Raw genomic sequence first — 60,948 nt, 5'->3', positions numbered from 1 at the left:
TCTGCCATTGGCCTAGCTTTGCTGAGGGAGGGAGGCAGGGACCTGGGCTGCGGTCTGCCCGCCGTGCTCTCCCGGCACCGGCAAAGACCCTTGTTGCGGGCTCCCTACAACACTGGTCTTGGCCGGTTCTGCCTCTACTTACCTTTCATAAACTTTCCCTGACGTCCGTAGTAACCTTCCCCCAAAAACCCTAAGCCCCAGCCTTGCCGCGTCCCCCACCACAGGGAAACATGTTCCCGCCGCTTCTCTCCGCTAACAGAATCCGCACCGCGCCGTGAAGCGATCATGCGGGTCTCGCCGTCAGAATGAGGCGGTGAGCGCAGGTGCAGGGACAGCCAGCCGCGTTCTGGACCCCTCAGGCCGAGACGGAGCGGCACCGCAGCGGTGCCCGCACTCGCTCTGGAACGGCCTCAGCGCCCGGGATACCAGAAGGCGCGAGCTGGTTCTCTAGAGCCCGCCCGAAAGGGGCGGGGACGACGCTGCGGATTGGCCTTCCTCGATCATACGTCATTTCCGGGCGCCGTGGGGCGGGGCGGGGCGGGAGTCCGAGCCCGCGCTGCTCATTTCCAGAGGCGGCTGCGGGCTGAATTGGTGTGTCCTGCCAACATGAGCGAGGCGGACGGGCTGCGGCAGCGCAGGCCCCTGCGGCCGCAGGTGGTCACCGACGATGGCCAGGCCCCGGAAGCTAAGGACGGCAGGTGTGCTGGAGGCGGGGCCTGAGGGTGGGGGGATGACAGCGACCCCAGTACCAGGGGAGGTAGGGTGTCAGGTGCGCAGCGAGAGCGCTCTCGGATAACTCGCTTTGCAGTGGAGGACACCGGCCAGGACAGCCAGGGTGCATCTGCCGGGTCCTGGGGCCGCCGGCGCCGCTCCCGACCCCTCGTGCCCGGCACCCCAGGGCGTCCGCTGCCTCGCCTCTCCCTGGCTGTGGGCGCCCCTGCGCGCTGCCCTTCCTGCTGGTCCACCCGGTCCCAGCCGAGGGTAGCCGGGTGGCCGCGTCCTTGCCCGACCTCCTTCTAGGAGCAGATGCTGGGCCCCGTCTCCTCTCGTGGCCCTTCGGAGAGCTGGCTGCCGCACCTGCTCTTATGCTCTCGGCCCCCGGTCCCCACTTCGGAAAACAGAAGTGATGTTGAAGTCAAGCCTTGCAGGTGTTTTCTGACTGGGTGCCCTCGTCTGTGAGGTTTCGGGGTTCTGGCCTTTGTGCCCACCCTCGCTGTTTCAGGATTTTAGTGCCCGGTTTTGTTAGCTAAAAATTGAAACGTGCTCCTTAAACATAGCTTTCAATATGAGATACTTCCAATTCGCTTTCCAGGTTTGGGTTCTGAACTTTATAGTTTTGAATTTCTTTTTAAGTTTCTTTTTAATTTATTTGAAAGACAGATTTAGAGCGATAGCTCTCCCATCCGCTGGTTTGCTCCCCAAATGGCCGCAACAGCCAGTGCTGGGCCAGGCCGAGGCCAGGAGCCAGGAGCCAGGAGCTTCTTCCTGGTTTCCTACAAGGTTGTAGGGGCCCAAGCACTTGAGCCATCCCATCCTCCACTGCTTTCCCAGGTGCATTAGCTGGGAGCTGGATCAGAAGTGGAGCAGCCAGGACTCGAACTGGTGCCCATATGGGATGCTGATGCCGCAGACGGTGGCTTAACCCGCTGTGTCACAGCGCCGGCCCCCATAACTTTGAATTTTGAGAGAGGACCTAGAGACCTCCCTGGCCAAGCTCAGGGGTGGCGCTGACTGATTTATATGCTGATGGAAATGTGATAGATATGTTAGTCATCAGCAGTGTGCTGAGAGGAGAGGCCGATGTTGCATGGACTGGGTTTGTTCGTCTGGTGGTGGAGGCACACATTTTGAGAGAGAACCATAGCAGAGGAGCATCCTGGCTCCAGGAGGGCGACTGGGGAGAAGTCCTGGTGGTCGGCTTCCTGGGTCGGATCAGGAAGCAGCTGCATCACCTGTCCTGTCGGGTGACAACCCTCCTGGATTGCTGTGCACTCCAGTTTCCCGTTAGTGCTAACCCTGGCAAGCTGGGACAAGTTGGTCACTTGCTTACTGTGGATATTGTGAAGTAAGCTTCTGTTGATGACCCAGTGGCAATGGTTTACTTGTGAAAACATGAGAGAGAGAAGAGCAGCTGGCTTCGAGTTTGTCCTGAGGTGCAGTGTGTGGAAAACCAGGCACAGAGCACCCGCGGGCCCTTGTTGGGGGGGTGTCCAACTCTCAGGTGGGCTGTTCTGGCCCCAGAGCAGGGGGACAGACTTAATTACATTGTTTTCTTCAGCTTCTCTCTGGGGATTTCTTTCTTAATGACAGGGTAAATTGCACGCTTCAAAGTCATCTGCCACCTGAACTTTTCCATCTGTGTTCATCTACACATGTGCCTTTCACATTTCTGTTTAAGTAAAAGATACTTTCTTGACCTCTCTGCTCGTGAACATCATCCTACTTTTCCTGTGTTTTTCTCTTTCTCTTCTTAATCTGCTGATCCCTTTGCCACGTGTTTGCCAGGAGTCTCTTTCAAAGCAAGTGCCTGTCATCCCCCATTTCTTTCCACATTTGCTATTATAACACTGTCACTGTTTTTGTTATGTAATTCCCTCAGTATCGTTCATTTCATTTATGGTCATTTCTGGTAAGTCGTCTGAGTTCAGAGTCAGCCAGGAAAACCCTGTGTACGGTGGGTGCAGTAAAGGAATCTAAAGTAGTACAACACTGTTAGAATAAACTCTGGATGTGCTCAGTGGAATAAAGAAAGCCTGGAAAGACATTATACAGCTGACACAGCAGAAGTGTGATAGTAGATTTTACCAGTGGAAGGATCCCCTCGAGAAAAATTGGCTGGCTCTTTTCCCGATTCTTGGCTTGGAAGGTAGTGTGAGCTACTGGTAAAGGCATTGCATGAGTGAGACGGTTTATATAGAGTTAGAGAGTAGTGTAGTCAGAAGAGAAATGAAGACAAATGCAGGAGGATAGAATTGATTAAGAAGCATGTTTTTAAAATGATGCTTTAGAAAGAAGATTCTATACAAAGCTCTTGAATTTCTGTATTTGGGCTATAACAGAGTTTGGTTGTTAAATCCCCCCCCCCCCCCATGTGAAACATAGATGAGCTAAGCACTTTAACGTACCAGGACAAGCTTATCATGATGTTTTGACATAAGGTTCCCCAAGAACTTTACAGACTATGTTGAAAGGATACTTGTTCCCTAAAACCGTTCCTTCCCTTTTGGAGTATAGTTCTGTCTAGGAAGGGAACTGTTTAACGTTCGTATATAATTGCTTAGGAGTAAAGAGTGAGTACGTTGAGAAGTCAAGAGCTGCTTTAAAAAAATAATGTTCTGAAGGATTCTAGACTAATTAAAGGTCTCTACCCCATCCACTTCCCATTTTCCTTTTCAAGATTGCAGAGTGAAGGGCAGAGTGGAGAAACTGGGCAATCATCAATTCATGATTTCATAAGGACTCAGGAATCTTGATTTCTCTGCTCAGCTCCGTGCTGGGTGTGTGTTTCCAAATGGCTCCTTTAACTTGTTTCTGGTGAATTTTTTTTTCCAAGGATAAAATAACACATTTGGTCTAAAGACTATGAAAAATAAAAACAATCAAGATACAGTCACTTCTGGAGAGGGGCCTTCTTGCTGTTTGACCATCTCTTATGTTCCAGGGCTCAGCTTGACACCTCAAGTTGCTGGTGTCTCATGGATTTGGGACTAAAAAATTTTCTACAAAAACCGCAGTCAGTTTTGGTGTCTTAGAGTCTGTGCTTCGAGACTCCCACCGTGGTTCAAGGCCCTGGTTCCTGGTGTGCAGGAAGCATTAGAGAATACCTTTTGGATGTAGCTGGTGCAATTAGAGGGCATTTTGTAATTTGTGGCCAGGCCACTGGTAATTGTCAGGTCCTGTTGCAGCACCCAGATTGTGCCCTTGCCCTTAGAGACCTAGGATATTTCAGGGTGATGGGCGTCCTCCCGAGAGATTGGAGACAAACAGGTTGATTCCTCAGACTGCACCTGGATGTGTCGGCACAGGATGGGACCATGTGATGCTTTGTCAGTGAAAATGAAGACGGATGAATGCAGCATCCTTTATTTAAGTTAGAATAGCGCGGTGTGCATAGCTGGAGAGAGGCAAACATGGAAAGAAGGCAGAGGAGCTGTAGACTGAGTTTGCAGGACCCAACAGTGAGGAGGGCTCTGGCAAACTTTAGAACCTTGGTTTAGAATTAAGTGTGGCACCCAGTCCAGAGGTCCAGGGGTCCAGGAACCACGTTTACCTCATTTATATCACGAGCTGGTTCTGTCCCACATGCCTCCTAACCACACATGGCTGGTGGCAGCTGTATTTCTGTCATCACAGAAAGTTCCATCCGATAGCTGTGCGTAAGGAGTTGTGTTGAAGCTATGGTTCTAGAACCTGGCCAGAGACCTCTCCAGTAGAGGCTGTGTGATGATCAGGCAAGGGAGGGGAATTGGAGGAGGCTTGTGGTGTCCAGTTGCAGGTTGAGAACAACTTGCGAAGACATAAGGTTCTCGGGCCCACTCTGGACCTCCCAGACCACAGTTCTCCAGACTTTGTTAAAGCTGCTCAGGTCACGTTGAGGTAGGAGAAGCAGGCGCCGCTGCCTTTGGGAATGGTAGACCCAGTGGCTTCCAGGTGACTATGAGTGGGCATCACTGCGGGGTCCCTGCGGGGATGGGTGATGTGATGTGGGCGTCAGGAGGTTGTTCCCAGATTTTGGCTGCCTTTCTACTTTTCAGGGCCAGCAGGAGGTTTGATGTGGACAAAACTGAGCTTTTTTAAAACGTGTTGTCAAGGGCCAATCAGATATCTACGCGAGGCTTCCCAGGCCCTGAAGGAGATGAGTAAACCGTTTTTTTTAAAATGCAACAGGTGGTGTGGTAAAGGAAAGTTAACAGTTTAGCAGTTTGAGACAAATGAGAAGACTCTGTTTTCGGTAGAATCACATTAGGCAGGGAAAAACACAGCAGTGACTCAGTCAGATTGGCACCTTAAGGTGAAAGATTACACAACGCTTCCCCCAGGGACAACTCCTCCACTGGGGCCAGGGTGCCGATTGCATCATCTTCCTTAACAGTACTGGAGTGGCTGGGCCCGCAGCCGCACATCCTCACTGCCTGCCTCTTCAGTGTGGTTGTCTGTCTTTGGGATTCTGGTTTTAAAGAAACCACATTATCGGAGGCGCTTCTGCCATTTGTACTTGTGACCAGCGCTGCCTCATTGGACGGGTGCCTTGTTCTGTCCCTGTGTTGAAAGACTGGAGCTCCTTTCAAGAGAACTCCTTAAGTTAAAGAGTGTGGTGGCCTCTGGAGAGGCAACTGACCTAGGGGAGCCAAATAAATCTTTATTGAAATGTGAGTCACATACCATAAAACTCACCCATTTAACAATATCCAATCCATTGGTTTTTAGTGTAATTATAGAGCTTTGCAACAATACCACAATCTGTTTAGAACATCCCCCCCCCCCCCCCAACCAAAGAAACCTTTTACTTAAGGAATACAAACTTCATGCATTTCCTAGGTACAACTTTAGGAACTCAGTGATTCTTCCCACCATACCCGCCCTCCCCCAACCCTTCCACCCTTCCCCCTCTTCCCTCTCCACCTTCTCACATTCCCAGTCCCATTCTTCACTAAGATCCATTTTCAATTAACTTTATATGTAGAAGACCAACTCTATACTAAGTAAAGAATTCAACAATTTGCAAGAAAAAAAACCCGTAGAATATGTTTATCACTAATTTTTTTTAGTTGAGGTGGAATTCCCCTTATACAGTTAACCATTTAAGGTTCGGTGGTTGTGTGTTCACAGTGTTGAACAACCACCAGCTCTTCAGTTTCACTAGCTTTTCATCACCCCATAAAAACACCTTGTACCAATTAAGTGCTCTCAGCTTGCCCCTCACACAGATGTCCATCAGCAGGTGAGTGGATGGACAGATTGTGGTGTACACATGCGATGGAATCTTCTTCAGCCCGTAAAGAAGCCATGTGCTGGTGGTGCATACTGCACCTTGGGTGTACCTGGAAAATGTTCTGCTGAGGTACAGGAGCAGACCACAAAAGGTCGCAGGTTGTGTGATTCATTTTGTAGGAAATACCCAGGCTTGGCAAATGACCATGAACTTTTACAGAGTTTCCAAAGGCTTTCAGTCTGGGTGCCCTCTGCCCCATCCTCTGGTGTTGGCAGGCTGTGTTGCTATTGGTTAGTGGTGAGAATTGGTTCTGGCTCGTAGTCAGGCTCTCTGAGTTCAGAGGGTCGTGGGCAAGCCGGCTGGGCCCTTCGCTGCCTGCTTTCTGCATGGTGTAGCATATTCTGATTTGTATGTTTTTTTTTTTTTTCATTCTTATGACCCTCACCCCTTCCCTTGCTGTAGGCCTCTCCAGATGCATTTGGCTGCTTCATGTTGGGTCACAGTTGATCAGTGCCTGATAGTCATTTGCATGCCTGTGGTTCTTGAACTTCCTTGCCTGGTTTAAATCAGTCACATTATAAGGCAAGGATTTTGTGGGCTGGAGTTTGGGCAGGAGAGGGAGAGGAGGGTCGACCTGGCTTTTCCCTTCCTGGCCACCTACCCTGTCCAAGAGCTTGGGTTTGCAGCATTCTGTTTGGGTTTATGAGACTTGGGACACCTCCTTTCCTACGGAACAAAGCGAGTAAGACTCTCACCCCTCCTGGGTGAAGATTCTGAGCCCCCTGTGAGCAAAAAGAAGGAAGTTAGGGACAAAATTAGTTTTTGGAAAATTATCAAAAGGGAAATAAACACATTAGAATCCTCAGTAGCAAATGGCCAGTGTGAAAGGAGAAGAGGTGCTATGCCCATTTTTCTCTGGAGGAGAGGGCGGGTTGCACCTTCAACACTGTGTTTGGAGATGTCCTCAGCTAAATGTCCAGTGCTGTGCTTTCTGTGTAACTGCAGGACATGTTTCAAGCCAAGCTTCTTTCCACTCTTACGAGGATCTGCTTAACTCGTTTCTCATTACAGATTCCTGGCATCATTCTGAGCCTTTACCTGCAGCATTTTTTTCTTAAAAGATTTATTTATTTATTTGAGAGGCAGAGAGACAGAAGGAGAGACAGAGAGAGAGAGGTCTTCCATCTACTGGTTCATTCCTCAGTTGGCCGCAACGTCTGAAGGTGGGCCAATGCAAAGCCAGGAGCCAGGAGCTTCTTCTGGGTCTCCCACGTGGGTACAGGGGCCCAAGCACTTGGGTCATCTTCCACTGCTTTCCCAGGCCACAGCAGACAGCTGGATTGGAAGAGGAGCAGCCGAGACTAGAACAAGTGCTCATATGGGATCCGGCACAGGCGGGGAGGTTTTACCCACTATACCACAGCGCCAGCCCTGTGGCAGCACTTTTAGTGCCTGCCTGTCTGATAACAGTCTGTTCATGATGAGTGAGGGATTCTCTAAGAAGATACAGTTCTGTTGTCTGCCGTGCTTCTCATTTCTTTCTCAGATCTCACCAGCAGAGTCTTTAACATCCGTGTTTCTACTAGCAGTGTATGCAAGGAAATCTGGGCTTTTTCTCTCCAGCTCCTCAGAATTCTTCCTCTACTCACAGCCTGAGTTATGTTGAGGTAATGGAAAGCTGCTTCTACATTTTGTGGAAATTAGTTTAATTGGAAAAACATAGTAATTTTCTGTGGCTGCCAAAACAAAATACCACGCACTTAGTGGCATAAATAGCACAGCTTTATTTATTTAAAGATTTATTTTATTTATTTTAAAGACAGAACTACAGAGAGAGGTAGAAACAGAGAGGTCTTCCATCCACTGGTTCACTCCCCAGATGGCCGCAATGGCTGGAGCTGTGCCGATCCAAAGCCAGGAGCCAGGAGCTTCTTCCAGGTCTCCCACGTGAGTGCAGGGGCCTAAGGACCTGGGCCGTCCTCTACTGCTTTCCTAGGCCATAGCAGGGAGCTGGATTCGAAGAGGAGCAACTGCGACTAGAACCGGCGCTCATATGGGATGCCGGCACTTCAGGCCAGAGCTTTAACCTGCTGTGCCACAGTGCTGGCCCAGATTCATTTTTTTATGGTTCTCAGAAGTAGGTTAGGTGTTTGGTCTAGCAGGTTAGTCACTGGTTGAGGTGCCTGTCTCCCATATTGCAGTGCCTGGATTCGGTCCAGCTTCCTGCTAATGCACACCATGGGAGGCAGTTGGTGATGGCTCAAGTAGTGAGGTTCCTGTTACCCACATAGGAGACCTGGATTGAGTTTCCGGTTTCAGCCCCTGTGCAGCCCTGGCCATTGCAGGCATTTGGAGAGTGAACTTGCAGATGGGTTCTTATTGTCTCTGTCTGTCTCTCTGCTTCTAAAAAACAAAGTCTAGACAGGTGTCAGCCATGCTGAATTCAAGGGTCAGCGTCAGTGGACCGTGTTCCTTGCTGGAGGCTCTTGGGGGGACACTGTTTCCAGGCACTTGAGGCGCTGGTAGTATTCAGTGCTCTTCGGCTGTGGCGTTCAAAGCATCTGCAGGAGTGCACTTTATGAGAGCCACTGTCGCCCTGTCCCAGTCTTTCATTTCCAATAGAAAGGGAAGGATTTGCTTTATTTTCTGATGCGTGTTCAGAGGTGGCAGGCCACTGAGCTTGCCCTACCCAACCTGTTAAGGCACAGTGAGGAGCCCGAGGCTCTGGGAGTGGAGGAACCAGCTGGCAGATGCTTGACCGGCGGCTTGGCCGTGAGGACCAGCACCTGGATTACCCCATGACCGGAACAGAGTCAGTGAGGCACATTTGAGTGGCAGGAGACCTGCCCTTAAAGTGACTCTCCTTTGTTAAGTGTGAGTCAGCATTTTCATTTTACTAGCCACTGCAACTCTTCTTCCCAGTTCTTGTGCCCAGCAGTTTAGTGAGTTTTGACCTTGTAGGGCTCGGCCAAGGGCTCACAATTGGGAACAGTTGATTGGGGCGTCCCACACAGTTGGAAGATTCCTTTCTTCAGGAAAGAAGAAAGATGTTGTTTGCCAATCCTAGCAAACAGTGCTAAAGTTTACTTACAAGAGGTCAGTGACCTGCAGTGGCCATGTGGCTGTGCTCCTGCGACCGGGTGCTCAGACCAGCCGTGCGCCTCTCTGCAAGGCCTGCTAACTCTGTGGTGTCTTTTGCTTTTGGCAGCTCCTTCAGTGGCAGAGTCTTCCGAGTAACCTTCCTGATGCTGGCTGTCTCCCTCACCGTGCCCCTGCTTGGAGCTGTGATGCTGCTGGATTCTCCCATAGATCCACAGCCTCTCAGGTGAGCTGCCCGGCGATCCCTGGGAAGGGTTGTTGGAGAAACTGTAATAGGCTGATGAAATCTCTAGGGAGAGAGGGGTGCTTAACTCCATCTGATCGGAGAGGTAAGTTATGAGAAGTAGAGCCTTGTGGTTTTCTTATTTATTAAAAAAATTTTGTTTCAAAGGCGGAGAGAGATCTCTCACCCACTGGTTGACCCCTCAATGCCTGCAGCAGCCGGGCTGGGCCAGGCTGAAGCTAATACTCAGAAGCTCAGCCGAGGTCTCCTGTGTGGGAGACAGGGACCCAACTACCCTGCTGCTTCGTAGGGTGCACATTAGGAGGGAGCTGGCCTTGGGAGCAGAAATGGGACTTGAACCCAGGTACTTTGGTATAGAATGTGGGTGTCCCACACATTGTCTGAAATATTACACCAAATACCTATCCTCTGATTTATTTAGTTCCTGAGTTTTTAAATTTTATTTTTTACTTATCTGAAAGGCAGATAGAGACGGAGACTGACAGAGATTTTCCATCTACTGATTCACAAATACCCACCACAGCTGAGGCTGGGCCAGGCCAAAGCCAGAAGCCAGGAACTCAAGCCTGGGTCTCCTGTGTGGGTGGCAGGGAGTCAGATACATGAGCCATCACTGCTGCCTCCATGGGTGCACATTAGCAGGAAATTGGAATTAGAAGCGGTTCATCTAATTAATTAGAAACAATTCAATTAACTAAAAGTGTATTCAGCATCTAGTGTGCTTAAGGTAGGTGATACAGAGATACAAAGTAGGCACAGGTCTAACCTTAGATTGACATATAATATGCAAGAGTCAACCTTTTATTGTGTCTTTTAAAATTAAGATTTATTTATGTATTTGAAAGGCAGAGTTACAGAGAAAGAGGTAGAGAGACAGAGACAGAAAGAGAATAACTGTATTGATTACAGTATTCAACCAAAAGTATTAAGTAGAACAAACAAACAAAAATACTAAGAGGGATAACGTATTAAGTTGTTCATCAACAGTCAGGGCAAGGGCTGATCAAGTCACCGTTTCTCATAACGTTCATTTCACTTTAACAGGTTTCCTTTTTGGTGCTGGGTTAGTTGTCACTGATTAGGGAGAACATATGATATTTGTCCCTTTGGGACTGGCTTATTTCACTCAGCATAATGTTTTCAAAATTCCTAACAGGGATCACTTTTCAGTTAAAATTTAAACACCTAAGAATAATTGTGTGTGTGTGTGTGTGTGTGTGTGTGTGTGTGTGTTTTTGACAGGCAGAGTGGACAGTGAGAGAGAGAGACAGAGAAAGGTCTTCCTTTGCCATTGGTTCACCCTCCAATGGCCGCCGCGGCCAGCGCACCGCGCCGATCCGAAGGCAGGAGCCAGGTGCTTCTCCTGGTCTCCCATGGGGTGCAGGGCCCAAGCACTTGGGCCATCCTCCACTGCACTCCCGGGCCATAGCAGAGAGCTGGCTTGGAAGAGGGGCAACCGGGACAGAATCCGGCGCCCTGACCGGGACTAGAACCTGGTGTGCCGGCGCCACAAGGCGGAGGATTAGCCTAGTGAGCCGTGGCGCCGACCAATAATTGTGTATTAATTACAGAGTTCAATCAGTAGTACTAGACCAAAAAATACTAAAATGGATAAAGTATTACATTGTACATCAACAGGACAAGAGCTGATCAAGTCACTGTTTCTCATAGTGTCCATTTCACTTCAACAGGTTTCCCCTTTGGTGCTCAGTTAGTAGTCGCTGATCAGGGAGAACATATGATATTTGTCCCTTTGGGACTGGCTTAGTTCACTCAGCATGATGTTTTCCAGATTCCTCCATCTTGTTGCAAATGACTGGATTTCATTGTTTTTGACTGCTGTATAGTATTCGATAGAGTACATGTCCCATAATTTCTTTATCCAGTCTACTGTTGATGGGCATTTGGGTTGGTTCCAGGTCTTAGCTATTGTGAATTGAGCTGCAATAAACATTAATGTGCAGACAGCTTTTTTGTTTGCCAATTTAATTTCCTTTGGGTAAATTCCAAGGAGTGGGATGGCTGGGTTGTATGGTAGGGTTCTATTCAAGTTTCTGAGGAATCTCCAGACTGACTTCCATAGTGGCTTAACCAGTTTGCATTCCCACCAACAGTGGGTTAGTGTCCCTTTTTCCCCACATCCTCGCCAGCATCTATTGTTGGTAGATTTCTGAATGTGAGCCATTCTAACTGGGGTGAGGTGAAACCTCATTGTGGTTTTGATTTGCATTTCCCTGATTGCTAGTGATCTTGAACATTTTTTCATGTGTCTGTTGGCCATTTGGATTTCCTCTTTTGAAAAATGTCTATTGAGATCCTTGGCCCATCTCTTAAGTGGGTTGTTTGTTTTGATGTTGTGGAGTTTCTTGATTTCTTTGTAGATTCTGGTTATACTGTAATCAATACACAGTTGTTCTTAAATGTTGAAACTTAACTGAAAAGTGATCGCTGTTAAATATAAGAGTGGGAATAAGAGAGGGAAGAGATGTGCAATTTGGGACGTGCTCAAGCTGACTTGCCCCAAACGGTAGAGTTAGAAACATACCAGGGGATTCCAATTCAATCCCATCAAGGTGGCATGTACCAATGCCATCTCACTAGTCCCAGTGATCAATTTCTGTTCACAATTGATCATAATGATAGGACTAAGAGCCAAAGGGATCACATAAACAAGACTAGTGTCTGAAAATACTAACTGATAGAATAAAAAAGGGAGAGAACGATCCAACATGGGAAGCAGGATACACAGCAGATCCATGGAATGGCAGATGTCCTAAACAGCACTCTGGCCTCAGAATCAGCCCTTAAGGCATGTGGATCCGGCTGAAAAGCCCATGAGAGTATTTCAGGCATGGAAAGCCAAGACACTCTGGCAAAAAACAAAAAACAAAAAACAAAAAAAAACAAAACACACACCCTAAATGAAAGATCTCCGCGAGTGAGATCCCAGTGGAAAGAACAGGTCATCAAAGAAGGAGGTACCTTTCTGTGAAGGGAGGAGAGAACTTCCACTTTGACTATGACCTTGTCTAAATATGATAAGAGTCGGTGAACTCAAAATGCTTCCATAGCCTTGGCAACTCATGACTGGAGCCTAGGGAGATTACTGATGCCATAAACAAGAGTGTCAAATTGTTAAGTCAACAACAGGAGTCACTGTGCACTTTCTCCTCATGTAGGATCTCTGTCCTCAATGTGCTGTACATTGTGATTTAATGCTATAACTAGTACTCAAACAGTATTTTTCACTTTGTGTTTCTATGTGGGTGCAAACTGTTGAAATCTTTACTTAATATATGCTAAACTGATCTTCTGTATATAAAGAGAATTGAAAATGATTCTTGATGTGAATGGAAGGGGAGAGGGAGTAGGAAAGGGGAGGGTTGCGGGTGGGAGGGAAGTTATGGGGGGGAAGCCATTGTAATTCATAAGCTGTACTTTGGAAATTTATATTCATTAAATGAAAGTTAAAAAAACATAAAAAGTAGTTAGGCATGGGCTTTAAAAAAAAAAGAGAGAGAGAGAGAGAGAGATCTTCCATCCACTGGTTCACTTCCCAATGGCTGGAGCTGGGCAAGTTGGAAGCCAGGAGCCAGGAGCGTCTTCCAGGTCTCCCATGTGGGTAGCAGGGACCCAAGCACTTGGGCCATCCTCTACTGCTTTCCCAGGCACATCAACAGGGAGCTGGATTGGAAGTTGAACAGCTGGGACTTGAATCAGCACCCATATGGGATGCCAGCATTGTAGGCCGTGGCTTTACCAGCTATACCATAGCGCTGGCTCTAACTTTTTATTGTTGGATTTAGAATTATTAAAGGCACAGAGTGCTGTAAAAACACCATCAGCTCAGGCCGGCGCCGTAGCTCACTAGGCTAATCCTCCACCTTGCGGCGCTGGCACACCGGGTTCTTCCAGGCCAGCTCTCTGCTGTGGCCAAGGAGTGCAGAGGAGGATGGCCCAAGTGCTTGAGCCCTGCACCCCATGGGAGACCAGGAGAAGCACCTGGCTCCTGCCATCGGATCAGCGTGGTGCACCGGCCGCAGCGCGCTGGCCGCGGCGGCCATTGGAGGGTGAACCAACGGCAAAGGAAGACCTTTCTCTCTGTCTCTCTCTCTCACTGTCCACTCTGCCTATAAAAAACAAACAAACAAACAAACAAACAACAACAACAACAACAACACCATCAGCTCATGTAAGATTGAGGATGAGGGAGGGCCAGGGGCTAGTGGCAGAGTGCTGGCTGTGGAGTTCCTGGTGGGCCAGAGTCCTCCAAGGAGTATTTTCTGTATGAACCTGGCCTACAGATGTCCCGGCCTTCCTCTCTTGGGGGCTCTCTGGTTGTTAGGGGTGGGGTCTGTCTGGCTAACCCCACCACCCTCCTGCTCCATGGAGCTGTCCTTCCAGACTGGAGTCAGGTGCAGGTAGTGTCTGTCCCGGGGGCGTGAAATCAGCAGCAGGCTGCGGGGCTTTGCCAACAACCTGCCCTGCAAAGCCGCCAGCATCTGCCATTTGGGGAGATTAGAGCTATGTCCTGCACACTCCCCTGTGTGAAACGCCGATTCACAGTCAAGGATGACGGGCGGTGCCTTTCAGCCTGTCGCTGGGAGAAGGGAGAGGTGTGGAGCAGGGGGGCAGGTGGTCAGTGTGGTCACACGTGGTTGGCATGGCTGGAGGAAAGCCTGTGTCCACCCGGTGGCCCTCAGTCTCAGGGACGTGAGCCCCCGTGGAGTGGCAGTGGTCTTGGTTGACTGGGCTTTTTGTAAGCAGTTCAGAGGTGCCATGTCCTGCCTGCTGCAGGAGCCAGGGCGTGTGGGGGTAGTTTCTCTTCTTCCCCTGCAAGCCTCCATGGCTTCTACCTGACTTTGATTCACTGGGTTTCTGTTCACTCTCCGTGTCCTGGCCACCCCTGAAGGTTGTTGCTGTTTTTTATTTTTATTTGAAGATATTTATTTATTTTTTTAAAGAGAGAGAGGGAGGGAGGGACAGATAGACAGAGGTGAGAGAGATCTTTCAGATGCCTGCAACAGCAGGGCTGGGCCATACCCAAGCCAGCAGCCCAGAACTCAGCCTGGGTCTCTCACAGGGGTGGTAGGGACCAGATTGGAAACAGAGTGGAGATGTGAACCCATGCCCTCTGATGTGGGATGTGATGACTTCGCTGGTGTGCCAACCGCCCACCCCTGAGAAATGTGTTTTTACAAATGGCAAATGACAGTCATACTCTTCTATGAAAGATAATCTTTGTGTTCTTTTCTGGATGGAGACCAGCACCTTCCCAGAGTGCTCGTGGCCTCATGCTAGCTGCAGCCGAGCAGGTGTGGGTTTGCTTAGGGTGTGAGGACCCTGTCCTGCCGTGCATGCTTGCGTAAGGCGGACTTGCCACATTCACAGTTGGTAGAGTCAGCATCAATTTTTAGTGAGTTTGATCTCAGAGGGTCTCCTAAAAAATGATCGTGGTAAGGCAGGGCCATAGGGGAAGAACAGGACAAAATTAGTCGCTAAACACAAACAGCTCAGCTGAAGCCGTCAGCAGGAGTTACTGGCTGGAGCAAGAGCCGTATGGCCGGTGATGTCCCAGGACTCTGCCTCATTTCTGCTTCCCTGAGGTGGCCCTTCATTGACATTTTTGCTGCCCAGGCATGGGGAGTGGGCCCTTCCTTGCCTGTCCTTTGCATTTTCTCATATAACTTTTCCTTAAGTCTCCCTGCTAAGCTTATACTCTGGCTCCTTGTGGGCAGGGATGGTGCACTTCACAGGTACTTCCCGAGTGTAGGGGCTGAGGCCAGCTGTGCAGTGGCGTGCTGCTCTGGCTGGGGCCCACGTGCCCCTCACAGCTGTGTGGAGGTAGGGCCTTCCCAGTGTCAGACTTGGAGCCATGTGTGCCTGATGCCAAAGCATGTGGTCCTGCTTGCCTCCTTTGGCAGTAAAACTCCAGAGTGAAGCGAGTGTTCGTCTCTGCAGCAGGTAGAAAGCCATCACTGGGGGATGATGGAGAGGGAGTGTAATCTGGGGTTCATTGTGCTGGTCTTATGACGGTGCTGACTCAGGGGGCTGCAGGTAGGAGGTACTCTGTAGCGAGAGGCCAATGTGGGGGCTGCCGAGGGACCAAGAGAGAGATGATGGGGCCAGACCATGGGACCGCGTAGCCTCTCCAGGGACCGTGGCCCCACTGAGGTGGGCAGTGGCAGCCTTGGGCAGGCAGGTGCTGTGCTCTGCCGAGGCTTCTGGGTTGAGAATTGCCTGTTGGGACAAGGGAGGAAGCAGGGGAGAGAAGGTGTTGGCTGGGTCAGGATGGTGGCAGAGGGACAGGGTGAGAAGCGGTTTGGTCCTGTCTGTCTTCTGCAGGTGGCCTCAGCGAGATGTGGTGTATTTGCTTGTGGGTGGGAGGGGTTAGAGGGGTGGGGAAAAGTGACAGAGCCCTGTCTGAGGGATGGGAGGGTCCAGGCCCCATGCAGGTCGCTTCAGGGTGAGGAGGTCAAGCTGCCCTCAGGCCCTGGGCAGTAGGGGGATGAGCTTGGGGTGGCTCGGGGCAGGCCCCGGGGCTCTCTCAGGTGACAGGTGAGTGTCCAAGGGAGCTAGCAGTATTGATATTTTCATTATTTGCTTTGTGCTGTGACCTTTTCTGATGTCCTGGAACAGTTTTACCCTTTTCCTTTGCACTTCCGGAACCTGAGGGTGCCGTTGGAATGTGTTCTCATTATCAGAGGAGTTATGCATGTGATAGGCCCTCAGTAGGCATTTTTCTTCACCTGTGTTTTATAGACAACTCCCTGTAATTGCATTGTTTTACAGCTTCAAAGAGCCCCCTTTCTTGCTTGGTGTTCTGCAACCAAATACGAAGTTGCGACAGGTGGAAAGGCTATTTGAAAACCAACTTATTGGGCCAGAGTCCATAGCAAATATCGGGGGTAAGTAAGCCCCTGGCACTGCAGTCTGACCTCGGGTGTCTGTTGCCTGGGGGTGGATCCTGGGGGAACAGCTGCGGTGGCAACCCTCCCCTGGATTGGGGTTGTCCAGGGCACCCTGCTCAGCTGCGGATGTCCCGAGGGAGTGTCCAGTGGGAGTGGCTCTCTCTGCCGGTCTGGTCTGTCCAGGTAGCATGTGCCACGTTAGTGCAGGGTGATTTTGAGTTCCTCTCTATGGGACGCTTTTCTTGTATTCAGAGTATTGTGAAAGAGGAAGGCAAAAATGCAGACACGGATGTTTTCATTTGTTTATCTGAACCAGGTGGGTGTTGCTTGATTGCTCATTGCTTCCTGGCTCAGTGTGTCTCTGCATAGATTGCAATTTGAGCTGAAGACCAGTGATTCTCCATATTCTCATTGTCTGTTTTTCTTAGTGCTCACTTTGGTGGCTATGCCTACAGCCAACTATCATCTCTACACTTAACACAAGCCCGAGAACTGGAATCGGTTCTGGTTCTAATTCTTGTGCCTTTAACAACATGGAACAAAGCATCTTCTGTCAAAGTAGGAATTAAACTTAGTGTTGAACAGACCCAATAATGAAATGGTTAATGAACTTCAACTGGTGCGAGAATTTCTAAGCAGCTTCTTTGCAAACACCTTGAGTCCCTCTGAAGGGCCGTGTGTTTTTGGCACTGTGGCTGTGAACGGGTGCCTTCCACGTACTCCTCTCAGTGTCACTCTCCAGGGGCCTCTGGCCTGATGTTCTCTGCCCGGTGCCTGCTGTTGACATAGGACCCAAAGTCTGGCTCATTTCTGCAGTTGTTGGTTTGTTGTTTTGGCTGACAAAGTCAGAATTGTTTCCATTAGAATTAATATTCATGGTAGAACTTTGTATTCTCTTAAAGAGACATCGACATTAGTCATTTTTTTTTTTTGGTGAAGAAAAAAAATCAAATTTGCTATTTTCAAAATTGGAACTTAGAGGGAGACAGTGCAGCCCAGCAGTCTTTTCTTAGCTCTCAGAGCTCTTTCCTGCCTTTCCACTTTCTACTCTATCATCGGTCTTGCCTCTCTCCACGCAGGAGCTGGTGATCCCCTGGGAGGCTTCAGTGAGGCACAGCAGGGACTTCTGGTTATGCCGCTGTGGGAGGGACCTGCTGCTTCATTTGAAGGTTGTCTTTGGGGGATGACTGGCAGCTTGCTGGTCCTGGAGGGAGGCCCTAGCCTCCAGAGAGTGATTGGGAGAGTGGTGACCAATTAACATGCTTTGTTTTGTTTTTTAGTAGAACAGTTTAGGCTCATGGCAAAATTGAGCAGCTGGTATGGAGATTTTCCAATGGAGGTTTTATCATGGATGGGTGTTGGATTTTGTCAAGTGCTTTCCTGCACACGTGCACAGCTTCCCCCATTCCCAGAGTGGTGTGTTCATTCGGAGGGATGAGCCCACAGTGGCACACAGCTGTCAGCCGGAGCCTGTAGTTTAGAGTTCACTGGGTGTTTGCATTCCATGGGTTTGGACAAGTGTGTAATGAGGTTGTGGTGTCATTCGGAGCATTTTCACGGCCCTAGGAGACCTCTGTGTTCTGTCTGCTCGTGCCTCCCTCCCTTCGGGCTGCGGTTGGCAACCAATGATCCTTTTATCATTGTCTCCACGGTTTGCCTTTTCCAGGATGCCATTCAGTTGGAATCATGCAGTATGTAGTCTTTTCAAATTGGCTGCTTTCACTGGTAATGTGCATTTAGGGTTCCTCTGTGCCTTTCCATGGCTGGATAGCTCATTTCTTTCCAGCACTGAGTAGTATTCCGTTGTCTGCACGTACCACAGTTCATCTGTTCACTGCTGAGAGGCATTTGGTTGTTTCCAAGTTGTGGCAGTTGTGAATGAGGCTGTTTAATTATCTATGTACAGATTTTTGTGTGGAAGCAAGTTTTTAACTAATTTGAGTAAATACCAAGGAGGCTGAGCATTGGATTATATTGTAAGAGTATGTTTAGTTTTGTAAGAAACCAGCAAACTGTCTTCCAAAGTGGCCGTGCCATCTTGTCTTCTGTTAGCAATGGGTGAAAGTTCCTGACGCTCCATGCTATTGCTGCTGTTTTGCATTTGGACATTCTGATAGGTGTGGTGCATCTCATTGTGGTTTTTGTTTGCATTTCTCTGATGACACGATGTTTGCATCTGTTCATAAACTTACTAGCCATCTGCACGTTTTGTCATTTGTCTTTTCAGGTTTTTGTCCTTTTTAAAATCAGATTGTTCAGTATCTCATTGTTAATTGTTAAGAATTCTTTGTGTATTTTGGGCAACAGTTATTTATTTGAAAGGCAGAGTGGTAGAAGGAGAGAGGGAGGGAGGAAGGGGGAGAGGGGGAGAGAGAGAGAGACAGACAGAGAGCTATCTTCCATCTGCTGGTTCACTCCCCAAATGCCTACAACAGCTGGAGCTGGGCCAGGCTGAAGCCAGGAGCCTGGAACTCCATCTAGGTCGCCTACGTGAATGGCAGTTAGCCAGATATTTGAGGTGTTGTCTGATGCCTCTTGGATTACACATTAACAGGAAGCTAGGTTGGAAGTGGAGCTGAGATTTGATCACAGATCCACCAATGTGGGATGAGGGTGACCCAAGAGGTGACTCAGTCTGCTGAGCCACAGTGCACACTCCCAGACCAGCCCCTAGACATGTCTTTTGAAGTCCTTTCTGCTTGTCTGTGGCTTATCTTTTCATTCATTTGACAGTATTTTTCACAGAGCACAAGCTTTTAATTTAGTGAAGTTCAGCTAATCAGTTACTTCTTTATGGATTATGCCTTTGGTGTCTTATTTAAAAAATCACTGTTGTGTGGATGTTGTGGTGCAGTGGGTTAAGCCATTGCTCAGGACATACACATTTCACTGGCGTGCCTGGTGTGAGTCCTTGGAGACTGTGTGCTTTGGACCCAGCTCCCTGCTAATGTGCCTGGGAGGCAACATATGATGACCAGGTGCTTTGGTTCCTGCCACCTGTGTAGGAGACCTAGGTGGAGTTCTGGGCTCTTTTTTTTTTTTTTTTTTTTTTTTTTGACAGAGTGGACAGTGAGAGAGAGAGAGAGAGAAAGGTCTTCCTTTGCCATTGGTTCACCCTCCAATGGCTGCCGCGGCCGGCGCACTGCGCTGATCCAAAGCCAGGAGCCAGGTGCTTCTCCTGGTCTCCCATGGGGTGCAGGGCCCACGTACTTGGGCCATCCTCCACTGCACTCCCGGGCCATAGCAGAGAGCTGGCCTGGAAGAGGAGCAACCAGGACAGAATCTGGCGCCCCGACTGGGACTAGAACCCGGTGTGCCAGCGCCGCTAGGCGGAGGATTAGCCTGTTGAGCTGCGGCACCGGCTCCGTGTTCTGGGCTCTTGGCTTTGACCTGGCTCAGCCCTGTGTGTTGTAGATATTTGAGGCGTAAACCAGTAGAAGAAATCTCTCTCTCTGTTTCTCCTCTTTCTGTCACTCTGTCTTTCAAATAAATAAATCTTTAAAAAGAACTTAAAATGCTCTTTCTGTATCTGTTGAGATATTCATGTGATTTCCCTTCTTTAGTCTGTTTGGTATGATGGATTATATTAATTGATTTTTAAATATTGAACAAATCTTGTATACCTGGTATAAATTAGGTCATGGTATGCAGTTCTTTTTATATGTCATTCAGTCGATTTGATCAGCTGATACTTTGTTGAAGATTTTTACATTTATGTTCATGAAAGATATTGGTCTAGTTTTGTTGTGCAAGGATACTGCAAAAATGTTCATTAGATGAAATTAAAGATGGTTTATTTTGGGGGATGTGTTTGGTCTAGAGGTTGACCCCTGTTAGGATGGCAATGTCCCATATAAAGTGCCTCAACTTGATCCCTGGCTCCAACTATAGATTCCAGCTTCCTGCTAACGTGGTCCCCAGGAGGCACTGGTGATAGTGCAACTAGTTGGGTTCCTGCCATGCGTGTCAGAGACTTGGTTTGAATTACTGGCCCAGCCCTGGCCATTACAGACATTTGGAAAGTGAACCAGCAGATGGAAGGTCTCTTTCATATCTGTCTGCCTGCCTCTCAAATAAAATTTAAAAATAAATAAGGGGCCAGTGTTGTGGCACAGCAAATTAAGCTGCTACCTGCAACACCAGCATCCCATATGAGCACTTGTTTGAGTTCTGGCTGCTCCACTTCTGATCCAGCTCCCTGCCAATGTGCCTGGGGAAGCAGGGGATGATGACTCAAATGCTTGGCCTCTGCACCCATGTGGGAGACTGGTTGGGATTCCAGGCTCCTGGGTTGGGCCTTGCTCAGCCCAGTTATTGTGATCATTTGGGAGTGAAAACCTCTTTCTGTCTCTCCCTCTCTCTGTAACTCTGCTTTCAAATACATAAATAAATATAAAAAAAACATAAAAAATAAAAGTGATTACTTACATCTCCGCTTTAAAGAAAAAAAGTAGTTTATTTTGGTGCAAATATTTTGAAACCCATACATAGTTGTTTCATAATATGAATCTTCATGGACTTTTTGTAGGCTCCCTGTATACATGGATTTCACAAATTTTTTGTACCAAAATAGTTCATCGTTTAATTTAATTTTCCTTGAACTTTTAGAAGTATCTTCATGATATCTTTTTCTTTTAGTATTAGGATAATGCCATTCTCATTGAATGAGTCAGGAAGTGTTCTTCCTGCTCTGTCTTCTGGAAGAGATTTTAGAGAGTAGGTTATACTTTACAAAATGCTTAGTAAAATTCATCATTGACTACATCAGGGCTTGATGCTTTCTGGTTTGGAGGGTTGTTAATTACTGATTTAGTTTCTTTAACAGATACAGGGCTGTTCATATTGTGTATTTCTTCTTGTGGAGCTTTGCAGATTCTGTCTTTCAAGGAGTTGGTCCATTTCATCTAGGCTGTCAAATTTGTAGACAGAGTGTTTTTCGTAGTATCCCTCTCTTATCCTTTTACTTGCCCATGGGATCTCTGGGGATATCCCCTCTTTCATTTCTGATATTAGTAATTTGTATTTTTTAAGATTTTATTTATTTATTTGAGAGGTAGAGTTACAGACAGAGAATGGAAGATACAGAAAGAAAGGTCTTCTATGCGCTGCTTCACTCCCCAGATGGCTGCAATGGCCGGAGCTGAATCCATCCGAAGCCAGGAGCCTCCTTGGGGTCTCCCACGTGGGCGCAGGGGCCCAAGCATTTGGGTCATCTTCCACTGCTTTCCCAGGCCATAGCAGAGAGCTGGATTAGAAGAGGAGCAGCTGGAACTTGAACTGGCACCCGTATGGGATTCTGGTGCTGCAGGTGAAGGCTTAGCCCACTAAGCCACAGTGCTGGCCCTATGTCTTTTTTTTTTCTCCTTAGTTAACTGCTTAGAGGTTTATAAGGTTTATTGATCTTTCCAAAGAACCAGCTTTTGGTTCCATTGATTTTTCTCTGTTGATTTCTTGCTTTCAGTTTCATTGCTTTCTGCTCTGCTTTTTAAAATTTATTTTTATTCACTTTGTTTTTATTTTTATTTTATTTTATTTCTTTGGACAGGCAGAGTGGACAGTGAGAGAGACAGAGAGAAAGGTCTTCCTTTTTCTGTTGGTTCACCCTACAGTGGCCACTGTGGCTGGTGCACTGCACTGATCCGAAGCCAGGAGCCAGGTGCTTCTCCTTGTCTCCCATGCGGGTGCAGGGCTCAAGCACTTGGGCCATCCTCCACTGCACTCCTGGGCCACAGCAGAGAGCTGGACTGGAAGAGGAGCAACCGGGACAGAATCTGGTGCCCCGACTGGGACTAGAAGCTGGGGTGCCGGCGCCGCAGATGGAGGATTAGCCTAGTGAGCCGCGGCGCCAGCCATATTCACTTTGAATCTAACTTGCTCTTTGTTTTCTAGTTCCCTAATTTGGAAAATTATTGGGATTTATTTTTATACTTTCTTTTCTGTTATATACATTCAGAGCCAAAATTTTCCTCCATGTTCTGTTTTTGCTGAAATTACACAGGTGCTATTAAGTTGTGTTTTCTTTCAATTCCAAATATTTCTCATAAGGTTTCTTGACTTATGTTATTTGAAATGTGTTGTTTAATCTCCAAGAATTTTGGGATTTTTCCAGCTATATTTCTGTTACTGAACTCTAGACACAATTTCATTGAGGTCTGATAGCAGACATCATGTGATTGAGATTCTTTTAAATTTGTTAGGATTTGTTTAATGGCCTGGTTGTTGGATGAAGCAGTCAGTAAGTGTCAATTTGGCCCAGTTGGTAGATGGCGCTGTTGAGTTCAACCATGTCCTTACTGATTTTCTGCCTGCTAAATCTGTTTCTAGTGTAGGGGTGTTGAAATCTCCAGCTATCATGTTTTTTACAGTTCTATTAGTTTTTGCCTCAAGTTTTTTTTTAATGTTTATTTATTTTTATCCACTTGAAAGGCGGAATAACACACATGTACACATACACAGAGAAGTCCTCTACCCACTCAGTCCCCAAATACCCATAACATCCAGGGCTGGGTCAGGCCAAAGCCAGGAGCTCAGAACTGGACCTGGGACACTCCTGTGGGTAACAGGGACTCAAATACCTGGGCCATCATCTGCTGTTTCCCAGGTACATTAGCAGGAAACTGGATTGGAAGCATGGACTTGCTGGGACTCAAACCAGGCAACATGATGTAGGATATAGGTGTCCCCAGGCAGCAGCCTAACTGGCTGCACTACAGTGCCCACTCTTTATTTGGTATTTTTAAAACACTGAAAAAGTGATTATTGACCTATTAATCTGTTATATTCATATTTGCTACTGTTTTCTATTTTTTTTAAAGATTTATTTGAAAGTCAGAGTTACACAGAGAGAGGAGAGGCAGAGAGAGAGAGAGAGAGAGAGAGAGAGAGGTCTTTCATCCAATGATTCACTCCCCAGTTGGCCACAACGGCTAGAGTTGCGCTGATCTAAAGCCAGGAGCCAGGAGCTTCTTCTGGTTCTCCCATGTGGGTGCAGGGGCCCAAGGATTTGGGCCATCTTTTACTGCTTTCCCAGGCCATAGCAGAGAGCTGGATCAGAAGTGGAGCATCCGGGTCTCGAACTGGTGCCCATTTGGGTTGCTGGCGCTTTGGGCCAGGGCTTTAACCCGCTGTGCCACAGCGCCGGCCCCTGTTTTCTATTCTTTATCCTTGTTTTTTGTTTCTATTTTAGTCTTCCACTCTTTTTTTTTTTTTTAAGATTTTATTTATTTATTTTGAGAGGTAGAGTTAGAGAGAGAGAAAGAGAGATCTTCCATCCACTGGTTCACTCCCCAAATGGCTACAATGGCCAGAGCTGGACCAATCTGAAGCCAGGAGCCAGGAGCTTCTTCCAGGAATCCCACGCAGGTGCAGGGGCCCAAGCACCTGGGCCATCTTCTACTGCTCTCCCAGGCCATAACAGAAAGCTGGATCAGAAGTGGAGCAGCTGGGACTCGAACCAGCGCTGACATGAGATGCCAGTGCCTCGGGGCTGGGGCTTTAACCCGCTGCACCACAGCACCGGCCCTCTCAAAGATCTCGATAAAGACAGGATGCCCACTTTCACCACACTTATGGTACTGGAAGTCTTAGCCAGAGCCATTAGGCAAGAGAAAGAAATAAAGGGCAACCAAAATGAAAGCAAGAAGTCAAATTGTCACCTTTAGCAGATGGCATGTTCTTATGTATAGAAAACCACAAGATTCCACCCAGAAACCATTAGAACTAAAAAATGATTTCAGCAGAGTTATAGGAGACAAAGTCAGTGAGAAAAAAATCAGTTTGTCTTTACACACCAATAGCAAATTATATGAGAAAGAAACCAAGAAAGCAATCCTGTTTCCAACAGCTACCAAAAAAAAAAAAAAATCCTCAAATATGTAGGACAAATTTTAAAGCACAGTGAGTGCTCACTTCAGCACTGAATATAAAAAGTAGAATACAAAGAAGATTAGCATGGTCCTTAAGCAAATATAAAACGCAAATTCTTGAAATGCTCCATAGTTTTTAAACATATTGCAGACTCTAGAGCAACCACTACAAAAAGGAAAAAAAAATGCATAACTGAAATGCTAAGAAAGAAGAGAAGGAGCGACATTGTGATATAGTGGGTTAAGTTGCTGTTTGCATCTCATATCGGAATGCCCATTCGAGTCTCGGCTGCTCCACGTCAGATCCACCTTCCTGTTAATGTTTCTGGGAAAACAGCAAATGATGGCCCAAGTGCTTGGGCCCTTGCCACCCACAGGGGAAATCCAGATCGAGTTTGAGCCTCCTGACTTCCATATGGCCCAACCCTGGCCATTGCAGCCATTTGGGCAGATGGAAGAGCTCTCTCTGTCGTTCTCCTCTATTTCTCCCTCTTCGTCTCTCTGTAATTGTGCCTTCCAAATAAATAATTTTGAAAGAAGAGAGAATGGAATCATATAAAATGCTCAATTTTAAACTATAAAAGGGAGGAAAAGAGTGGAAGACGGGTGGGCGCTGTGGTATAGTGGGCCGTTGGTTTGTTACATATGGCCTTTATTATGTTGTGGAATGTTCCTTCTGTTCCTAGTTTGTTCAGAGTCTTTATCATGAAAGGGTGTTGGAAGCTGGCGCCGCGGCTCACTAGGCTAATCCTCCGCCTCACGGCGCCGGCACACCGGGTTCTAGTCCCGGTCGGGGCGCCAGATTCTGTCCCGGTTGCCCCTCTTCCAGGCCAGCTCTCTGCTGTGGCCAGGGAGTGCAGTGGAGGATGGCCCAGGTGCTTGGGCCCTGCACCCCATGGGAGACCAGGAAAAGCACCTGGCTCCTGGCTCCTGCCATCAGATCAGTGCGGTGCGCCGGCCGCGGCGGCCATTGGAGGGTGAACCAACAGCAAAGGAAGACCTTTCTCTCTGTCTCTCTCTCTCACTGTCCACTCTGCCTGTCAAAATAAATAAATAAATAAATAAATAAATAAAAAAAAGAAAGGGTGTTGGATTTTATTGCATGCCTTTTTTTTTTTTTTGGCAGGCAGAGTGGACAGTGAAAGAGAGAGAGAGAGAGAGAGAGAAAGGTCTTCCTTTACTGTTGGTTCACCCCCCAATGGCCGCTGTGGCCGGCGCACCGCGCTGATCCGAAGCCAGGAGCCAGGTGCTTCTCCTGGTCTCCCATCACTTGCCTTTTCTACATCTGTGGAGATGGCTGCATGATTTTGTCCTTCACTTTTATTGATTTGCCTATGTTGAACCATTCTCGCATCCCTGGGATGATTCCCACCTGATTAAAGCGAATAATCTTTATAATGTGCTGTTGGATCTGGTTTGCCAGTGTTTTGTTGAGGAGTTTTGCATCTCTGTTCATCAAGGATATTGGCCAGCTAGCTTGCTTCCTGCCTTCCTTCCCCTTGTCTTGTCTTGGTATCAGGGGAGTGCTGGCCTTGTAGAATGAGTTTGGGAGAATTCTCTCCTCTTCTGATTTTTGGAATAATTTAGGAAAAATTAATATTATTTATTTAAATGTTTGATAAAATTCTGCCTTGAAGCCATCTGGCTCCTTGATGAGAGACTTCTTTTAAAAAATTATTTAGACTTATTACTTATACTTATTGATCTGTTTAGGTATTTCATTTCTTCTTGATTCAGTCTTGGTAAGTTATATGTATTTAGGAATTTGTCCATTTATTTTAAGTTATCAAATTTGTTGGTGTTTAGTTGTTCTTAATAATCTCTAAAAATCTTTTGTGTTTATTGTATCAGTTGTAATCGCTCCCTTTTCATCTCTGATTTTTTTGAATCTTCTCTATTTTTCTTTTTTTAAAGATTTATTTATTTATTTATTTATTTGAAAGGCAGAGCCACAGAGAGACAGAGGCAGAGAGAGAGAGAGAGAGAGAGATGTCTTCTATCCGCTTATTCATTCCCTAGATGGCTGCAACAGCTGGAGCTGTGCTGATCTGAAGCTAGGAGCCAAGAGCTTCTTCTGGGTCTCTCACGTGGGCACATGGGCCCAAGCACTTGAGTCATCTTCCACTGCCTTCCCAGGTCAAAGCAGAGAGCTGGATCAGAAGTATAGCAGCCAGGACTCAAACCGGCGCCCAGATGGGATGCCGGCACTGCTGGCAGCGGCTTCACCTGCTATACTACAGCACCTGCCCCCTCTATTTTTCTTAGTCTGACTTTGGCTTGTCAACTTTGTTATGCTTTCAAAGACCCACCTCTTTATTTCATTGATTTTCGTTTGTTTATTTTTTTTTAGTCTCTGTGCCATTTTTTTTTTTGTGCTCTGAGTTTTATTATTTCTGTCTACTAATTAAAAAAAATTTTTTTAGATTTATTTTTTATTTATTTGAAGGACAGAGGTACAGAGAGAGCAGGAGAGAGAGAGAGAGAGAGAGAGAGAGAGAGAGAGAGAGAGATCTTCCATCTGCTGGTTGACTCCCCTAATAAATACCTGGCTGGGGCTGTGCCAGGCTGAAGCCAGGAGCCCAGAACATCTTCCGGGTCTCCTACATGGGTCCAAGGGCCCAAGCACTTGGGCCATCTTCTGCTGCTTTCCCAGGTGCATTAGCAGGAAATCTCAACTGGTGCTCGTACGGGTTGCTGGTGCCACAGGTTGTGGCTTAACCTGCTGTGCCACAGCGCTGGCCTCTTCTGTCTACTAATTTTGAGCTTGCTTTGTTCTTGTTTTTCCTAGTACCTTGAGATACAGTGATAGGTTGTTTCTTTGAGATATTTCTGCTTTTTTGATGTAAGCATTAATTACTTTAAACTTTCCTCTTTGTACTGCTTTTGCTGTATGCCATAGGTTTTGGTATGCTGTTTCCATTTGTATCTGTTTCAAGAAAATTTAAAATTTTTTTCAAGATTTATTTATTTATTTATTTGAAAATAAAAGTTAGAAAGAGAGGTCTTCCATCCACTGGTTCACTCCCAAGATGACTACGATGGTCAGTACTGAACCAGGCTGAAACCAGGAACCAGGAGCTTCTTCAAGGTCTCCCTCATGGGTGGCAGGGGCCCAAGTACTTGGTTGTCTTTCACTGCTTTTCCCAGGCTGTTAGCAAGGAGCTGAATCAGAAAAAGAACAGATGGGACATGAACCAGTGCCCCTGTGAGATACTGGCGTTGCAGGTGATGGCTTTACCTGCTGTGCCACAGTGCCAGCCCTGAAAATTTTAAATGTTAAAATATATGTTTGTTATTTAAGAAGGAGAGAGAGAGAGAGAGACAGACAGACAGACTATGCTGCCATGTGCTTGTCCACTCCCTACTGCCTGCAATAGCTGGTGCTAGGCTCCATTGAAGCTGGGAGCAAGGAACTTAATCTGGATCTCTCCCAGGGGTTGCAAGGACACAACTACTTGAGCTGTCACCTGCTGCTTTCCATGGTGCACATTAGCTGGAAGCTGGAATCAGGAGCAGAGGTGGGACTTGAACCCAGACATTCTGATATAGAACCAGGTTTCCCAGTCATTGGCATTAACTGCTAGGCCAAATGCCTGTCCCCACATTTTACGTTTCTTCCTTGATCCATTGGTTGTTCAAGAGTTAATTGTTTAATTGCCCTGTATTTATATCATCTCCTAAATTTTTCCTGCTGATTTCTAGTTTTATTGCATTGTGATCAGAAAAGATGCTCAACGTAATTCCTTTTTTTAGAACTCGCTGAGACTAGTTTTGTGACCTAGTATGTGATGTGTCATGGAGAATGTTCCATGTGTTGTTAAGAAGAATGTGTATTCTGTAGATGTTGGCCGGAACATTCTGTAGATCTCTCTCAAGTCTGATTCATCTAGGGTACATTTTAACTGTGCCGTTTCTTTGTTGGTGTCTGGTCTGGACATATGCCCGTTGTTGAAAGTGAGGTGTTAAAGTCCCATGTTAGTGTATTAGAGTCTGTCTGCCCCTTTAGCTTTAGCTCTATTTGCTTTTGATGTTTGGACACTCTAATATTTGGTGCATGTATATTTTAATTGTTATTTCCTCTTTCTAAATTAGCTTTTTATCATTATATAAAGCCTTTCCTTGTCCCTTTTTTACTGCTTTTGGCTTAAAATGTATTTTATTTGATAGAAGAATAGCTGTTCCTGTACGTTCTTCCATCACTTCCCTTTCAGTGTGTGTGTGACCTTAGATGTGAGGTGTTTCCTGTCAGCAGCATGTAGGTTGGCCTTGTTGTTAACCCAATCAGTCCTTTTAATCAGAGACTTTAATATATTTTCAGTTAAGGTAATTACTGAAAGATAAGGTCTTAGTCCTGCCAGTGGGATAATTATTTTCTAGTTTTATAATTCCTCCCTCCCTTCCTCTCTTACTCCCATCCTTCCTTGCAGCTTTCTTTTGTAGTTAAGTGATTTTTTTTTCTAGTAATGTGTTTTCATTCCTCATTTTTTTAAAGTGGATTATAGATTTTTGCTTTGTGGTTACCATGAGGGTTTCAGAAAACATCTACTTTGAGATGATAGCAACTTAACATTGATTATGAATATAGGGAAAAACAAAAAAAAATAAAAGATTAGTAATGAACTCTGCACTTGTACATTTCATATCCCCATATTTTAAAATTTTGGTCTCTCTTTTTATATCTTTTTATATTGCCTGTCAAAATATCAATGTAGTTTCAAAAATTATTTATTCTTATATTCTTAAATACTACTTAAATATTCTTAAATAGCAGTTTATGTACTATACTTAAAATATTAGCACATTTTGAATTTGTATAATTATTCTTACTGTTGAGTTTTTTGCCTTCTGATATTTTCTTCTTGTTAGTGTCTTTTTCAGTTTGAAGAACTCCCTTTGTCATTTCCTATAAGACAGAGCTGATGGTGATAAGTCTGGCTTTTGCCTGTCAGAGAATGTCTTTATCTGTCCCTCATGTCTAAAGGATAGCTTTGCTGGGCATTGTTCTTGGCTGGCAGTTTTTCCCTTCAGTACCCTGGAAGTCCCACCCCACTCTGCCTGGAAGTGTGCAGTCAGGCAAACGGGGATACCTTTATGTGTTATTTATTTATTTATTTTCCTTGTCCTTCACCCTGGAAAGCTTGATTATAATGTGATTTAGGGTAGACTTGGTTGATTTGAATCTGACTGTGACCTCTGACCTTCCTATGCCTGGATAGTTTTATCTTTCTCTTGGTTTGGGAGGTTTTCTGTTGTCTCTTTGAATATGCTTTGTAATGTGAATTACAGTGATATCAGCGCTTTTAACTCTGTTTCAAAGTCTCCATAAACTTTCTCTGCTCTTTGTAATTTTTTTTGCCTTTGCATATTTTAAAGTAGCCTGTCTCTGAACTCACCGTTTCTTTCTTGTTTGACCTATTCTGCACTTTTTAAAAATTACTTCCATCTTTTTTGAGTCTTTGTGTTAGAATATTAAATTGTTTCTCTGTGTTCTCTCGAGCTCTCTTAAAACAGCTAGTTTGAACTCTGCACCTGAGAATTCGCAGGTGTCAGTAGCTCTCTGGTTTGTTTCTGGAGGGATCGAAAGGGAGATGCCCCTTGATTCTGGGGGGCACTTGGATCAGCTGCACCTGGGAGGATTAGGAGCTCTTTCCAGATTGCGTCCTCTGGCTTCGGCTGTGGCTGTTCTTCCTGAGATTCTGGGCAGCCCGCTTGTTTTCTCTCAGCTTCTGGATGCTTCTCTTTCAGCAATGGCTGCGTTAAGGTGCCACAGGCCTCCTCCTGTTGGTGTTACTGCCGTTTCAGCCTGAGGATCCCAAAGCCCCAGATGTGCAGTTGCTGTGTTGTTCAGAGTGATCCGGGGGAACCTTCTAAAAATGGGCAGTCTGTCTCTGTAAGCCTCTTCCTAGGGATGGGGTCGGCCCAAAGGCCTAGTCCTGTGGCTACCAGGACCACATCTGGGGCCCATGGGCTGCTGAGCCCAGGGCAGCAAGGGGGTTGGGGATAGGAAGAAAGCCCCTGCTGGTATGGGCCGTGTACTGCTGAGGTGGACTCAACACCTAAGGCTGCTGCGGTGAATGACAGATGATGCTGGCTGTGATAAGCGTCAGATCAACGGGACTCCAGCTGGCCCTGCAGCAGGTCTAGATGCCCTGTTCATAGTCACTGGCCCTGCTATGGGAATGGTTAAGATCTGCCCAGTGCTGAGTCCCAGTCATAGTTCTGTGATTCCTTTCTGCCTCTTCAAGTTAGGGCAGGGGTTGTAAAGGCATCCCCTTGGCTGCCTGTGCTGGCACTAACCAGATCTCACAGTCACCAGACCCTGGACAGTTTTGGGGAGTACCTCAGGCCCAATGAGGCTGGCAGTAACACCTGCCAAAGTGAATCTGCCCTAACAGGTCCGTCCCACTGAATTTATTCCACCAGAGCGTGGGTCTCTGCCCAGTGCCAGGACACCTCTAGAGGCTTCCTCTGGGAGCACTGACCTGGGGTGGAGTCCTTTGGGCTTTATCACGTGCTGCCGGATTGGACCTGGCTGTGAGTTCCAAGTCAGAGTCCTAAGCTCGCTTTCCTACCCTGCTCTCTTGTGGATCTTGCTTTGCTGTCTGCTGTCTGCTGGAGGCTGGAGGAGGAGTTGTGGAAATGGTGCCTTGGCTGCTTGGCTAAGGAGAGTCTGAAGTCCAAGTCTGCTCCTACTAGTCTGAGAGCAGGGGCCATGGGCCCTGTCTCACATATTCCTGTGGTGGGCCTAGTATTGGGTTTCGAGTCTGTAGTCTGAACTTAATTCTTTCTCTGTCCTCCAACTGGGAGGTGAAGCATCTCTCTTCACACTGCCCTACTTGGAGCTGGGAGAGGGATAACACAGGCAACTCTCTCCTTCTTGCTTCCTTCAATGCACCTTATTATTATACCAAAAGCAGGCACTGTGATGTCTCACCTGGATACCTGAGTGGTGGTGAAGGTGATTCGGTATGTGAATATCTGCTCCGATTGGTGTCGCTGTGGGGAAACAGTCCCTGGCCGTCTTACTCAGCTGCCATCTTGCTGCACCCTCAAATGAGAGGCTTTTCTTATTACAAAAATTAATTGAGAAGCAGGGGGATAAAGAGAGAGACAGGCAGACAGAGAGAGCGTCTATCCACGGATTCACTCCCCAAATACCCACAAAGGCCCTTAGCTTGGGTTGGTGCTGGGAACCAAGAGTTCAATCCAGGTCTCCCACATGAGTGGCAGGAACCACATTACTTGAGCCATCATCATTGCCTTCCAGGGTCTGCACTAGCAGGAAGAGGGAGGCAGGGGTCAAAGGTTGGATCAAACTGAGGCACCCCTGTATCAGGCAACTGCTAGGTCACACAAATGGACACCTTGGGGGAGCAGCGTGTGTTCATGTACGTGCATACATGTGCATTCATGTAGCCTGCAGGATTCCCAGCAGTTCTTCCCCTTCGATAGGATGTTGCAGCATCAGCGTCAGACAAGGTGAATGTGAGCACGTGCCCCTGATGCTAAGCTTCAGTCGGGTGATTCTGCACTGGGCACTATCCCTGCAGTTCTCACCGCTGATGGCTGTGTGCCACTCCTTGCTTGGCAGTTCAGGCCCACACACTGACTCCCTGGGCCCCCAGTTTTATTGCTGTGAGTTTTAAGGATTTTTTTGTTTTTAATTTTCAGACACTACTTCCCCTTAAGCTTCAGAACTGTCCTTTCTTCTCTGGAGGTGGATTAACATAAACTGGCCCCTGTTTTAGGAGGTGATGTGGTCTTGGTTTTAGACTAAGTCCATAGTGCTCTTTTCCTTTTGTTTCTTTTAAACAGACGTGATGTTTACCGGGACAGCAGATGGCCGAGTCGTCAAACTGGAGAATGGCGAAATTGAGACCATTGCCCGGTTTGGGTCGGGCCCTTGCAGTAAGTAGGTGACACAAGTCCTTCCGAGAGAGGTCAGATTGTCACATGCAGCTGCTTCTCCCTAAAGTCAGTTTCACTCTCGGAGTGAAAGAACCCCTGAGCTTCTGGCACATGGAATGCGATGTGGCTGTTACCGCACGTGGGCCCTGGACCTCCCGGTGCCGCCTGCCCCACGCCGTTCCTTCAGGTCTGGGTTCACCTTCGTGGTCCCCTCAGAGTGAACAGGTGCTGAGGGTGTGCTGCTGTCACAGAGCTTTGTCATTCCTTGGACATTTAAATCCGATCCCTGCATTAGCTTCCTAGGAGTTTCAGAAGGGTAGGTCAAAGTTCACTCAGACTTTGGAAAACTAGAGTAGAAGAATCCCATTTTTTTTTTTTTTTTTTAATTTGAAAGATAGACTGAGAGAGAGAGAGGCAGAGAGAAAGGTCTTCCTTCCATTGGTTCATCCCCCAAATGGCCGCTATGGCCGGAGCTATGCCAATCTGAAGCCAGGAGCCAGGTGCTTCCTCCTGGTCTCCCATGTGGGTGCAGGGGCCCAAGCACTTGGGCCATCCTCCACTGCCTTCCCGGGCCACAGCAGAAAGCTGGACTGGAAGAGGAGCAACTGGGACTAGAACCCGGTGCCCATATGGGATGCCGGTGCCGCAGGTGGAGGATTAGCCAAGTGAGCCACGGTGCCGGCTGCAAAGAATCCTACTTTTTAACAGCTGGTGGGCCACAGACTTCTTATCAGTTACGATGTTGTAATAATTGGAATTTTTTTCTTAACAAATGATGCATTTTCATTGTGAAGCAGAAACAACACAGAGATACCCACCTCCCTAAAAAAAGTAAAAATCACCCTAGAGTGGTCTCAGTATTACAGTTACCACCATTTTAGTAACTTCTCAGGCATTTTTCTACTCATTGGCATCACATCTTGTTTTATTTGATGGATGGTTTACTAATTTGGTTATTTAATCTGTTTCTGCACCATTTTGACAATAAGCACCTGCAACGAGTACCTGTGATAAGCACGCACCGACCATGAGCACCCACAGTGAGCACCCGCAGTGAGCACCTGCAGTGAGCACTCACAGGTAGCACTCACAGTGAGCACCCACCATGAGCACCCGCAGTAGCACCCACAGTAGCACCTGCAGTGAGCACCCACAGTGAGCACCCACAGTGAACACCTGCAGGGGCTGTCCTTACTCTGATGTCATGGTCATTTTGCTCTGTCCGGCGTGATGTATTTGTAGGAAGGAGGGATGAGGTACTTGACATGGAGGAGGGCACCAGTGGCGTCTTGAGCCAGCCACCAGTTCCTGTCTGTCTGTTTCCCTAGAAACCCGAGATGACGAGCCTGCTTGTGGGAGACCTCTGGGTGTCCGAGCGGGGCCCAACGGGACTCTGTTTGTGGCCGATGCTTACAAAGGACTGTTTGAAGTAAACCCTTGGAAACGTACGTGACAACATCTTCTTCCCTTCTGTGATGATTTCAGACCTTTTTAACAATGTGTGCATAAGTAGTTTTAATAGGATTTGTTAAATACAGTCTGCTGTAGACTCTGAATGTCTTCTCTCTTTAGTGTTTTTTTTTTTTTTTTTTTTTTTTTAAGATTTATTGATTGATTTGAAAGTCAGAGTTAGAGAGAGATATCTTCCATCCAATGGTTCGTTCACTCCCCAAATGGCTGTTGTGGCCAGGGTTGGGCTAAGCCAAAGCCAGGAGCCGGGAAATTCATCCAGGTCTCCCACATGGATGCAGGGGATTTGGATCATCTTCTACTGCTTTCCCAGGCCATTAGCAGGGAGCTGGATCAGAAGTGGAGCAGCCAGGACAGAAACCAGCGCTCATATGGGATGCTGGCACTGCATGCAAGGGCTTTACCTGCTGTGCCACAGTGCCGGCCCTCTCAGTGTTTTCGTATTCACTGAGTTGTATTGCAAGCACTGTACACACGTATCAGCTTGTGCTGGACACCAGCATACTCCCTACCCATGACTGCATTTGATCTGGACCCTGACTTCTCAGGAGATTCATTCTGAGGGTGTTAGGCCTCTTTCATCTTTGTTTCCCTGTGTATCTCTCTACAGCTTGTCTGACTGTCTGTCTGTCTGTCTTGTCTCCCTCTCAGTCTTCTCTTGGTTGCTGTCCCCTTTGTTTCTTTCTTTCTCCAGTTCCTCCTCTCTCTCCTGTCTCGGGTCATGGGGTCACTTTGACCAGTGCTATAATATTAGCTGTGAGTGTCTTCCTAGTGGAAGTCCGTGCTGTGGAGGCATCTGTTGTTCTGGGCAGCGCCAAGGGGCCTGAACTTGGGCCCTTCTGCCCCAGGACTGCCCTTTGTTGACTGTGTGATGATGTGTCAGCTTTCCTTTTCTGTAGATTAACAGCCATCCCTGCCCCGTGAGAGTGCTGTGCAGGTTTAAGTGAGATTATACATGGAAAGTGAACAATGAATGTTTTTTCTATGATTTTTTTTTTTTACACAGGCAGAGTTAGACAGTGAGAGAGAGAGACAGAGAGAGTTATAGACAGTGAGAGAGACAGAAAGGTCTTCCTTCCGTTGGTTCACCCCCTAAATGGCTGCTATGGCCAGCGCGCTGCGCTGATCCAAAGCCAGGAGCCAGTTGCTTCCTCCTGGTCTCCCATGCAGGTGCAGGGCCCAAGGACCTGGGCAACCTCCACCGTACTCCTGGGCCATAGCAGAGAGCTGGACTGGAAGAGGAGCAACTGGGACAGAATCCGGTGCCCCAACCAGGACTAGAACCCAGTGTGCCAGTGCCGTAGGCGGAAGATTAGCCTAGAGAGCCGTGGCACCAGCCTTTTTCTATGATTTTTAAAGGCACACCGCTGCTACTTTCTTTATTTGAAAGCATATGAGTGGAACATTGTTTATTTGTCTCAAGCAAACAAAGCTAAGGCCATTACCTAACACGCTTAACAGATGTTTTAAGGTTAGTTGGCTTGAACAGAAGAAAGAATTCTTTACCCTTGCAGAAAGCAGTCTTCCTTTAATGAAGTGAGTCTAGGGGCAGGCATTGTGGTGCGGGGGTTAAGCTGCTACCTGGGGCACCTGCCTCCCATAGTGCCGTGCCTGAGACTGAGTCTCACTGTCACTTCCAACCCAGCTTTCTGCTGGTGCCCACCCTGAGAGCTCACGTACTTGGTAGGTCCTCGCCACCCATATGGGAGTTCTGACTCCTGGCCTTGGCCTGGCCCAGTCCCAGCCCCAGCCCCAGCTGTTGTGGGCATTTGGGAAGTAAACCAGCATATGGAAGCTCTCTCTCTCTCTCGCTCGCTCTCTTACTCTACCTTTCAATAAATAAAAAATTTTTAAATAGTATAAAAGGTGGGGCCAGCGCTGTGGCGCAGCGGGTTAACGCCCTGGCCTGAAGCGCCGGCATCCCATATGGGTGCTGGTTTGAGACCTGGCTGCTCCACTTCCAATCCAGCTCTGCTATGGCCTAGGACAGCAGTAGAAGATGGCCCAAGTCCTTGGGTCCCAGCACCTGCACGGGAGACCTGGAAGAAGCTCCTGGCTCCTGGCTTCGGATCGGCACAGCTCCGGCCATTGTGGTCAATTGAGGAGTGAACTAGGGGATGGAAGACCTCTCTCTCTCTCTCTCTCTCTTTTCCTCTCCTCTCTCTGTGTAACTCTGAATTTCAAATAAATAAATAAATAAATAAATAAATAGTATAAAAGGTATCACCACACAGCAAATGCAGTGTTTTCCTTCTACCGTAAGAAGGAATACATCATCTGTCAAAAAGAAGCTCATTTGATTTTTCTTCCTTTTAAATCAATTTGGTTGATTAGTATTTTGAAATTATTGACAAGCCAGTTATTATAATAAGAGAAAATCTTTTTTTTTTAAAGATTTATTTATTTACTTGAAAGAGTTACACACACACAGAGAGAGAGAGAGAGAGAGAGAGAGAGAGAGAGGTCTGCTATCTTCTGGTTCACTCCCCAATTGGCCACTATAGCCAAAGCTGTGCCAATCTGAAGCCAGGAAACAGGAGCGTCTTCTGGGTCTCCCCCATGGGTGCAGGGGCCCAAGGATCTGGGCCATCTTCCACTGCTTTCCCAGGCCATAGCAGAGAGCTGGATCGGAAGTGGAGCAGCCAGGACTTGTACCAGCACCCATATGGGATGCCAGCACTGCAGGTGGCGGCTTTACCCACCACGCCACAGCGCCGGCCCCTCTTTCTGTTGTCTGTCTTTAGGTGAAGTGAAGCTGCTGCTGTCCTCCGATACGCCCATTGAGGGGAAGAAGATGTCCTTTGTAAATGACCTCACCATCACGCGCGATGGCAGGAAGATCTACTTCACGGATTCCAGCAGCAAGTGGCAGAGGCGGGACTACCTGCTCCTGGTCATGGAGGGCACGGACGACGGGCGGTGAGCCTTCCTCTTGGGCCTTCCCCGGTTCTTGAGCAGCAGGGTGACGTCAGTAGAGCGTGGCACCTCCAGGAACCATAGTGGTTCCCAGCACACTGTGAGGGCACTTGGGGACGTTGGTGGAAAAACGGAATTAAAGGTTGTTTATCTGGTGTGTAGCACCAATTAATTCCACCACTTGCAGTGCCGGCATCCCATATGAATGCCAGTTCATGTCCTGGCTGCTCGCTTCCTCTCCAGCTCCCTGCAAATGCACTTGGGAAGGCAGCAGAAGGTGACCCAAATCCATGGGCTCCTGCCATCCACGTGGGAGACCCAGGCTCCTGGCTTCGCCTAGCCCAGCTCTGGCTGTCGTAGCCACAGGGGACTGAAACAGTGAATGGAAGCTCTCTGTCTCTTTCACTCTGCCTTTCAAGTAAACAAATGTTTAAAAAAAAAAAAAATGCTTATTTTCCATGCCAGAATAGTTTCTGTCAAATTTTTTTCTACCAAACTTTTTTTTCTTTTTGAGGTAACATATTTTTAACATAGTCAAAGTCATGATGCTCCACTAAATGAAGAGTTCAAGAAGTACAAAGTAAAAGGACCCTAGTTCAGCAGGAATATGGGCAAGGCTGCAGATAGTGATCAAATGAAAAGACATCCATTTCACTCATATGCCGTAAATTTTAAAATAATCACAGATCATTAAAACTGTAGTAGTACAATGTCTTTTTTTTAATTTAAAATTTATTTATTCCTTTGGAAGGCAGAGTTACAGAGAGAGAAGGAGAGGCAGAGAGAAATCTTCCATCTGCTAGTTCACTCCCCAGATGGCCATAACAGCCAGGGCTAGGCCAGGCCGAAGCTAGGAATATTTCTGCAGGTCTTGTACATGGGTGCAGGGGCCCAAGCACTTGGGCCATCTGCTACTGCTTTCCCAGGCGTGTTAGCAAGGGAACTGGATTGGAAGTGAAGCAGCTGGGACTAGATGGGATGCTTGCACTGCAGGTGGCAGCTTTACCTGCTACACCACAACACCACAGCACCACCCCAGTATAACATTCTTAAAAATTTGTATTTTCTGACATTTTTTGGAAGATCCCCTCATGTTTTAGCTTCTAGCATAGGAGCTTAATGGCTTCTGGAAACAGGTGATGGGTGTATCACAGCAGATAAGATACTCTCACTCTCTCTTTGAGGGAATGAAAGAAAACTGGCCAGTCCATCTGAGGGTGTGGGTCTAGATCTGACAGAGCCCCTCAGGCAGGCTGGGAAGGGGGACCTTGATGGGGCTGGAGTGTTGGTGCTCACCTGAGACCTGTGTATGGGGTTCTCTGGAGGAGGATGCTGTGGGTCTGCTCTGGATGGAGAGGTGGCCTCCCTCTGGAACCAGGTCTGAGCAGATGAGCCCCAGGGCCAGTGTGCGGCTGAGTCCCCTTCAGTACCTGAGTTTGAAGGCCCAGGAGGGAGGGCAGGGCTCTAAGACCCCTGGGAGGACCGTCCCCGACGTGGCCCTGTACTCTTGGCATCCACAGCCTGCTGGAGTATGATACCGTGACCAAGGAGGTGAAGGTGCTCTTGGACCAGCTGCGGTTCCCTAACGGCATTCAGCTCTCTCCTGCCGAGGACTTTGTCCTGGTGGCTGAAACGACCATGGCGAGGATCCGGAGGTGCGTGTGCTGTTCAGCAGCGCTGTCGCTTGTTTCCGGGGTGGGCTGGAGACATGCTGGATGGAGCCTGAGGACCCACAGGCACTGCTACTTAAGTAACCATGATAGAAGGAAAATTCAAGCTGGGTTTCCTTCCTCTCATTTGCAGCCTCCTCAAGGGTGCAGGTTGGGGAGTGTCTTCGCTTGGTGCCAGCCGTGCCCCCAGGAGGGCCTTGGCCCACCCCGTGCCCCCCCTCAGTCCCAGCTGAGCTGGCTCTCCAGGGTCTCCTCTCGGTAGCTGTGCTGTGGTTTACGATGTGCACAGCTGAGGACATTCCCCGCAGTGGATTTGGACCAACATCAATTGGGTGCCTGGCTCAAGTGTTTTTCCCCTTAAGTTGGGGGGTTGTTGCTTACTGCATCTTGGGTGACTCTTTCAGAGTCTACGTGTCTGGCCTGATGAAGGGAGGGGCTGACCTGTTCGTGGAGAACATGCCCGGGTTTCCAGACAACATCCGGCCCAGCAGCGCCGGTGGATACTGGGTTGCCATGTCAAGCATCCGCCCCAGCCCCGGGTTTTCCATGTTGGACTTCTTAGCCGAGAGGCCCTACATTAAGAAGATGATTTTTAAGGTAACTATTCAAAACTCATTCCAAAACACAAATGAAAAGGAAGCTAATTATGACCTCTCTTTGACCTTTATATTCCAAAGAAGTCTAGTTCTGCCTAAACTATGTGTTACTTCTAATGGTTTCTTAAAACACATTCTAGTCCGCATCCTGAAAGGTAGACTTAAACATCGGAACCCTTTGATTATAAAGTGTTCTGGTTCCCTGTTTCTGGATACTTGTGTTGTCAGCCTCACCATGCTGGCTTTGGTGTCTCTGCCTGCCGGCCAGTCCCCTCCTCCCTCTGCCATGGCTCTCGGACCCTGTGCTCCCCTGCAGACCTGTGACTTTGTCTTGCACCTGCCCCTGCCCCTCTGTCACACGCACCTGCCTCCCTTCCTGTGGCCACACCCAGAAGCCACTTCCCTCAGCCTCATTCCTCTGCCTCCCCAGCCTCCTGTCAGTCTCCCCTCTCCAGGGGACCTCCTACCACAACCAGATACTTAAAAAGATTACTACCCACTTAATCAGTGGCTGGCACTGTCCCTTGGACACAGCCTTTAAATGTTGATCACGCTGCCCTCTTGCTGAGGTGGGCGCTTGTGTCATGCAGAAGTCTTTCCCAGGAAGCTTCACTTTGCAGGCCAGAGGGAAGTTTGCAATTGGTATTGAATATGCGACCAGTAACAGGACACCGTCCCCAGCCTGCCCTCCGAGAGAGCTGCGTGTGGCCTTTAGGGAGCTGGGGGTGTCAAGGCCGCTATGTGGTGAATCCTGATCTATTCAGAACTCTGTTCTTCCTCCAGTGCCAGCATCTGCCAGCATCTGTCCCTGCTGGGACCGAGGAGGTGGCAGAGCAGTGGGGTGGGCTAGGAGAGAGGAGTTTTGGCGAGAAAGCCAGAGCAGCTGTGGGTCCTGGGCAGATGAATTGTCTCTGCCTCAGTGACTGCATCTGTAAATTGGAAAGAGTGGTGGTAGCATTTCTTATTTTTTTTTTAAAGATTTATTTGTTTATTTGAAAGTCATAGTTACATAGAAAGAGAAGGAGAGGCAGAGAGAGAGAGAGAGAGAGAGAGAGAGAGAGAGAGAGAGAGAGGTCCTTCATTAGATGGTTCACTCCCCAGATGACCACAACGGCCAGAGCTGTGCCAATCCAAGGCCAGGAGCCAGGAGCCTCTTCTGGGTCTTCCATGTAGGTGCAGGGGCCCAAGGACTTTGGCCATCTTCTACTGCTTTCTCAGGCCACAGGAGAGAGCTGGATTGGAAGTGGAGCATCCGGTTCTCGAACCGGCGCCCATATGGGATGATGGCACTGCAGGCAGTAGCTTAACCCACTATGCCACCATGCTGACCCCTTATTTTTTTTTTTTTTAAGATTTACTTTTATGTATTTGAAAGACAGAGTTACAGAAGAGGTAGAGCCAGAGAGACAGAGGTCTTCCGTTCTGTTGGGTCACTCCCCAAATGACCACAACAGCCAGAGCTGAGCTGATCTGAAGCCAGGAGCTTCTTCTGGGTCTCCCACTTGGGTGCAGGGGCCCAAGGACTTGGGCCATCTTCCACTGCTTTCCCAGGCCATAGCAGAGAGCTGGATTTGAAGAGGAGCAGCCAGGACTAGAACCGGCGCCCATATAGGACGCTGGCGTTGCAGGCTGGGGCTTTAACCTGCTGCTCTACAGTGCCAGCCCAGTGGTAGCATTTCATTAGGTGCTGAGCTAATGAATGAGAACAGGTAAACAGTGCCCTTGGCTAAGTGCTCAGTTGCTGTCACTGTCAGTTTTCCTGCAGCCAGGACGCAAGCACCCCTGCTGTCTGCTGGTGGCAGTCATGCCTCCCCGACTGAGCAGGCTTAGTTCACTGCTCTGTCTGCAGCACCTATAGTGGTGTGTGGTGCATGGTAGGCTCCTGGATGCGCTGTTGAATGAGGGAGTGACTGCAGAGCTGAGAGGCCCCGTGTGAGAGGGGTGGGGGTGCACTGAGAGCATCTGGGGCAGGAGGCAGCGTGGCCCTGCTCCCTCTGCCACCTTCCTGTGCCCTTGAGAGGGAGGAGAAGGCCGGGGGCCTCTAGACTTGCAGAGGTTAGGCTGTGCTCCAGATCTAATCCGAGCTGAAGTGTCATTGTTTTTGGAGTTGGAGGCAGTATCAGAGAAGGAGCAGGAAGGGCACAGAGAACTCTTCCTGAACAGTTGCAGGCCGGTCGTGCCCCGCCCCCCCATCACTCCGATCCTTTGGATCCTTTGATGTGTTTTCCCACAGCAGGGATGCTGTCCCTCATCACCACCAGCCGGAGACAGGCAGCTCCTGTGGATGGATGCCTCACTTATGTCCCGTCCACAGCCCATTCAGGTGTCTCCAGCCGCCCCAGCGTCCTTGATAGCAAAGGGCTGGATCCAGGAGTAGGCGTGGTGGTGGTGTCTGGTTGTCTCTATTCACCTCTGGCTTGTTCTTTCTTCCTGGCCTGATCCCTTGTGAGGTCACAGGTCACTTGGGCTGCTGAGCGTTCCACTGCCTTTGGATTTGTCCGTCCGGGTGTCCTCAGGATCAGATGCAGGTTCCCCAGGGGCGGAGTGTGGCTGTGAGCAGCTGTGTGCCTCGCTCTCCGGGGCGGTCTTTTGTAACTGAATTGTCGCCAGAGCCATCTCACGGTTTCCTCTCGTGTCGCTGGCTCTGGTGTTGATGCTGTGACTTATCTTGATGCCCGAGTTGTCTGGCCATGGCCAACGGGCGTGCCCTCAGTGTGCTTCCTGAACTCGCTGCTGTCCCCCTGGGATGTGTTCTTTGCTTCCTGGCACACGAGCTGTTCCACGCTCATCCTGCCTATTACCTGTCCCGGCTCTGGCATCGGCCATTTCTCCAAGGAGCCCCACCTGGGTGCTAAGAGTCGCAATGTGTTTCAGCGTCACTGCCCCCAGCTAGGGGACACCTGTGTGCACTCATCCAGGCCTGTGTATGTGTTGTAACACGCACACTCTGCTGAGCCTTCATTTATTTATCGTTTGTTTAACTTGAAACTCCATACTTATGTCTCCAGTTTTCTAGTCCCACACTGCAGAATTTATTCCAGTTCTTGCCCCTCTCCACCCTGTATTTGCACCTCCCTCTCCAACAGTGAGACAATATTTACCTGTTTCCTCAGTTCCCCTACACTTAACCAGTCTATAGCCATTGTCTCCACCTGCATGGCCCCCTGCTGGGGTCCAGTGCCACACACTGGGTCTCCCCTCCCTGCCTGGCCTCCTGTAGGAGCCTACCTTTCCCTTCAAGGGCCCTGGTACCACAGCCACTCTGTTACTGGGTGAGCACCCTTTTCACCCACATGGGCCCTGACAGCCTGTGCCAGGCCCAGTGGCTCCATCCTGTGTATGCACCTGCCCTGCTCACAGACAGCCGTTTGGCCCAATTGTTAAGGAGAGGGTGACAGAGTACACAGAATGTTTTAGAAAACTGACCATGGCTGCTGTGTGGAGAACGGGCCCTGGGGAGCCTGTCCAGTGGCCAAGTGTGAAGGACGCAGAGAGGCAGGGCTGGTGTCAGGCCCCATCTGCTGGATTGGGGAGCCATGGATGCTGAGCTGGAGAAGGAAGGACCCCCCAGCCTGGAGGGATCTCGCACTGGGGCTGGAAGGGGAGGTGGGGCTTGTGAGCTCTCTGGGAACGTGTAGTTGAAAGGCGGTCCCAGGGATAAGCTGGAGAAAGCAAAGAGCAGAGAGGGGCGGCTGGGTCAAGGTCAAGGGTCAAGGTCACAGGAAGCCTTAGGGATTTTTTGGGCACCATGGCGGCTTTGGCTTGTTGCTGCTGAACATGTGTGGTGACTGGGAGACGCTCTGGACTGGATGGACACTTGAGTGCCTGGGTGTTAGCTGTCATGCCAGAGGTACACATCTGCCTGTCAGTTTCCATTCCTTGGTCTTAGAAATGTCTTCTCCACTGGGCTTTTCTGTTTCAAACTTAAGCAGCCATGGTGGATGTGCTGGAGGCAGAGCTTGGAGGTATCACTCCACGATCTACACACTGAGCTTTGAGGCAGGCTGTGGGATCGGCTTGTATGGGGTGTGGATTTGCTCGCTGAACCCTTTCGGCCTTGGGTTCTGGGGCGTGAATGGCTCTGTAATCCGAGGAGCTGATGTGCCCAGGTCATCCTGACGGTGCCTTTGGCGCTGTGTCTTCCTTGGATGTGACTTGTGTTTCCCTGTGCTCAGCCAGGCCAACCTTGCCCTGCACTGGCCTCCTTGGCCTGCTGGGAGCAGGTGGGGCTGCTGCGGGGCCCCGTGATGGGATAGGAGGTGGGGCGATCCCAGCTCTGCCCTGGGTGGCGAGGGGCTATGCAGTTGTCTGCTCACAGCCTTCTCACAGTCCTTGCCTTGTGCTTCTTGTCCAGCTGTTCAGTCAGGAGACGGTGATGAAGTTTGTGCCGCGCTACAGCCTTGTCCTGGAGCTCAGCGACAGCGGGGCTTTCCGGAGAAGCCTGCACGACCCCGATGGCCTGGTGGCCACCCACGTGAGCGAAGCGCATGAGCATGATGGGTACCTGTACCTGGGCTCCTTCAAGTCCCCCTTCCTCTGCAGACTCAGCCTCCAGTCCGTGTAGCCAACCCGACAGCTGTGCATGCAGGGAGTCAGCCGCTGGGAACCCTGCCTGGCTCAGCTGGAGCCGGGGACGCGGCGCTGCCCACCTGCGCCTGCCAGTCCTCGAGGTGTGGTGGCCACGGCGGCCACGACCCCCAAGGCTGTGTGGGTCCCTGAGGGCCACCCCTCAACTTGGGCTTGACTTTGGGTTTAGAGGGAAGCATAGCGTACCTGCCGGGGAAGTCAAATCTGTGAAGCCATTCTGTTTTTTTATAAAAGCTTTCTAAGTACAGTAATTCTCTAGGGCCTAGGAAACACCATGCACTTTTAACAGGCTCGGGGTCGGTAGACAGAGCTGTAGGGGTCTTGTTGCTCCTGCTTCTGTCCTGCCAGCTGCAGCATCTGGTAGAAAGTGGGGCATGGAAAGGCGGGAGGGGGTGGTAGAGCACAGGTCACGTGCATCGGGGCCGCTGGGAGCTGTGTGAGCTGACTTGGGAGCTGTCTTCTTGAGGGTTGTATGGGACGTGGGCCCGGGTTCCTAGGTGTTCATTCCATATAGCAGAGGGGCATCAATCCCATCCTCCACCTGCTCCTGCCTGGCCTTCCTCTGCACCAGATTCTCTCACGGATAAGATGCCAACTGGGACACCCACAGCCTGAACTGGAGTCCTGATTTTAGCTTCTTGCTAATGTTTCACCTGGGAGGGGTAGTGGTGGTTCAAGCATTTGGGTCCCTGCCACCTGTGTGGGACACCTGGATTTAATTCTTGGCTCCTGGGCATTTGAGGGAGTGAATCAGTGGATGGAGGTTGTCTCTGTTTCTCTCTCTGTCTCTGTCTCTGAAGTAAGGTAAGTAAAAATTTGAGAAGACTCCTGAGTGGGTGCCCAGGAAAGGCAGACTGTTCCCAGCGGCTCAAGGGACTTCCTGGGTTTGTCTGTGAAACTTGGGTGGCCCAAGCACTCAGCACCTGCTGCAGGAGTGTGTTCAGGAGTGTCCTGTGTCCCTGCTTTGTCCTTGACCTCTCGACCCACAGATGTGAAAAGTGCACGTGTTAATGTCACATTTGCTCTAGTGTTAAAAGCCCCAAGTTGCTGTGTATCTTGACAAATACGTCTCCACACTGGAATTAAATTTGCTAATAAATAAAAAAACTAAAAAGACTTTTCGGATGATTAACCTTTTCTGATGGTGTGGCCGAGGACGGTGGCTTTTTAACAGCAACTGAAGGGAAACTGCGGGACCCCTCTCAGGGCAGGGCCAGGGCTCAGGCTGCCCACCTCCAGCACCAGCTCATCCTTTGTAGTCAACACTGCACGGTCTCCTTTCCTTCCTGGGTGTTGGTGAGGGCACACACGAGATGGGTTCTCAGCAAGTGTTTGAAATAACTTGATAGATACAGCATTTTAAATAGGTAATAGCACAAGCGTTAAGAGAGAATTGGTAGGTGTGGTGCAATTGGAACCATTTTTGTTGTCACAATGGGCAGGCCTCAAGTTAGCGGTAAGCCAGCAGGCTGATGGCTGGTTAGACAAGAGGCAGAGGTTGGCATTAACCCAGTTGGTGCAACCTATGTCATAATAGATGAAAACTGTTAATATTGTTTTATATGACCCGCAAGGCAGCAAGTTGAATACTCATTAAATACTTTTTAATAGCTCACAATGAGCCTCCTATCGTAGATAGACAAGAACATTAAGGGAATACCCAATTATTCTTTTTTTTTTTTTTTTTTTTTGGACAGGCAGAGTAGACAGTGAGAGAGAGAGAGACAGAGAGAAAGGTCTTCATTTTTTCCATTGGTTCACCCCTCAATGGCCACTGTGGCCGGTGCACCATGCTGATCCATAGCCAGGAGCCAGGTGTTTCTCCTGGTGTCCCATGCGGGTGCAGGGCCCAAGCACTTGGGCCATCCTCCACTGCACTCCCTGGCCACAGCAGAGAGCTGGCCTGGAAGAGGAGCAACCGGGACTAGAACCTGGGGTGCCAGCGCCACAGGCAGAGGATTAGCCTATTGAGCCGTGGCGCCGGCCCCCAATTGTTCTGTCATTAAAAAAGCTTCTATGGGCTGGGCCTGAAGGTTGACTTTTCAGTTCAGAACAGAGCTTTGGCTTTTACTGCTTCATTCTCACCACGGAAGAGAAGCTGGGAAATTGTTTTTTCACGATTTTGAGCAAGGGAGTCTCGACTTTGACCCAGGTGTTGATTCTCTCTGTACGTGTCACTTCCTGTGTTTTACGTGCTAATTTAGCATGGCAAAGTGCAAACTGCTCTTCTCACTAGGTCGGATATGCTTTTGCTGTACACAGAAGTGGGGTTTGCTCCAGTGTGAATCACTAGCACCCATGGAAAACTAGGCAGGTGACCCACAGCTTGCCTCTAGTGCCCATTACAGAACTCCATCAGGGTTCAGTTACTGCCTTTTGCAGGACGGGGATCCCTGTCTGAGCACTTTATGATCATCACACACTGGCAGAGTGATGTGGATGTTGAAAGTCTTTCACATCCACCGACTTTTAAATGACAGGAGGCAACGCGGTCTCATTGTACAGCTCTCAGAGCTGTGGCTGGCATACAGCTGAACCAAGACTCCCGTGCCACGGCTGAGAATGCCCTCCTGAGGCTGGAGAGCCGGTGACAGGATGGCCTTCTCAGGCCTGGCTGGGCAGTGGGTCGCAGCGGGGCTCTGGCAGTGAGGCTGCTCGCCGATGGCTCCCTGGGGAGTGGTCCCAGCGCTCTGCCCCACCTGCCCATCCATGCAAGGGCAGCTGTGCATTTGCCAAGCCCTTCTGATCCCTTGGGCCTCAAGGGCAGCACAGAGGACTCTGGTGGAGCCCACCCTCCTCATGGGAAGAGAGCACAGCTCAGAGCTGGCAGCTAGTCTGCCTTGCCAGTTCTTCCTGCCCACAGACCTGCCTGATTGTGGCTGCATTGGTCTTCAGGAGGTTTTAGCTGGCAACAAAAGGGCTGGACAGTCCCAGAGCTTTATGGAGGCAACTTAACTCAGACAACTTGGTGAAGGGAGCCCCTCACAGCACTCACCCGCCCTTCCTGACCACACCCTTTAAAAGGTAACATACACAGCCTTTGCTTTGAGATGGTCAGCTCTTTACTTAGCATTGTGCATCCACACAAGGTCCTGATGCCAGGAGCATGCTTGCTTTCCCTGCCTCCCACCTTTCCAGTGCTGCTTGCTGAGACCCTGGGTGGATGCTGGGACCCCCACTCGCTGAGGTCAGCCTGTGTCTGCTGTGGCCCCGACTCCAGTGACTTTGATCCGAGGACTCGGTCCCCTATGCTCCGGCCCTGGGTCCAGGTGCGAAGCATCAGCAGAACAGCTGATTGGAGAAGAAAGTGCAGTGTAACATAGGTAGCAGTGGGCGCCGCCCTTCTGTCCTTGGCAGCGACCTACTGGATCATCCATCACGTGTCTGTCGCAGCCACGGTCTTGCCCAGGAGTCAGTGACAGCGGAGAACGGGTACCTCCACCTTCTGGAGCCAGGGGATTACCCAGACCTCGGAGTAGCAGCTCAGGGTCTGCAAGAAACAAGGGCCCACCTGGGAATCCACCTGGCCGCCCCGGACCCCTGCCCCAGATTGCCGCATGCACACACACACCTGTGCCCGAGGGACTGCTGGCCAGTTACAGAGTCAGCATGCGTGTGTGTGCGCATGTGTGCATGTACATGCTCCTCACCAAGGCATTCTCCCCCAATCCCCACTTTTTATTCTGGAAAATGTCAAGCTTAAGAAAACTTGAAAGGATGATTGAGGACATTTACTTTGCACCTACATCTTGCCACATCTGGTTTTTTTCTCCCTGCGGAGAGAGGTATCATGTCCTATACACTGCATATACAGCTCTATCTATCTATGCAATTTCTGAGTGATCTCAAAGCAGGTCTTCTCCCACCCGTCTACTCCCCTGTTCTCCCACATCATGGCAGTGCAGGAACTCAGGAGGTGATGCTAGGGTACTGATGTGAGCAGGGGCTCAGACCTACCTGCTTCAGGGTATGGTTGCTTTGGAAGTCACAGTTGTCCAGCTGGGCGTGCGAGGTTTTCCTGCAGGTGGTTCGGCTGAATTCCACCTCAAGCATATATTTTAGGCCTTTCACTATCTGCAGAGAACGTGAGCAGAGGCTGGTGTTTTAAGGCTGGGTGGAAGAGACGGCAGCTCCTGCACCAACCAGCACTGGTGTGCCGACACAGGTGAGGAGGGAGACAGCTGGTGTGGAGGTCAACTCGGGATCCCCAGGAAGCGGGGAGCAGGCAGCTGCATCGTGGCCCCTGCCATTCCCTCCCTCCAGCAGAGTGCCAGCTCCTGGTTGGATCCCACACTAAAGGAGTGACCTCAGGCCAGGCTTGCCTTTGGGTTGCCCTGGCCCCCAGGCTGAGGGCAAAGTCCTTACTTGTTCCCTCTCTCTCCTCGGAGACAAAACGAAGCCACCTGAGTGGGAGATGCACCTGCTGTGAATGTTACATGGCTCCTGTGGCAAGCACTGCTGGCTTCTCCCTGTACCCCCTCCTCCCTGCTGCTGGAAACTGTGTTTTGAGTTTCAGAAGAGCCCTTTTGGGGCTGGTGCTGTGGCATTAGTAAGGCCACCTCTTAGCAACTCAGGCATTCCATATGGGTACCAGTTCAAGTCCTGGCTGCCCCACTTCCGATCCAGCTCCCTACTAATGCACCTGGGAAAGCAGCAGCAGATGACCCAGGTGCTTGGGCTCCTGTGCTTACCTGGGAGACCTGGATGAAGCTCCTGGCTTCAGCCTGGCCCAGTGCTGGCCATTGTGGCCATCTGGGGAGTGAACCAGTACATGGAAGGTCTGTCTCTCTCTAACTCTGACTTTTAAAATAAATTAAAAAATCTTAAAAAAAAAAAAAAAAAAAAAAGCCCTTCTCCAATTGGCCTTGCCAGTGACCTGGCTCATTTTTAGTCTCAGCCCCATCTCTAGTGAAACAAGGTCATCTCCACCATGGCCAAGGTCCAGGGACAACCTCCCATCCCCCCCTACAAGGAGGACAGGACACTGGGTCCAGGGCATCCTACTGACCTCTCTGGAGGAGGCGGTGCCTCAGAGGACCTGACAGCTCCGAGGCTGGGCCTGGAGCACTGACGCTGGCCACACGCCAGCCTGCCTTCCACAGCCGCTTCCGAACGGGAGACCGTGCTGCTCTCACAGCGACACTTGCCAAAATCACCCTCCTCCTGTGACCCACGGGACCAGAGTTTGGGCCTTCCCCTCAGAGCAGAGCCTCTGCACTGCCCCCTACCTCCTCCAGCCTCCAGCAGGGATGTCACTGAGGGCCAGCTTCCTCCAAGCAAGTGTCAGAGGCCACCACGCAGCCCTCCTGTCGCCTGTGCTGGCTGCATGTTCTTGGACTCAGAGGTAAACGAGGCTGGCTGTGCCCTGTGCGGTCCCTTGGGGGTAGCCATAGGTTACTAAGGGTGTGACCACTCTGCAGGGGACTGTGGGCCATTCAGGCAGGCTGGAGGCAGAGTGGGGTTGTGCATCAGGCAAAGAGGTAAGAGAACTCCGGGTGGGTAGAGCGCAGCACCTAGTCCTTTGGGGCCGAGGCTGGGCGGGGAGCGGGAGGTGGGGCCTGCCCTGGCTGGAGATGCCACGGCCTGCTCTGGGGCGAAGGCAGCACCTCTGTGTGTTTCTCTCCTGTCCCACTTCCTGTGGACTCTGGGCTGGAGGTCTGGTGACTGCCCTGGGTGACAGGTTTTAGCCTTGGTGTGCCTCAGCTGGTGGTGGGGTGTGTTTGTGGGGGTGGTGAGGTGAGGGTGGGGCCGGTGCCGCTCAGCTCCCCAGGGCCCCTCACCTGGACCAGGGCCCTGCGAACAAAGGACTCCTTGAACAGGAAGATGTCGTCTGTGCAATTGTTGAACCTCTCCACGCTGTGCCTGGCTGCGGCCAGGACTCCAGGGTCATCCGTCTTGATGGTCTCGGGGAATCCTGGCTTCAGGCCCGAGTTAAGATCTTGGGAACAAAAATCTGAAAAACAACGAGATGAGCACAACAATGATCGCGGGAGCCTTGCAGTGGGTGCCATGCCTTGTGCCTGGGCAGGCCCCCTCTCCTACCCACCCCACCCCACCCACCCCATAATGCCTTTGTTGTGTTTCCCTTAGCACCCCTGCTCCCCAACCCCCGCAGCAGGACCTGTGGACAGGATGTGGCCTGGGGTGTTAGGGGAAGGGCCCCCGGCCTCCACCCCTCTGCATGCCCCAGCCTAGTGGGTCACGTGGTAGTGCTGACCTGGTCCTGCCTCCCCACTTGTGCACAGCTCTCTGGCTTCTCTGTGCCCAAGCCCTTGCTGGGGATGACGGCCGCTGAGCCCAAGTGTAGGCAGCTGCAGTTCTGTGTCTTTTCCACGTCTTCCCATGCGAGGGAGGCATACTCGGCTTCCCTCCCAGCCGCATCTCAGCGTCCGTGCCAGAGCTGGACCCTGGCATCCCTTTGACTGCCAGAGAGCCGAGGTGGCAGATGGCCTGGGGTCTGGCTCGGGGGAGACCCTGAGCTGCTCGCTCCTTTGTCCAGCTTCTTTCTAGCCCTTTCCTGCCCCCTCCTCCTGCTGGGCACGCAGAAGCTTCTTACGGTGTCCTGCAAAGCAACACGCAATGAAAGCATCAGCATGGCAAGAAAGCAGAGCAAGTGAGGTGGGGGAGTCGGGGTGCAAGGTGCGTCTGTGGGGGTGCTGGTCTGAACAGATCTGTAGGGAGACTCCAAGGGCCCTGTTCTGAGTTGAGGACTGAGTCCCAGCACTCAGCAGAGCAGGACAGCTGAAGAGGGGTCTGGAGAGCTGGGGGAGGGGCAAGGTTGGGCCAGGCACTGGTGTCTGGTCCTTCCAGGCACAGAATTTGCCTTTTATTACAAAGCGGAGGGGGCCAGTGCTGTGGCGTAGTGGGTAAAGCTGCCACCTGCAGCACCGGCATCCCATATGGGCGCTGGTTCTAGTCCTGGCTGCTCCACTTCTCATCCAGCTCTCTGCTGTGGCCTGGGAAAGCAGAAGATGGCCCAAGTCTTTGGGCCCCTGCACCTGCTTGGGAGACCTGGAGGAAGCTCCTGGCTCCTGGCTTCAGATTGATGCAGCTCTGGCCATTGCGGCCAACTGGGGAGTGAATCAGTGGATAGAAGAACCCCCGCCCCCACCTCTCCTCTCTGTGTAACTGACTTTCAAATACATACATCTTAAAAAAAAAAACCAAAGAGGAGATGAATGTGAGTGTTAACGCAGGCTTCATACAGCCACAAGTGAGTGCTGCCTCATGAGTGGCTTGAATCTGGGCTTCTCTATTTTTCACTTTGTCCATAAAAGTCATGAAGTGCTTATATGTTACATAAAAATTTAAAAGTTTTGGAAGAATTATAAGTACATTGGAAAGGGGACTGGGAGAATAGGGAAGAGGAGTTTTAGGTTTATAAATCTTTTTTCTTCCCCCCTTAAGATGTATTTATTTATTTGAAAGGCAGAGTTAGAGAGGGAGAGAGGTCTTCCATCAGCTGGTAAACTCCCCAAATGGCCGCAACGGCCAAGACTGTGCCAGATCAAAGCCAGGAGCTAGGAGCTTCTTCTGGGTCTCCCATGTGGGTGCAAAGACCCAAGAACTTGGGCCATCTTCCTCTGCTTTCCCAGGCACACTAGCAGGGAGCTGGATTGGAAATGGAGCAGCCGGGTCTCCAATCGGCGTCAATATGGGATGCTGGCGCAGCAGGTTGCAGCTTTACCTGCTATACCACAGCTCCAGCCCCTAAACCTTTTACTTCTTCAGAGTTTCCAGAACTATCAGTGTGCCAGAAGTGAGAGAGCCAGGCTGCATATAAGGCAGGTACTGGCCAGTACCACTGGCAAGCAGATTAACATGAAGAAACTTAATGTGAAAGTCCCTCCTTGGTGGTAGGGCCCAGGCGGGAGGTGGGGATACTCTAGCTGGCTCCTGGGTTAGGAAGAAATGGAAACTCCAGGGGGTCAGCCCTGTGGTGCAGCTGGCTAAGCCTCAGCCTGCCACACTGGCATCCCATATGGGCGTTGGCTCACAACCCTGCTGCTCCACTTCTGATCCAGCTCCCTGCTAATGCACCTGGGAAAGCAGTGGAAGATGCCCCAAGTGCTTGGGCCCCAACACTGGAGACCCGGAAGAAGCTCCTGGCTCCTGGCTTCAGCCCAACCCAGCTGGTGTGGCCATTTGGGGAGTGAACCAGCAGATGGAAGATCTATCTCTCTTTCTCTCTGTATCTTTTCTCCTCTCTGTAACTTTGCCTTAAAAAAAAAAAAAAAAGCCTTAAAAAGAAATAGCAGCATGAATCCAACAGGGGAAAGCAGATCTGAGTGTTCCCTGGGGATAACATGTCCCCTTCCCCAAAGGGACCCAGAGGAACACCTGTTACCTGGGCCTGGGGTTGGGTACTAGACAGTAGCTGCAGGCTGACCGGCTCCTTGTCCGAGAAAAGGTTGGGGCTGGAGGGTGCTCGGGGCTGTGCTGGCCACAGAGCAGTGCCGAGGCAGTGAGCACCTGTGCACGGATATAAAATGCTGAGTAGTTTGGAGAGGGGGCAGTGGACCTGGCGCCCTTTCCCTGGGACTCATGTCACACATGAGTGTCCTCAGAGGCCAGGCCCTGCCACAGACAGGTTTGAGAAAAGTGGAGGACTTGGCCACATAAGCACCTGGGCGTGTAGCTCCTTCCAACTCCTGTCCCTGAACGGCTTGGACCTGCTCCAGGGACTGAGGACAGACGGGGGTCCCTGCACCCCATCCCTGCTATCACCAGCGTTCCGTGCATTATGGAAATCTAGGGCCTCTCCTCTCCCTAGTGCTGAGGTTCAGAATGGGGGGCAAAGCTTCCAAGCAACCTGTGCTGTTTCTTACTTAAAAATGCATTTTTTCAGGGCTGGCGTTGTGGTAACAGGGGGTTAAGTCTGTAACATGGGCATCCCATAAGAGCGCCCGTTCAAGCCCCAGCTGCCCCACTTACAATTCAGCTCCCTGCTAATGTACCTGGGAAAGCAGTGGAAGATGGCCGTAGTGCTTGGTCCCCTGGTACCCATGTGGGAGACCAGGATGGAGTTCTTGCCTCTTCACTTCAGTCTGGCCCAGACCTGGCCCTTGCAGCCAATATGGGGAGTGACAGAAGATCTCTTTCTCTCCCTTTCTCTCTCTCTCTCTCTCTCTCTCTCTCTCTCTCTCTCTCTCTCTCTCCCCCTCCCTCCCTCCCTCCCTCTCTCCCTCTTCCCCCCCACCACTCCATCACTCTGCCTTTCAAATAGATCAGAAAATAAAAAATGTAAAAAGAAGCAGTTTTCCCACACACATTACAGGTGACTCCTGAAGTCCCCTTCCCCCGTGTTTCTCAGACCCCAAGCTCACCTTCTGGGTCATGTTCCACCTGTCCAGCTCCTACAGCCCACCTGGGCGGCCTCTGAATGGGCTTCATTTATTTTTTTTTTTATTTTTATTTTATTTTTTTTTATCTTTTATTTAATGAATATAAATTTCCAAAGTACGTCTCATGGGTTACAATGGCTTTCCCCCCCATACCGTCCCGCCCACCCACCACCCTCCCCTTTCCCACTCCCTCTCCCCTTCCATTCACATCAAGATTCATTTTCGATTATCTTAGTATACAGAAGATCAGCTTAGTATACCTTAAGTAAGGATTTCAACAGTTTGTTCCCACACAGAAACATAAAGTGAAAAATAATAGATGATTTTTTTTAAATGATGATGAAATCAGATCAGACCTATTGTCATGTTTAATCCCAGTGAGAGTCAAGTTGGGAATTGATAGTTTCTTTTTCTTTTTTTTTTTTTTAACAGAAGATCAGTTTAGTGTACATTAAGTAAAGATTTCAACAGTTTGCACCCCCATAGAAACACAAAGTGAAGTAAGCCAGTCCCAAAGGGACAAATACCATATGTTCTCCCTGATCGGTGACAACTGACTGAACACCAAAAAGGAAACCTCCTGAAGTGAAATGGACACTATGAGAAATGGTGACTTGATCAGCATAGCCCTGACTGCTAATGGACAACTTAATACATTATCCCTCATAGTATTTTTTTTTGTCTGTTCTACTTAATATGACTGGTTTAATTCTGTAATTATCACACAGTTATTCTTAAGTGTTGAAAATTAACTGAAATGTGATCCCTGTTAAACATAAAAGTGGGTATAAGAGAGGGAAGAGATGTATAATTTGGGGCATGCTCGGGCTGACTTGCCCCAATTGGTAGAGTTGGAAACATACTAGGGGATTCCAATTCAATCCCATCAAGGTGGCATGTGCCAATGCCATCTCACTATTCCAAGTGATCAATTTCAGTTCACAATTGATCATAATGAAAGGACTAAGAGTCAAAGGGAGCACATAAACAAGTCTAGTATCTGCTAACACTAACCGATAGAATAAATAAAGGGGAGAGTGATCCAACATGGGAAGTGAGATACTCAGCAGACTCATAGAATGGCGGATGTCCTAAATAGCACTCTGGCCTCAGAATCAGCCCTAAAGGCACTCGGATCTGGCTGAAAAGCCCATGAGAGTATTTCAGGCATGGAAAGCCAAGACACTCTGGCAAAAAGATCTCTGTGAGTGAGATCCCAGTGGAAAGAACAGGTCTTCAAAGAGGGAGGTGCCTTTCTCTGAAGGGAGGAGAGAACCTCCACTTTGACTATGACCTTGTCTAAACAAGATAAGAGTCGGAGAACTCAAGGGGCTTCCATAGCCTTGGAAACTCATGACTGGTGCATAGGGAGATTAATGATGCCATAAACAGGAGTGTCAATTTGTAAAGTCAACAACAGGAGTCACTGTGCACTTACTCCTCATGTAGGATCTCTGTCCTTAATGTGCTGTACACTGAGGCTTAATGCTATAATGAATGGGCTTCATTTAAATGCAGGACACACACATGATGCGTATGGACCCTTCACGACCACCTCTGAGATCTGAACTGCAATGCAGGCTCCGACCTGCAGGTGGCACCAAAGCTTGGGGCCACGGTCAGTGACCAGGGCTTGAGTTCCCCAGTGATACCACCCACTGGGCAGGCCCCCTGTCCTCCAAGAAAAGACCGGCAAATAGTGCTGCAGCGGATTCATCTGGGCCTCTGTGACACGGCGGTCACGAGGGCGTGTGTAGGGGAAGATGCAGTGGGGAGCACCTGCATGTAGCAGGGAAGGGGTGGGTTCTGTGGAAGCTGTACCTTCCTCTTTTAGGAGTATTCTAGGTGTGACCCCAGCGGGGTGGGGAATCCCAGTGTGTGAAGCCACCCCCACCCCCGAGGGATCCCAGGCACTGGGCACTGAATACGGGCAGCCTTGCTAGTCTCCTCTGTGTCCCATGTCTCCTGGGCTGGGGAGACACCGTGTTCGGGGCCGAGGTGCTGCTGGGGCTCTCAGGGAGGACCCCTGCTAGCCCCCACTCCCGTCTCTCAGGGCTTACAGTCTGGAGGCCTCACCCAAGGACTGGGGTGGTAGGAAGTGAGTGTCCAGTTCAGGGGGACTGTGTCCATTCTGCCCCCTCCCACTGCCCCGGGGGATGAGTCCCTCAGCTCATCCATGCTCCTCTGCTCCTCTCACCTGATGCCATCAAAGCTGAATTGGGGTTCACGCCATCAATTGCAAGGGTGCACAGGTCCCCATGTGAAGAGGGATGAGCAGGTTCATGCTGCCAAGGGCACACGTGTCCCCTTATCTCTCCCTGGATTAGTCCTGGCCTTGGTTCACTGGCACCTATGCAGGGTGGGAGTCCCAACCCTGCCTCTCTCGGGCTGTGCAGCCCTGAGTGAGCTGCTTAACCTCTCTGAGCTTTCACATCTTCATCTGGAACTCGGGGATGATGATGGCAGCAACCTCACAGCGGGTGGTGAGAAGGAAGGAGACACCGCATGGGGCACACTTAGCAGTGGACGATGTGCAGTAGTTATCAATACGCCAGTCTGGCCACCGAGAGGGGCTCTAAGAGCAAGCAGACATGCCCTTGGGGAACAGAAATCAGCACTGGGAAGAAAGGATGCAGTGGTTCCCTGACCTCCTGGCCTGGAGGGGGCGCTGTCTCTCCATGTAGGGCATAATGCTCCCAGCCCGAGATGCTTATGACCAAAGAGTGACAGCACCTTGAGGATGAAAGAGGAGACAGCTGACCCCAGGTCAGGTCCCTGCCCTGGCTGGAGGGGGCAGGGGTAGGGCATGGCTGGCAGCCCGTGGGGCTTCCTGGAAGAGACGCCAGCCTGGAGGAGAAAGAAGCGCATTTTGCTTGTAATCTACAGCTAAAGGGTAGCGGGAAGCCGTGTGGCAATTTCCTGTGTCCTGGAGGGCCCTGGTGGACAGGTGCTGTGAGGGTTCAGCTTCTAGCTCACGGGTGCTGAGAAAAGCCAGATGCCCATAGGGCCCCACCCTGGGGTCCCTGCTGTCCTCGTTCTCACCCTCCCCCTCCCTCCAACACCAGCAGGTTCTGGGATCCGTTGTCAGATGAAGCAAGAGAGAGGCTGCAGGGCTGCAGGCTGAGGTGGGGGCCCAGGTTCCCCTGTCTGTCCTCCCCGGCCGGGCAGAGGGGCTTCCAGGCGCTCACTCTGGCCTGCCAGAATCCCCAGAAACAGCTGTGGTGCTGGGGTCCAGCTCATGGGCCCAGACTCTGGCAGCCAGGCCAGCTCAGGCCAGCCCAGGCCCATCGCAGGCCACCACACCTCTACTCCCTGAGCCGCTTCTGCTCAGCCCCTCTGGGCCCAAGGTGGGGATGCACGTGGTCATTTTCCCATTTCATAGATGATGGAATTGAGCCTTGGGAACATTCCAAGATCCCGCAGCTATGGGGCAGGAGGGCAGTCTGGGGTGCTTTGAGGTTTCCTATGCCGGTATGGGCTCCGCCTCCTCCATCTGGGGTTCAGTGGCCGAGACCAGGTTTGAACGGGGAGGCCCTCTGGGCCAGCCAAAGAGAAAGCAGGACCTGGATATGCCAATAAAGTCCAGCTGTCAAGGGGTGCCCCCGCCCCAGTCCTGTCCCTGCCCTGGCCCTGCTCTGTTGGAGACTTCAGAACCTTAAGGGTAATTCCTCCCAGGCACCACCAGAGGGCAGCCTCTCCAGGAGACTTCTTCACTGTGCATAAGCAGCTGCCCCCACATCTCCCCTGGATGCACACCAAACACAGCAGCAGGCTGGGGTCAGGACAGGGCAGGGGCAGAAGCCCCCCTGCCTCCGTGGCCTAAGCTGATATCGGGTGTCCTGCTGACTCTGGGCCTCCAAGTGTGGGCCACGTGTTTGTGGGGAAGGTGGGGGGAGATCACCCCGGGGGACACACCCCATGGCTTGTCCCCCTCACTGACAGCGGAAGCTGCACCCCCACACCAGCCCTGTTCTCCAGGTCCCCAAGTCACAGCACTCACCCTGCACCCTTAGGTGTAAGAAACTGACGGGCCCCCAGCGTCACTGAGCCCTGATGTCCAATTCACCGTTGGGGGGGAGGGGGAGTGTGAGGCCGTCCACGAACCTGTGGTCTTGGGTACCCTCATCTGGTCACCTTTGGTCAGACTCTGGCCCCAGAGTGGGTGCTGTCCCCGCTGCTGGGCCCTGGGCTGCGGGGAACTTGAGTAGGTCCCAGCCCTCTGGCACCTGCTGCTTCCTCGCCCCTCCACGGTCTATGCGGGCAGCAGAGGGCACTACCCAGCTCCCTCCGCCAGCAGGCAGGCAGGTGCTCCTTGGCTGTGTTACCTGGGCAGGTGGCCACTCATCCAGCTGTGCCTCTCTGTTTGTCTCCTCTTCCTCCTCGCCCCTTCCCCTGTGCTGACCTCCGGGGTGCAGACTTAGGGTCCCTGCGGCCAGGTGAGGGGACAGAGAGGAACAGTGCACAGCAGGCGCACCCTCTGAATGCTGCCTCCGCACGGTCCCGCGGGCTCCAAGCCGGGAAAGTGAGACCCCAGGCGAGGAGGAAGCTTGGTCAGTCTCTGGAGGCTGGGGGCAGCCAGGGGAGATTCCCCCTTACCTGGGGAACGGGCTCCTGCGGTGAGCACCACGAGGCAGCAGAAGGCAAGCAGCGCCCTGGCCGGCCGCATGACTGCGGGGCAGCTGCACTGCAGGTCGGTGAGCGGTGCTGGGCTAGAGTGCAGGGAGCCGAGCCTGCCCTATAAACCCCCACCTCCACCTTGCGCAGGGGCTGGGCCAGGGCGGGGCTGGGGGGGGGGTGCTTGCTCCAGGCTGGGGAGGGGGTGGCGTCTTGCTGAGTCATTTCGCCCAGAAGCGCTTCATTGCCGCCTCCCTCTCGACCACAACTGGCAACCGCTTCCTTTACAAAGTTTCCAGGCAGCGATAGTTTGCAGGGGAGGAGGAGGAGAAGTGAGACCTGCGAGGGAGCCCGGTGCAACGCCCTCCCGTGCGCTCACGGGGAAGGCTAATGTCTTCAAGAATCCGCGGGGATTTTCAGAAGCCGCGTCGTGTGGTTTTCCTTCTCCAATCGTTCTTCCTCCCTCAATTCCGGCGTTCTGGCCCCCCCCACCCCACCCGGGGGTTGGGACGGGGCGAGAGGCTCAGAGCCTGAGCTTCATCTTGTACGCACTGTGTCAGCCGCAAGTGGCTGATCACTTCCCTTCTCTGGTTCCAAGTCAGCAAAGCAGAGCGAAGAATGGTTTGTGGCTCCAAGGACCTGGACCGCGTGGTCTATGTACATGCCCCGGGGCAGGGGGCTAGGAGGGGGCTTTGGAGACAGACCCCCTCCCCCACCCCAGTTTTAGTACCACTCTGCCGCTGCAAACCTGGGTGATCTCTGGCAAGGTGCCTCAGTTTCCCCCGGTGGCTGCTGCAGTGTCAATGCTCCCGGCTTGGCGTGGAGCAAGCTGCTTCGGAGGGGTCCTGTCCAGACAGGTTGGAGACACCTGAGTCGGAGCAGGGAGACCCGTGTGCACAGGGCTGGCGTCACCCAGGGTGGCTGGGTCAGGGCCCTCACTTTTAACCCAAATCTCAGGGAAAGCGCTGCCCCTACTTCCGCCCCTGGCCCTTCTTGCTTGTACCAGGTTTCAGGCAAGGGGCTGTGGGTTTGTGGGTCCTGGGCAAAGAGCATCATCTCTCAGCTTCTTGCTTCTGAGATCTGTTGTGAGGACTGTGATGGCGGCCACCGTGATGGCAGGCAGCACGGCTCCAGGTATGGTGGCTGCTGTGACCCCTCCCCCCTCCCCATGGCTGTGCCTGGCCCTGGGATCCTCCTCTGGCTGAGACCAAGCAGGAGGCAGGGAGGCAGACTTGATCCCAGGTTGCTGCTGCACTGAGTGTCCTGTTACCCTCCGCTTCATGGGCACTGGACAAAGCTCAGGGTGGTTAGGAGACACCCCAGCACCCAATGTCTTCTCCTAGCTGCAAGCCCTTTCATCCATGAATGCGGGGTGCTGGGCTCCCCCATCCTGTGGCCTCATCTCCCCCAGAGCTGCTGGGCAGGCAGAGGCGCAGGGCGGCCCTGGGTAAGTCACAAGGTGCACCCTCAACCTGCCTCACTCAAGTAAGAGGGCATTCTCCCCTCCCCTCCATGTCTTGGACCTGGGACATTGACCTTGTGTTTCTGGACTGGACTGGAACTGACATCCCTGGCCTTCCTGGTGCTTGGCCTCAGCCTGTGATTTACACCACTGGCCTGACCTGAGCCTGTGTGGCTGCGTGAGCTGACGCCTGACTACGAATGTCCATTGTTTGAGAGAGCTCCACGGATCTGCTCTCTGGAGAACACGGATGAGCACAGATTGGGTATCAGAGTGGGTTAAAGGAATAGACTTTTTTTTTTTTTTTAAGATGTATTTATTTATTTGAAAGTCAGAGTCACACATGGAGAGATAGAGAGGCAGAGAGAGAGAAAGGTCTTCCATCTGCTGGTTCACTCCCCAAATGTCTTCAACAGCCAGAGCTGCACTGATCTGAAGCCAGGGCCAGGAGCTTCCTCCAAGTCTTCTATGTGGGTGCAAGGGCCCAAGGATGTGGGCCATCTTCTGCTGCTTTTCCAGGCCATAGCATAGAGCTGGATCAGAAGTGGAGCAGCTGGGACTCGAACTGGCGCCTAAATGGGATGTTGGCACTGCAGGCCACGGCTTTACCTACTATGCCACAGCACAGGCCCCGAACAAATTTTAAGAAGGAGTTTTATAAACTGGTTCTGGAGTTTTTCAAATTGGCTCTCTCACCTGATTATCTTTAAAGACAGTTGATGAGGGGCTGGCATGTGGCACATCTATATCTGAGCGCTGGTTCAAGTCCTGGCTACTCTGCATCTGATTCACCTCTTTATGAATCCACCTGGAGAAGGAGCAGAAGATGGCCCAAGGCCTTGGGCCTCAGCCTCCCACAGAGGAGACCAGGAGGGAGTTCCAAGCTCCTGGCTTTGGCCTGGCCCAGCCCTGGCTGTTGCAGCCATCTGGAGAGTAAACTAGCAGTGGAAGATCTCTCTCCTCTCTCACCCTTTCAAATAAACACATGCATCTTTACAAAGACTGCTAATGAATCTCCCTTCTCTGCAGTTTTGGTTTTCCATGGCCAACCGCAGCCTGGCAATATTGAATGAAACTTTCCAGAAGTAAGCAACTCGTAAGGTTTAAACTGTGTGCCATTCTGAGGAGTGTGATGAAATGTCCTGCCACTGTGGCCTCTTCACGCTGGTCGCTTGGTGGCTGTCCCGGTTATCAGATGGGCTGTTAGGGCATGGAGCTGCCTGTGATGAAATGGCCGTTATTTTACTCAGCAGTGGTGTGGAAGGGCAAGCGTGGAGACATGGGCCGTGCAGATACGCCAGGGAGAAGCCATAGGGTGTTTCGTATAAGCGAGAAGGTGAGAGCTTCAGCTGAATTCACAGGGACAGAAGTGTGGACTGAGCTTGTTAACATTTACAGTAAGAACAAATCTCCCCACTGAGCAGCTGTGAGGAAGGAAGAACTCTGGGCTGTTTTTTTTTTTTTTTAAGCTTTAATTTATTTATTTGAGAGGTAGAGTTGTAGACAGTGAGAGGGAGAGAGAGAGAGAGGTCTTCCATCCACTGGTTCACTACCCAAATGGTTCTGGAGTTTTTCAAATTGCAACAGAGTTGCACTGATCAGAAGCCAAGAGCCAAGAGCTTCTTCTGGGTCTCCTATCTGGGTTCAGGGGCCCAAGGACTTGGGCCATTTTCTACTGCTTTCCCAGGCCATAGCAGAAACCTCGGTTGGAAGTGGAGCCACTGGGACTCAAACCAGTGCCTGTAAGGGATGTCGGCACTGCAGACTGGGGCTTTAATCTGCTGTGCCACAGCACCAGCCCCTATATGCATGATTTAGTGCTATCTGTGGTTTCAGGCATGCACAGGGGTCTTGGGAACTTATACCCTGTGGGAATGACTGCATTTCTGGTAGTAAGGGAGCACTGATAGTTACAGAGAGAGGCAGAGGCAAGAGAGACATAGAACCATCTGCTAGTTCACTCCCCAAATGGCCACAAAAGTCAGAGCTGAGCCCTTCTGAAGCCAGGAGCCAAGAGCTTCTTCCGGGTCTCCCCCATGGGTGCAGGGGCCCAAGCACTTGGGCCATCTTCCTCTGCTTTCCCAGGCACACTAGCAGAGAGCTGGATTGGAAGTGGAGCAGCTGGGACTCGAACCGATGTCCACGTGGGATGCTGGTGCTGCAGGCCTGGGCTTTAACCTGCTGCGCCACAGGGCCAGCCCCAGGGGAAGCACATTTGTGAGTGGATTCCCTAGTATCCTTGGAGAGCACTGTCATCCCTCTTCTATGTAGGGTAGACTTGACAGCGGGAACAAGCAGCCACTCAGCTGAGTGAACTACTGGAGAGACAA

The 60,948-nt window shown here is 50.2% G+C and overlaps 2 protein-coding genes and 1 non-coding gene across 6 annotated transcripts; 2 read left to right on the top strand and 1 right to left on the bottom strand.

Moving 5' to 3' along the window:
• The first annotated feature begins 562 nt into the window (after positions 1 to 562).
• Positions 563 to 44,314, top strand: APMAP (adipocyte plasma membrane associated protein). 3 transcript variants are annotated; one of them, XM_002721540.6, is made up of 9 exons: positions 563 to 698; positions 9,141 to 9,257; positions 16,068 to 16,183; positions 31,867 to 31,959; positions 33,288 to 33,404; positions 36,174 to 36,348; positions 37,866 to 38,000; positions 38,420 to 38,612; positions 42,966 to 44,314. In XM_002721540.6, exons 1-9 carry the CDS (start codon positions 607 to 609, stop codon positions 43,173 to 43,175), a joined length of 1,248 nt encoding a protein of 415 aa, XP_002721586.1. In that variant the 5' UTR covers positions 563 to 606; the 3' UTR covers positions 43,176 to 44,314. The 3 variants fall into 3 exon arrangements, with proteins under 3 accessions (XP_002721586.1, XP_089163513.1, XP_089163512.1); XM_089307386.1 differs by lacking the exon at positions 563 to 698 and adding an exon at positions 7,484 to 7,599; XM_089307387.1 differs by lacking the exon at positions 16,068 to 16,183.
• Positions 24,086 to 24,188, top strand: LOC127487791 (U6 spliceosomal RNA). The gene has a single exon (XR_007914972.1). It is a non-coding gene; the product is annotated as a U6 spliceosomal RNA (small nuclear RNA).
• A 1,923-nt stretch (positions 44,315 to 46,237) lies between the features above and the next one.
• On the bottom strand, positions 46,238 to 57,253 carry CST7 (cystatin F). Of its 2 annotated transcripts, XM_070051446.2 has the most exons (5): positions 57,139 to 57,253; positions 49,416 to 49,760; positions 48,979 to 49,151; positions 47,156 to 47,272; positions 46,238 to 46,688 (listed from the first exon to the last, which is right to left on the bottom strand). In XM_070051446.2, the coding sequence occupies exons 2-5, from the start codon at positions 49,540 to 49,542 to the stop codon at positions 46,611 to 46,613; spliced, it is 495 nt and encodes a 164-aa protein (XP_069907547.2). In that variant the 5' UTR covers positions 49,543 to 49,760; positions 57,139 to 57,253; the 3' UTR covers positions 46,238 to 46,610. The 2 variants fall into 2 exon arrangements, with proteins under 2 accessions (XP_069907547.2, XP_002721587.1); XM_002721541.6 differs by lacking the exon at positions 49,416 to 49,760.
• Between the last annotated feature and the right edge of the window lie 3,695 nt (positions 57,254 to 60,948).

The sequence above is a fragment of the Oryctolagus cuniculus genome, chromosome 11 (assembly GCF_051225735.1).
Source record: "Oryctolagus cuniculus isolate XC-2025 breed Fujian yellow rabbit chromosome 11, ASM5122573v1, whole genome shotgun sequence".
NCBI lineage: Eukaryota > Metazoa > Chordata > Mammalia > Lagomorpha > Leporidae > Oryctolagus > Oryctolagus cuniculus.
The sequence above is the reverse complement of the archived record's forward strand: the minus strand, read 5'-3'. Positions and strand labels throughout refer to the sequence as shown.

Excerpts from the sequence above, each read along its gene's own strand:
- APMAP (XM_002721540.6), top strand. The coding sequence starts at position 607 with ATGAGCGAGGCGGACGGGCTGCGGCAGCGCAGGCCCCTGCGGCCGCAG. Across the intron at positions 699-9,140 it reads CCGGAAGCTAAGGACGGCAG|CTCCTTCAGTGGCAGAGTCT; the intron begins GTGTGCTGGAGG and ends TGCTTTTGGCAG. Across the intron at positions 36,349-37,865 it reads GAGGGCACGGACGACGGGCG|CCTGCTGGAGTATGATACCG; the intron begins GTGAGCCTTCCT and ends TGGCATCCACAG.
- CST7 (XM_070051446.2), bottom strand. The coding sequence starts at position 49,542 with ATGGGAAGACGTGGAAAAGACACAGAACTGCAGCTGCCTACACTTGGG. Across the intron at positions 47,273-48,978 it reads TTCGCAGGGCCCTGGTCCAG|ATAGTGAAAGGCCTAAAATA; the intron begins GTGAGGGGCCCT and ends CGTTCTCTGCAG. Across the intron at positions 46,689-47,155 it reads GCAACCATACCCTGAAGCAG|ACCCTGAGCTGCTACTCCGA; the intron begins GTAGGTCTGAGC and ends TGTTTCTTGCAG.